This window comes from Ptiloglossa arizonensis, chromosome 5 (genome assembly GCF_051014685.1).
Source record: "Ptiloglossa arizonensis isolate GNS036 chromosome 5, iyPtiAriz1_principal, whole genome shotgun sequence".
In the NCBI taxonomy this organism is placed as follows: domain Eukaryota; kingdom Metazoa; phylum Arthropoda; class Insecta; order Hymenoptera; family Colletidae; genus Ptiloglossa; species Ptiloglossa arizonensis.
In genome coordinates this window covers 3,420,914-3,482,771 of record NC_135052.1, presented here as the reverse complement: position 1 = coordinate 3,482,771, position 61,858 = coordinate 3,420,914, and the positions used below count along the sequence as shown (strand labels likewise).

Below are 61,858 nucleotides of genomic sequence, written 5' to 3'. Positions count from 1 at the left end.
AAGATCGACAGAAGTCTGTGTGTTCTTTTTACCAAGACACTTTGGAAAGTACGTTACTTCGACGAATCGATATTTCTTCGCGAAAAGAAGCGTATACCTTCTCGAAATACCGGTAAACGAGTATTCGAAGTTTGGAAAAATGTTTGAGTAAAACATTCACGTAGAAATAACCTTTTCAACGTTCCAGAGTAGAAGTTCCCCTTAATCGTGGCGTCAATACTCTAGGTGTACGCGATACGAATTAACGACGTTCGTTAACTCCGAGTAGAGGTACGATGTCCGGTTAATGACGATCATTTAGCCGCGTCTCGGCCTCTTGCGCGCTTTTTACTTTTTTCGATTTACATATGTAATAAAGACGTCTAATATCGATAGTAATAACGATCGTTTTGTCGTTTTGCTGCATCGTGTATCTCGAAAACGAAAAGATTGGGAATTTTTATCGATAAACTCGTGATCAAGCGTTGTGCACTGTTCAATTTTACATCACGCGCGAGTTCCCGATACTCGATTGTTTTTTCTTTCGGATCGTTTACAAGTTCTCCGTTTCTTCGTCTCGTTTTAGTCGTTTTGACAAAACCTCGTTTATCTTCGGTTCGAGTACCGAACCGAGAACGTTTTCTACGATAATAAAATTCACAAACGGATCAATTTCTCGATAAATTATCACGTGACGTCAGAGTGGGGCGCGATACGCTTCGTTTCACCCCGTATTCCTTCCATCGAGTATCAGGTATTCGAGTACCGGGTTGTGCGAGAAATTTTGTCGTTTTTTCCATTGTAAAAAGAACACTACGACACTTCGACTTTCAACAACCGTAAATATACGAACCAGTCGATAGATCTACACGTAGCTTCGCACATGTTCATCGAACGGTAGTATCGTCTTTAGAAAAATACAACGACGAACCTAATAGCTCCGTTTCTTATCGAACGATGAAACTTATCGAGCAACTTATTACATTAAGTTGTTCGGAAAATCATTTCGTTTTTTTTATGGTGAAAATGAAACACGATTTTCTTAGAGCGTATGATTATTTTATTAAATTATATATTCTCCATTTTGGAAACCGAAGTGTCTTTTCTAACAACCCAATGTTTCGGTAGATTCCGAGGAACTTTGTTTCTTATCGAACGACAAAACTTATCGAGCAACCTATTGCTCGATGATAAACTTATCGAGCAACCTGTGTTCGGAAAGACACTTCGTTTTCCAAAATGGAGAATATATAATTTATTAAAATGTTTATACTCTCTAAAAACATCGAGTTTCATTTTCACAAGGAAAAAAACGAAATGACTTTCCGAACAACCCAATATTTCGATAGATTCCGAGGAACTTCGTTTCTTATCGAACGACAAAACTTATCGAGCAACCTGTGTTCGGAAAGACACTTCGTTTTCCAAAATGGAGAATATGTAATTTATTAAAATGTTTATACGCTCTAAAAACATCGAGTTTCATTTTCACTAGGAAAAAAACGAAATGACTTTCCGGACAACCCAATATTTCGGTAGATTCCGAGGAACGTGTCGTTTCTTATCGAAGGAAAAAACTTATCGAGCAACCTATTACATTTCGGTACATTCCGAGGAACGTATCGTTTCGAAGAGATACCGGTCCGACACAATTGATCCGAGTTAAAGCCAACCGGTTCGGTTTGGCGATAATGAGTCCATTTGCGAGACATCCCCGTGGCCGTATCACCCCCGTCGCGAAATAAACCGGGATCGTGGCGCATTGTAAGGAAAACGTGTTGGCACACCCTCCGTCGGATGCTGCCAGGCTGCTCGGTCGAAATATACGCCGTCTCTCCAGAGACGAGGGACATATTGTTTGGTTCAGTAATTCCTCGCGTTATTTCCCGTGTTTGCTTTTTATCATTGTAAACTGATATATTGTCCGGGGTAGCTCCCCCTCGGAGCTACGTCGGGCCCTGGAAAAGAGAACGGCGAAGGGAAGCGGACACGAGACAGTCGCTCGGTCACCAATGCACGGAGTTTAACTCTGCGAAGCGACGGAAACGAGATTACTCGCCAACGCCGCCCCCGTCCGACCGAGACGCAAATATACGTCGACGTGGACGAACGCAAACAATAAAAGTATACGGGCCACCGGACGAGAAATTGAAATTGATCGCGGCAAGAAGACTCGGACGCGGTTTAGAATCGTTTTCACAAAGGTACGGTTTCTTTCTTTTTTCTTTTATCTTTTTTTGTCCGAAGCGTTTCAACGGCCCGCCTTGATAAAAATAACGATAGTTCGAATTCGTCGTCGACGCGACGTATCTTGTTCGTTTCTATTCGTCGCGGTTCGTTCGCGTCACGCGTTTTTCGGTAGGTATTGGGCGGACCTAACCTAGACGCGATCATAGACGCGAGGAATCGTTTCCGCAAGCTCAATTCTCGCGGCAACGCGTACACGGGACGGTTCATCGGCGATTTGTTCGATTCTTGTCCAGGTTTCGTATTAAATGCGATATAAGAGCATTTCGATGAGAACGAACTCGCGAGGTGGTGTACGAATTGAAATTTTTCCTTTGTCGTTCGAGTGCTTGCGTACGACACTGCGTAGCGCGCGCTCGTCACATGACACGACACGTGTGCCGACGCCAAACTCGTCGCGAAGCAAACAACGAATTGAGCTTTATTTCCTCGCCACTTCAGATTCGGATGAAAGCCGACCCGTTATAAGATTCGTAAATAAACGCCCGCACCGCGTGATCCCTTCGAGAAGTTAATCCCGTTCCTAGTCCCGTTTAAAATAAAATACGCTCGAGTCTGGAGAGAAATCGTCAACGTTTAAAACCGAAGCTCGAACTACTTCCTTGCACGCCGTGTAAATGGGATACGTATCGTTTCGTCGAAATTAACGCGAACCGTCGGATCGGTTGGGTTCGTTTATCGACGGTCGTTTGTCAGATGGTTCTATCACCGATTGTTTCTTAATTATTTTTGCCTGGTTGTTGGCAAACGACGTTACTCGTCACTTCGTAGGTATCCTGTGTTCACGATCGAATACTTTTGTCGCAAATAAATTCACACAGGGTATCCGTACACCTACTCGTCGAGATCGAAGTTCAATAATATCGGTTCAGTTGCTTCTTTATTTTACACACTTGGACACTTTTTATTCCATTTATTTCATATTCGTAAACCTTGTAACTTTACGCTCGGACGGTAAACACGTTGATTAAAACTTCGCAAAAGTCTACTTCGCAACATCTCGCCAAGAGATGTACTTTTCGAGTAAAAGTAGAAATCTACCGGAGGAAACAATTATTATGACACGCGTCCGATCGTTACTCTTGCACGATTCTCCTCTAACGCTCGGGTAAACGCTTACGTAGTCTCGTAGAAGGCAATGTTCCCCGAAGAAAAGGTATCGGGGGTGTCTGTGAAACGTCATTTTTCGAGAGAACGATTTTCCTTTCGGTACTCGCGGTTCGTCGACGAACGATCGCGTCGACGAATCTCCTAGTGGGAATTACTTCGCGCGACATTTTATCGCATCGCGATGTTCGCTCGTAATCCTGGCTCCCGGTATGCAGAAGAAATAGAAAAAAAGAAAAAAGAAGTGAAAAAGAACGCGCTCGCGTTTCCCACCGCTACCCCTTCGCCCGGACGCGAGCTCCGTAATCCGTTAATCACGGTACACGCGGAAGAGGGTAGGAAACAGGCGCGTAATCTAAGAAAAGGCGTCGGAGCATTGGCGTCGGTGGAAAGTGGTTGTAAGTGAATGAAAGTGGATGCAAAGGTGGAGGTGTGGTTGCTACGAGGTCGTCTGCCTAGCAAAGCTGGCATGATGCGGCACGGAAGACAGAGGTTTGTCTGTCTTTATCAGCCGGCCAGGTAGACCCCTCGAAGCGAGCTACGCGTCTCTATCGCCACCCCTTGGGAAAACCCCGGAGGGTGACGGACGCCCCCGATTGGCGTGGCTCCCTCGAACCAGGGAGGAAATCCAGCGCCCCTATTGGCTCCTCGCGAATCCATACTCGGTATTCATTCGTTGCCTCATTCGTCGACCCCTCGATCCGTAGTCTCTCTCCTCTCTGTCTGGTTACTCTCCTAACCCCGGTGGTAGTCCGATGCAACCCACCCCACGCACGCCGCGGGAATCTTTTCAATGCACTTCACCGCCAGCTTTCACCTTTTGCCGGATATTTCTAAGCAAATATTTTTTTAATAAGCACGCGCGTACCGGCTATCGTCGTTAACGCGCGTCCCGGCGATACGTCGTTTCTCGGTTCAACGTTTCACCTTTTCTCAATTTTTTCGTCCATTCGGTTGTCACGGTATCCGGTACCGCGTATCGGTCGTGGATTGCGCGATCGGCTACGATGAAATTTGGAAAATTTCGAGGAGACGAGAATTCCGAGCGAGTCGCTACGAAGGATACACCCTCGATCCGATCGAATCGGAGCGCATTCGGTACGGATCGTTAACGTCGAGTACACTCGTCTCGGCGATAGTCGTGAAAAGAGTCCAGGGTGGCGAGAAGCTCGTGATCGCTTACCGGTCGAAGCTACGGCCGATGGAGGTGACGACGTCAGGGAAGAAGGGATCGATGAAAAGTGTCGAACAAGGAAGCTGGTCGTCGCTCGCCTGCACTTTTAACGTCCGCGCGCTCCGTGTCGCCTTCGTCCCGATGGAACGAGAGGAGAAAGAAAAAAAGTGAGTAAAAAAGGTGGCCGCGCGGAGGAAAGACGAGCTACGGAACGACAGAGGAACAGGGATGGAGCATTCCTTGGGGTGTTGCGGCCTACGATCGGGCAACGAGATGGGCGTGCTTTTAGGTTGCTCTTTGCTCCGCCCCTGGCACCGCCCCATTGGTGGTTGCTGCTACCTTCGACTAGTGACCTCCCTTCACCCTTCTGTCTGCAGCTGAAACCTTCGTCGGGTTTCGCCAGCAGCCACCGCACACACGTCAGCAGCGGCAAACGGCGCCTCCAACGGCCAACGGATCGTTCGCGATCTCTGTCGATCATCCGCCAAGGGATCAACGGGTGCGATACCGCGAGGGATCTTTTTGGGAGATATTTTCGGGTGATCGTGCGTCGAGTGATCGGCTATGACGTTACGCGGAACCTGGTGAGGAGTCCCGGCCGTTTATAAAAACGAGCGAACGTTTCACACGGAACGTTTCTCCTCCGTGTACGCCCGGACCAGTGTTGTTTCGCGAGGACACGGTTCGCAGGATGACGCGGTCCTATTGAGAAGAGACGAGTGATCGAGTTCGGGGGAAGAGTACTCGAGGACGATTCGATCCTCGAACGATTCGATCCGACCAAACGGTAATGATCCGATCTCTCTTGCGTCCGATCGCTACGAAACGACCGTCGGTTGTCACGGGACGTTAGAATGTCCGATAGGAGCCGATCCGAGGAAGGATCGCGAGCAGGTTGAACCACCATCGTCGGCGATACTATCGGTTCGTTGACGCGATGCGTCGAGCAGAGGAAGCGGATACGTCGATTTGTTGAAAGTTCGGTGACGAGTGTGATTCCCGGTGGCAATGGCGCACGGACGGAACTCGAAGCGGAAAGACTGATCGGTAGCTTTCGATGATGTCGACCGACGATTCGAGAGACTCTCGGGAACTGGATGCCGTGGTATCGAAGTCCGTCGCCTGTCGTCATGCGGATCGAAGGTTCCTCGTACTGGTGACCCCGACGCAACTCTCCCAGCAACGTCGCTATTGTCGTATGAACTGCAAGATCAAGCATCGTAACTAATGTCGCTACGAGAGATTTGAACTCTGTCGTTTCAACGTGAACACGGGGGTTGGTGATCAGTGTTCGGGATTAGTGGAGGGCTGGAACGTGTTCAGATCACGGGGCTGCTCGTCCGTGATCTCTGGAAGCAACGTTTACGACCCGTCTCGTAAGTACAATATTTTAGATCGTTTTTACGCTCGAATCGCGTTTCGATACCATATCGAGACAACGGAAGGGAATTTCATCGATCGCGTTCGGATGGAATGCACGAACCTGGGGACACGGTTTCGGTGGCCGGGGGAGGATTACCAGGCGAACGACTTCGCGTAATTAGCCAGATTTTACGAGCGAACGAAAACGGGATTCTACGCCCGCCGAGTAAATGGATTAAAACGCCCGTCGCGTTCGAATGCTCGCGCAAGCTCGCCCGACGCGAGTATCTCGCGCTTACAACGCTCTTTGAAAACAGCTCGCGTGAATTTCTGTAACTTGTTCTTCGGTCGGTTGCTTTTCAATTAGTTTACAATCTTGGTAATCGTCGAAGAACACCGCGAAATATTCGCGATGGTTTTTCCACTCGATCGGAGTCAAGACTGGTCTGTCAATCGAGAATCTTCGACTGTTCTCGCGAGAAACGAAAGAATTTTTCCACGAATTGAGTAAACTCGATCGAAACGCATCGATCGCGTCGCGTTTATCCTCCAGAGTACACAGTGAACTCGTCGCTCGATCGCAGTGCAAACTGTCGAAATTTTTTCGCAAATTTCGCCCATTGTTTTCGTAGATCGAAAGAAGGTACTGCAGAGTACCTAGAAATTTGCGTAATAGTTTTGGAAAGTATTCACGCACACGACACGAGACCATTGGAATCTTTACGCTCCTCTTTACGATCCAACGCAATAAACGAGTAATCTGGATTAATTGTACACGTCGCTTGGAATATACTGGGTGTTTTCAATACGAACGAACGAGCCGTTTAAATACGTTCGGTAAGTACGAGAGAGAAATGGGATTCGAAGTACTTTCTTGAAACGATAGGTACAATCACTGTACCGCAATACGCGAATAAGTCTTGTCTACTTTAATTTTATTTACGGTAACTGTGCTCGGTACTCGAGTTTCAAAATGTCGGCCGTTCTCGTCGATGGAAGATCGACGTCGTTGAAAAAATCGTGCACCACCTTCTTGCCTATGATTCTTCTAATCGAGAATCTTCGAAGCTACGTTCGCGTAGGATTTCTCTCGTGTTTTTTAATCGCGAAACACGGAACGTCGAGTTTCCGTCGTCGAGAGGAGGAATGCATCGAATTTCTCGTATCAGCGAATACGCGATAATCCGCGAGCGACGGCCTCTTTAAAACTCATTTGCATCGGTAATCTAAACACGTCAGTGGCTACCTAGGATATCGACGCTCGGTTCAAATTGGCCCTTATCATCGGTAATTTCACTTTCTCCGGGTCGTTCACTGCTTGGTTATTGTTCCTTGTTCGGTGATACAAGTAACTCGTCGATTGATCCGTGGCCGGTGATACTGTGCGAAAGATCGCGCGGAGTATACCGCTTCTCGATGCAAATGGGTTAATCGTAATACCAAATATTTATTCATTCGTTTCAGTTACGAGCGAGTTTAACTTTGTGGCGCAACGAAATCAATTTAGTAGAATTCACTAAGACGATAAATTACTATGTATCGCTACGATGAATAATAGCTTGCTCGATAAGTTTTATCGTTCGGTAAGAAACGTAGCTATCAGGTTGGTCGATTTATTTTTCTAAAGACGATACTACCGTTCGACGTACACGTGCAAAGTTTCGCGCAGATCCGTCGACTCGTTCGTATATTTACAGTTGTTCAAAGTTGAAGTGTCACGGTATTCTTTGTACAGTGGAAAAAACGACAAAACTTAGGGAACAATCTGGTATATTATAGTTCGATCCGTTAACTAGTCGCCAAACTCACCGGTCGAACCCGAGAAAAAGTCTCACCGACTAAAAATGAAGTAAAATATGAAATGAAATACACGAGATTCGAGCTTTCTAAATCGTGCAGTTTTTATGTATCGGTCGTTGGCTTCGGCTCTCCCCAGGAGAACAATCTTAAAAAGAGAAAGAAACAGGTTCGCGATAATATAATTCATTACGTTGTAAGGTAACCGTGTAACCATTGCTCGATAAATATAAACTTTACGACTGAGAAAGTTACCGACACAATCGTGCGGGAAAATAGAAAGGAACGAAATTTTTCTTTCATTTAATTAGAGATTCTAACCGCGTGAACCGTTCCAACGATTGACCCCGTGAATTAAAAGAACACTATATCGACCCTTTTCGAACGGAGGCGGGAATACAAGTTCAAAGTTCGTTTCGTGTTTGGTACACCCTTCGTGTACACTTTCAGCTTTCTCCGTTTCGCGTATTTTCCAAGAATAAATACTAGGTTGGGCAACGTTTCTGCAATAATCGCGAAGGTAACTTTACGCGTTCGTTTTGCAATTATAGAAAAATACAGTTTCACGTTTATTAGCAGTTCAATTAGCAATAGGTCGTTCAATTAGTTTTATCGAACGAGAAACAATCTATTACACCTATAATTGTGAAACTGTCCTTTTCTACAATTGTAAAACGAACGGGTGAAGTTATTGGGTTGTTCGGAAAGTCATTTCGATTCTTTTGGTGAAAATGAAACACGATTTTTTCAGAGCGTGTAAACATTTTATTAAATTATATATTCTTCATTTTGGAAAACGAAGTGTCTCCGAACAACCAAATCTTTCGGTAGATTCCGAGGAACGTGTCGTTTCTTATCGAACGACAAACTTATCAAAACAACCTATTATATTAGGTTGTTTGGAAGTCATTTTGTTTTTTTTGGTGAAAACGAAACACGATTTTTTCAGAGTGTATAAACATTTGATAAAATTATACATTCTCCGTGTTGGAAAACGAAATCACTTTTCGAACGACCCGAGTGAAGAAAAAATAGAATGACGAATGGTAAAATAAAATGACGATACTTTCGCGATTGCTGCGCAAACATCGAAGTTTCACGGGTGAGGTTGGGCCAAGTCGCGATGGGTTTCCCGTGTAAAACTTGAATCGTTGCACGGTCGCGAGTCGTCCCGATCGTTGAACGATCGCGACGGTTCGATCGATTCCCGGCAACGAACGCGGAAGTTCGGCGTAGATCAAAGACGTTCTCTTTACGAGGGTCGTCCTAGCTGTACCGCGCAACATGTATCGCCGGAGCGGCATATGCGTAAAAAGTTGAACGCGTTGTCTTTGTGCTCACAGACGTTCGCTGGTTCGTAACCCGGTCCGAAGAACGGACGTACAAGTGGCACTGGAAATTAGCGAACAATTAGCTCGCCCCGTTTATGTTTTATAAACACGGCTGCCTATCGACGGGCCATTATTTCGAAGCATTCGTGCAACGCGCCTATCAACGCTCTAGCTACTACCTACGGGCCACGGTGTACGCGAGCTACCTAAGTGGCTCCAGGTTCGAGTGTGTCCGAAGTATCCGGAGCAGTATTCGAGCGTGGTAGTGCTTAGGCTTTTCGAGTATCACGGGCACGAACGAGGAACACGTTGGAGGGGTCGTAGAAGGGGTCTTGTAGTGTTTCGTTGCGCTTAAAAGGAGGGGGTTTTACGGAGAGGGTTTCTCGCTGCAAGGCAGCTTTGGTGTTGCAGCCTCTTCAAACCTCGTGCAAACACTCGGGGACAGGGCGTTCGCCTGGTACGACGATTAATATCCCAATAAGGCCTCGTTCACAGGGCTCGCTAGACCGAGCTGCTTCGTTCTTTATTCATTGTATCGCAACTCCTCCCGCGGGATAAACTGCCCGATACCCAGGGTTCCGTCACTTTTATTTTCAGAAGCCAAGTTTCTTTACCCGCGGAAATTTTCCTACCTGAATTGCGGTTTCGTCGCGCGACGCGATTACCGATTCACGTGGCTCGATCGGCGTGGCGTTCACGCACGAAACGGAGCACCAGAGTTCCACCCAAACTTCAACATCATCGGTTCGTTCGATAAGAAACGGAGCTATCGGGTCGGTCGTTTTATTTTTCTAAAGACCATGCTACCGTTCGACGAACACGTGCAAAGTTTCGTGCAGATCCGTCGACTCGTTCGTATATTTATCATTGTTCAAAGTTGAAGCGTCGTGGTATTCTTATTACAGTCTGACTTGTTTCGAACTAATGTTTAAGATTACTCAATCATGAACTAACGGTACTCGTAAATCAATTTGCCCTTTCTCTATTCAAGATACGTATCTGATGCGAACAATAATACGTTCACCGTATCGAACAACCTAGTATATTATAGTTCGATCCGTTAACGAGTCACCAAACGCACTCGTTGAATCCGAGAAAAAGTCCAGGCACCGACCGAAAACGAAGTAAAATATGAAATAAAATACACGAGACGGGTATATACGGAGTTGGGTGAAAGTTTTACGTTATTGGGTTTGTGCATTTCTTTATGTTTATTTGAATACCCGTAACGAGTGCAAGGGAGGGTTTACGGTTGGTATTTCGTGGTTGGGATGGAAACATCCCAGGGGTCAAAATTGACCCGGAGCCTGTTGGGCGACCATGCGTCCAGGAAACTTCTTTTGCAATTTCGTTCGAGATTGTTCGTATCGGAGACTGAATTACGCGCTAGAAGAAATCTTCCAACTGTCTTCGCTGAACGATTAGAGGTCTATGGATTCGCGAGAGGAAACTTTTTAAAATTGATTACTTTCAACACTGGAACTACCAAATGAAACGAGCGTAGTGTTGCGATAGAGTTATTTCTCGATCGTAAGTTAGTAATAAATGAATAAGCGGTCAATTCCAGAGACTACTGTCATGAATGAATCTTTCGTGACCTTCCAACTCTCTTCGCTGAACGGTTAGAGGTCTATGGAATCGCGAGAGGAAACTTTTTAAAATTGATTACTTTTAACGCTAGAACCACCAAACGAAACGAGCAATAGAGTTGTCTCTCGATCGTAAGATAGTAATGGACGAATAAGCTGTCAATTCCAGAGATTATAATTTTTAATCACAGGAGACTACTGTCACGAAAGAATCTTTCGCTAATTTAACCCTAGAACTACCAAAGGTAAATTTGCCTCGTTTCGAACTTCTTTTTAAGATTACTCAATTATGAACGTTGTCTTTGCCTACAATATTCACGAACAGTTATCAAAATAGACAACCAACGGTACTCGTAAATCAATTTGCCCTTTCTTCATTCAAGATACGTATCCGATGCGAACAATAATACGTTCACCGTTCCAGTGTTGAACGTTCTAGTGTCGAAATATCGAGGATCGTTCGACTCGCGGTACGGGCCGTACCGAAGTCTCGTGTTGGACTCGATGTCACGAGGCACGGGGGGATTAATCGTTTCATTTTTTTTTTTTTATCGGTCGCTTCTGGTACGTTCGTGTCGATGCACGTTGATCGCTCGCGATCGATATCGTTCGCGAATTTCGTGGAAATCGTCGCGGTTCGAACGAGAGTGGGGAGCCACCACCGGGGCGCGTCAAATTTGTTGCCGATCGTTCGGAGCGCAGCTGATGAGCGAATTTTACAGCGGGCATGTATTAGCATACCTATCACGCGCGGTGCGTGTCATTTATTTGCCAAACGGTCGACGATGAAACGCGACTACTGGCCACGTGTATCCGCCGAACGCCGAGATATCGCTTTATTAGCACAGATCCCGCTGTGTGTGCGCTCGTCGCTTTTAAGTATCCCGAGCTAAACCATTCGGTTTTATCGACAGATAAACACCGGACAGCTTGAACCGAAAATAAAAAGATTTTTGTCACGACTCCTCGTCCGACGAGCGCCGTTAATTAACAAGCTATGAGAGATTAGCGAAAAGAGGAAGCCATTAGGGGTTTCACGGAGACGATAAACAATGAAATATCGCTGTTAAATCAACCCCGGGGATATCGCTTTCCTAATTGACAGCTTCGCAAACGTTTTTTACCCGATTTTTTGGGGAATGAAAACTCACCGGTCGAGAGGCTATCGTTTCGACGGTACGATGTTTTCCTTCTGTAAATATTTGAAATAAGACAGTCACGGGAACAAGTAAGGGTATGATCCACGAATCCGAGGGCAGCCATCGCGCGCGTTTTCCTCCTATATATTTCTCTGTTTTTTTTTTTCTTCTTTCCTTCCGTTTCATTTTCCCCTGGATGCCGGAGTCTCGGGCATTATTACGCTACTTGATTTCGCATCGTGCCAGCTGTCTCCGATTATTCGCCATAGAAATTTCGGGGGATCGGAGTTCAAAGGGGACCCCGCGGTCCTCCGCTAATATTTGAGGAGGCCCCCGTAGACTTGGGCCCTACCGGACGTTAAGCCGCGGGTTCTGTTGTGCTCTTCGAGGTTCTTTGCTTCCACTCTCGAGATTACAAATTTATCGAACGTCGTTACACGGTTGTGGGAGCGAGTCTTGCGTCGTGACATCCTCTCTGCGACACGATCCTTCGTTGCGCGTTGTTGTAAACTATACATCGTCGCGCAAGCGATCGACGAACTACGAGAACGATTACTTCGCGTCGTTAACGAGACTTTCAAGTGTACAACGTACCGATCGAGGTGTACGGTACGGTGAACAATGTATAACCTTGGTTCTTCGAAGTGGAAGCATTAGGAAATGAGATACCAGGAGCTGAAAACGACGAAGAAACGCACGCGGAAGAACAAAAAGCTGTATGCGCATACTCGATCGTTGAAAAGGGGAGAGATAAAAAGAAGAAGATTGCTACCATCGTTCGCATACGCGGAAAAGACTGCAACTGAAAAATAGGAAAGGGCCCGTGAAAATATATTTCGCGAGAAATTGTCCTTGAATTTTTCGTAGAGAAATAGAAGGACCCCGGGTATAAGCGAGATGCTTCATAGACGCTAAAAAGGTCTTGTTCAACGTCAAGATCAATCGCGTCGTATTATCTGATAATATTTTCAAATGCTGTCGCATTCGTTATTAATGTAAATAAATGATTATTACGGTTCGTGTGTTTCTTTTAAGCTTAAATGCGTTCGAACATTTTCGACTCGGTGTAATCGCCCGTCTTCTTCGGAAATATATGGTAACGCCTTTACGATAAAATATTATATCTTTCTTAATTGAGGAAGGTAGAAGGACGGTATATGACAAGTTAACGCGATAAACATCGCTTGCTTTTTACCGTTACTCGATGCTAAAAAATTAAGATTGCAAATCTAAGACGAAGCAATCTATGAAAGAAAATAGCCAAGGTATAAAACTTACTCCTTAGGCTGGAAGGATTCTAACCTCCTTTTTCTGTAATAAAATAATTTAGGTTATGGTATTAAATAGTCAGTGTATACGCGCGAAGAATGTTGAAATGTAAAAACAAGGTGAGAAAATATTTGTCTCGCAAACAGTGTACGATAACAGTGACCGTGTGTCGCTTCGCGATTCAAAGGAAAAACGCAAAATGGTGTCTCTTAGGGGAAAGTGAACTCAGCGCGAAATTTAAACGACGATCGCGCAAGATGGTACCGTTTTTCAAAGAGCATCCATTCTAGCGGTCTCTCGAAATTTATCCAACAACGCGAACCAACGTTGGATAATAATTGAAATCTTGTATTTTCTTATAGTTTCACCAACTGTAGTTATTGTCGACGCTTTGCTCGACATCGAAAAAAATTTGTTCCTCGCCGGTGAGGTCCGTTGCACCCCAAACAAAATGCCTTTCGTCGCTAGATCCCGCGAGACACGAGCAAAACAATGAAACTCGGGGGATATCACGCGAACCGGAAGAGCAAACCTAAGTATTCTAAGTATCCAAATGGGGGTTGACTCGTTCTCGAAGAGACTGCCGGCTGCTCGAATTTTTCAACGAATCGGCTCGACCCTTTCGTCGAAACTTTCCGCTCCTTGACACTTGCTTTCGTTCGAAGAATCATGGCGAAGCGCGATATCGCTTCCGACTGTTTAACGAATACCTTCCCGTCGCCGTTTCACGCGTTCTTTGCAACAAATAGTAACGAAACAAGTATAAAGTATCAGGTTGTTCGATAAGTTTTGTCGTTTCTTCCATTGCATTTTCCTTTTTCAAAATGGAGAATATATAATTTCTCATTTTATTTTACCATTCGTCGTCCTATTTATAGCAATTATTCATTTATTTTTTCTTCACTCGAGTTGTTCGGAAAGTGATTTCGTTTTCCAAAATGGAGAATATATAATTTAATCAAACGTTTGTACGCTCTAAAAAAGATCGTGTTTCATTTTCACCAAAAAAGAACGAAATGACTTTCCGAACAACTCAATGAAAAAATTCTACGACACTTCGACTTTGAACAACTTTAAATATGCGAACGAATCGACGGATCTACACGAAATTTCGTACATATTTGTGAAACGGTGGTACCATATTTAGAAAAATAAAACGACGAATCTAATAGCTCTATTTCTTATCGAACGACGAAACTTATCGAGCAACCTATTACACTTTCGAGGTCTCTTTTTTTCTTTGCACAATTCGTTTATTAAATTCATCGACTCCTAACGTTCGAATATCTTCGCGATCCCGTGATTAGAGTAAGTTTTCAAAGTATCGGTTGTAATTCTGAGCGTCGAAGTAGCTTCACCGACCGGTTTTTTCAATTATTTTCAACGACATAAAATGAAATCTATTTAAATATTTAGCACTACGGTGGAAGCCTTTGGACATAGAACAATAATTTTCTTTCGTGTAGCGAATGAAAGAGAACAGTGCGCCCTATATTGAAAGTGCTCTTTAATACTACTAATTAGGATTAAAGTAATACTAATAGTTTAATATAGTAAAACTACCAATAGATTTAGGTATATTAAGGTGTTCCTCGTACGTGTCTCAGGAAAATTAATAATTGTGGGAAAAGAGAAACATGAAATCAATTATATGTATAGAATAGAAATTGTTACGACGTTCTTAGAAAATATGCTATGAAATTTGTTGTAGGTAGAGTATGAAATTATTGAAATTGAAGACAGAAAACGCTCGGTGGATTTACTTTCAGTTATTTCAGAGACAAGCTGTTCACACTTAGAAAGGTTACAAGGAAGTGAGTTTTTACACACAAAAAACCTAACACGACTCATCGATCGTACAAGTATTGTCAAGAGACGCTAGAGGAAGCGATTACCACATTTTAACAGAATTTAAAGTAAATTTTATTGTAAAAGCAGTCATTTTGACTGGCTGGTACATCTAGTGTTAAACTCGATCGTGTATCTCGGAATTGACCTCGCGATATCTCAGGTATCAGCGAAATGATCGATTTAAAATTTCGCATCGATATAAAATCCACGTTACGTTCCTTACAGGATCAATTGATACATTGGTACCGTTAACGACGACACTCGTGTTTAAAAAATTCGTCCGTTTTCTATTTACGCAACGTTCGATCGAATACGATCGTTCGAAAAGACTCTGTAAAGTTTCCAAAAGTCTGTATTGGTGTTTTACGAGAAAAGAAAACTAAATTACGAGAATGAAAATCCGTTTAACCGTTGTCCCGATGTCCTCTCGGTCGGTAGGGTCCGAAGGTTTCGCGCGTCGCGGTACGTTCGCGTTACGGTCGGGGAGGTAATGCTCGCGGCAAGGCAGGAGCAGAAATTCTCGCTGGAATATTTTACGGATGCACGAAAGGTTCTCTCGTCGGTGGCGGTGCCGTTTTAAGCTGTCCGTGACTCGAAGACCACCCCTTCCGCCTGTTTTCCTACCACCGCTCCCCGTGGGCCCGTCTCGCGCCAAGGATCAGCGATAGTTAGCCAGATAGCACTCGCGGCGTTACAGCGCTCGCACCGTGGCGGGTGGATGTCGGTTACACCGGCTCACCCCTCTCTGTGTAGAGAGCGTGCGTGAACACGTACGACGTGTATCCGCCTTCCGAGTGGAAGTCTCGCGCGTACGAAAAGGCGCGAGCGAGTGTGCCGTGTTAGTCACTCCGTCTGTGGGCGTGCGCGAGCGCGCGTGCGCACGGGCATTTCGCCTGCGCAAAAGACGCGTACATTCGTACGAGACGTTATCTACCCTCTCGAGTCGTCGTCTCTGTGACCGTACGTGTGCCCGCGAAGTACGAGGATGGGGCTAAAGGTGGTTGGTATCTTGTTGGAGGGCGAGAAATACGAGCCGGCCACGAAGCTCTTCCAGCGGGTTGCGTGCACGATCGAGCTGGAAGACGGAAAGAGAGGGACGTCGTTCTCGGCGGGTGGGAGGGTGAAAGCGTAGCCGGGGGTTGCTCCGCCTGTTCGCACCCCCTTTTCGCTGTGCTCTTTAAAAAATTAGCTCCTCGATGCGAGACCCCGGCCGACACCGGCTCGCGGTTTTTATCTTGTCGCATGGCTTTCTTGTTGCTGCCCGCTGGCGTGACCGCGTTTTTCCACCGGTGATTTACGCGCGATGAAAGAGTCACGGAATTCTATAACCACGGAGAAATTAATCTTGTAATCTTGACTCTGGGACGCGGCCAATCGGAACGAACGCGTTAGCATTGGATTATTTATTAACGGGGCCTGCTACGGGGCCCGGACAGAACACTCCGACCCCTTCGAGATCGCTTACCTCGCTGCGTAACCGCATCGGCCACGAATCGTCGCTTTTCGGATCTCGTCGCGTATCTGGGCCCTTATTTATGCGCGAGGAACACCTCTCGTCGATTAAAATGTTTTTCTAGTTTTTTTGGAACTTTAATAACTTTCGCCAATCGCAGAAGCTGAACGAGGTGAGCGTTCGCGTTAACCAGTGTCCATGGTACTCCGAATTACTCTGTTGAGAGTAAAGTATTGGTATTTCTAGCGCTCTATTTCGGACAAGAGCGTATTCACGTATTAAAAACACTCCTTGTAGGTTAAGATGTTTTTCAATTTTTTTTTGTAACTTTAATAACTGTCTCGAATCGCAGAACGAGACAAGTTAGCAACGAGAAAATCGAGTCGCAGCCTGTTTTTAAAACTCGAACAGGGTTCCCGTCAACCGTAGTATCCCGAATTACTCCGTTAAGAGTAAAGTATTGGTGTTTCTAGTGCTCCATTTTGTATTGGAGGGACGATAATTCACGTAGATGAAGACAAGTTCTCTATTCGCGTATTAAAAACACTCATCGTAGGTTAAAATATTTCTCAATTTTTTTTTACAACTTTAATAACTTTCTCGAATCCCAGAAGCAGAACGAGACAAGGTACCAACGAGAAAATCGAGTAGCAGTCTGTTTTTAAAACTCGAACAGGGTTCGCGTCAATCACAGTGTCTCGAATTACTCTGTCGAGAGTAAAGTATCGATACTTCTAGCGCTCCATTTTGGATTGGAGGAACGACAATTCGGGTATTAAAAACACTCCTCGTAAGTTAAAATATTTCTCAATTTTTTTTCGTAACTTTAACAAGTGTCTCGAATCGCAGAACGAGACAAGTTAGCAACGAGAAAATCGAGTTTTTAAAACTCGAGTAGGGTTCGCGTTAACCATGGTGTCTCGAATTACTCTGTCGAGAGTAAAGTATCGATATTTCTGGCGCTCGATTTCAGAGCGTAGGGACGACAAAGGAATCGTCGAGGCGTTCAATCTGAATTTCATCGAATATGTAACGCGGTACCAAGAACGAGATTGCTCGACGATTTCTCGACAACCGAGCGATTCTCGTTTAATTCATACGCGTGTAAATACGTCAAAGAGAACGGACGAACGTACGCGATTGGCGTTACGAAACGGGCGAGCACCGTGGCGGCAATAAATCAAGATAAAGTTATGATAAACAAATTAGTCGGCGCTGCCGCCCCTCACCGGTGTTATTGTCTATCGTATATCTACCTACAAATTACCAGCCGTCCCGAACACCTCGGGGTAACTGCTACTCGCTAGTCTCGCTTGGCCCTGTGTTGGTCACACGTACGGGGGTTGAAGGAAATTCGAGGGGTAACTCGAAATTAATGCACCACTTCCTCTCGACGTAGCCTCGAATTGCAGCGTACCAACGTGCCTTTTATTTATTCGATCGGCCGAACTTACTGCCAGAGACTTCTTTACAACCGAACTTCTTTGACTTTCGACGCTTTAACGTTGAATCGCGTCGGTTCAACTCGATACACGTTCGTCGATCGTTGTTCGTTAAACGCTGCGCAGGAATTCGTATCGATTTCGTCGATCGATATCGTCGCGAACGCGATAATTTATTAAGTGTGTATTTTTTTCTTTCATTCGAGCGAACCTATCGGCGAAGAAACCGTGCATCTTTCACGTTTCCGCATCGATTTTCGAGTAATTCGTTCGCAAAGCAAATGTTCTGTTATTCGTTACTCGTAGGAAATTCGCCAACCGTCGCTCGAAAATTTCATTTGGATCTCATCGATCGATATCGCGTCGAAAAAATCCTTTCCGTGGAAATCACACCGATCGTCGAAATCGCGATTCTTCGATTCTTCGATCGGCGCGGTTCCTCCGCAATTTCGAGCGTTACGTTTCCATCCGGATGCGCTGAAAAATTCATCGCGACGGATTTAATCGTATTCCCCGCGAAAGGATCGCGATACGGTGGAGCGCGTTCGAAAAACGAGGATCGGGGATACGCATTCGTTTCGCATTGTTCGCTAATCTATGTAAAATTGATCGGTTACTCCGCGTCCGGCGGCGTCGAATTTCGATGAAAATTCGGCCGATTTTCACAAAATGCTCCGCAAACTGGCGAAAAGAATCGAGAGGTAAACAATTTTTCGGCTCCGCGAGTCAAGAAACAATACCAGGGATATTGTTATCTACGTACTCGTGTACGAGACGGGAAATCAAACGTGCAGAATTTTTACAATACGGAGGATACGATTGAATTTCGAGGAAATTGAAAAATTATCAACACCGTGACCTGGGAGATTCTATTGCTCGAAACGAGACGGAAGTAAAGAGCGATAAAATTCCATCGAAGATTTCGTTTCCCGGAAAAGTGCATCTAATCGATGACTGACGTTACGAATTCAACTACGGATGTTTAAAGTGCCCTTAACGTACCTTAAGAACACGTTAATAGGTGAGTATCGATTGTAAACAACGATGACGTATCACTGCAATGAAATTCATAACGCTAGTGATCGGTCAAATGTATCGGATTAATTTTCAATCGAATTCTATCAATTTCGTTGTTCCATATTCTCGTCTCATTTCGAGCCATAGCATCTCTATTCGATACTTGCTCCATTGAAATACGAATTTTATTTCACGCTGTGCACATCGATATCAACCGTATCGATATCGGTAAGAGAAACTTAAATTTACAAAAAAGGAAACATACCTACCGGAATTTTGGGGGAATTGCCAAATACGTATACATTAATAAATTCTATAGTAATACATAAATTCTATACAGTAATAAATTCTATCTGCGAATTCTCGCTCGAAAAATTCTCTCTGTGCAAAATATTGCAAACTTTTTCCAAATATACGAACAAACGGTTATGATAGTATCCCGTTGACGGTATCCTGTAGCTATCGATATCGGTAAAAGAAACTTAAATTTAAAAAAAAGGAAACATACCTACCGGAATTTTGGGGGAATTGCCAAATACGTATACATTAATAAATTCTATAGTAATACATAAATTCTACATAGTAATAAATTCTATCTGCGAATTCTCGTTCGAAAAATTCTCTCTTTGCAAAATATTGCAAACTTTTTCCAAATATACGAACGAACAGTTATGACAGTGTCCTGTTGACGGTATCCTGTAGCTATCGATATCGGTAAAAGAAACTTAAATTTAAAAAAAAAGGAAACATACCTACCGGAATTCTGAGGGAATTACCAAAGACGTATACATTAATAAATTCTATAGTAATACATAAATTCTATCTGCGAATTCTCGCTCGAAAAATTCTCTCTGTGCAAAATATTGCAAACTTGTTCCAAATATACGAACGAACGGTTATGACAGTGTCCCGTTGACGGTATCCTATAGCCATCGAGAGAATTTCGCGATTCGGTGGTCACATTCGTTCGAATATCGTTCTCGCTTCGCGAACGGTTGATCGCCGATGCGTGCTCCGGAGGACGTTTAATTGGCCGGAGATGCTTCGTGTCCGGCGCCATTACGGGTAGCGAACGTTCGTTCGTTCGCGAACGAAAGGTGCGACATATCCAGTCTTTTACACGAGATAAAGAGATATCGATTCGTACGTCCAGCGTTATCTTGTCCCGATGAAACGACGGTATTAGGTGCCAGCGCCACTCTGGAACTTTATTGTGAAAATATACGAGCGACGAGCAGGTGGTACGACGACGACGACGACGACGACGATGACGACGACAATGACGACGATGATCCACGTGTCGTTTACCTCGCTCCGTTCGTGAAACACGTTACAACGAGTCTCGTGTTACCGAGACTGTCTACGAAGCGATTCGCACGCGCGTCAGAAACGCAGCTCCGCTCCGGCGACGGCACGCGAGCCGACTCGTATCGAAAGGAAAGGAAAGGATTGTCTAAAAATGGGCACCGGTTATACCTAACTGCGCAATGTAGCTGGTGATTTCCATAAACGCGTTCCAGCGTGCAAAGAAACCGGGCCGCCGTTGCCGTGTCTAAATGTGCATCGAGCCTGTTTATCACGGTGTAAAGGCAAATTAACGACAAGTTCTTCTATTACGGTCCGTTGGCGAAAGTACCGGTACGAAAAAAAAACAAAAGAAAAGAAAAGAAAAGAAAAAGAAGAATTCCTCGAGGCCCGTTTAATTGAAGTGCAAACGAAGGTGCACTCCGACTGCAATTTGATGCGCGGACGGAAGAATTGCGAGCTTCCGTACGGAATAAATGCGAAGTAGCAGAGGAAGCACTTTTTATTCATTGTTCTCATTGTTGCGTAAAATTTAAGGTACAAGTAAAGAAGGCGTTCGAAGCGTACCGCAGAACGCGAGAACGCCAATCCGGGGGTTTTTATGGTGAAATAAGTTGTAAGGGTGTTGCGCGAGCGTATGCTAACGAATACGAGGAACATTCTTCTTCAAGGACTTTCTTAACGAATCGCGATACGAGAAAAACAAGCGGTCACGTTTCGTCTTAATTACAACTTGTACAGCGATAGAGAAAACCATCTGTGCAACCGTTTCGAGAAATAAATACGAGCAACGAGAGAAATACCCGCACCGAAACCCGTACCGCTTTCGTCGCGGTGAATTCGTGAAAAGAAATGAAAAGAAAGAGAAGTATTCTCGATCGTTTCGTTCGCGAAGATCGTCCAAGTGAGAAAGAGTCCTCGTCGTCTGGCGAACGAAAACCCGACGAAAGGTTCATCAACGGTTATTCAATTACGGAGGAAGCTCGAGGAATCGGGAAAGGTGTCCCAAGACGACACGAGAAACTAATAAATTCCCATTTATAGGTGTTAACGCGATGTTGGACGGAGGGCACCGGAGGAGTGTCCAGTCACGCTATGGAAATTATGACGTATTACACGATTGCCTTTTCAACGTCGCACGCGGCTTGCCCGTGCCGTGACTAATAAGCAGATGTAATGCAATTTAACACGCATCGTGTTAACGCTTGTTCGAGCTTCAACGCTCTTCGGGCAACGTCGTTCGGATATCCGTGCAATTTCCTTCGTTCTCGGAACGCGGATCGTTCCCGAAATCGCGGTGATCGCAGCTCGAAAGGTTTTTCAGCCCGGAACGGGTTCGAGGTCGCCCATCCGGACCGCCATTATCGCGAAGGACGCGGTTGCTAATTACTCGGCCTGTTCGGATTATCTCGATTACTTTAATTGACCGCAGCTTTTGAATGAACACGCACACCAGCGCACTTAGCGTCGTTCACGCGCTGCGCGTATGCAAAACCGGTGGAACGCTCGTGTCGCCAATTTGCTATTTTAATTTTTATGCGCGGCTCCATTAGCCGATGACCTCGTTCACGCGACGTATCTCGCATGCTCGGCCGATACCGGTGGATTAAAGTGGATCGCGAGCTCCCTATTTTCTTTCCAAGTTGCCGATCCTATCGTGAATTTCAGTCACCGGGGTTGATTTGTCGATCCGTGAATCGTTTTCGAGGGAACACGAACGAAATTGTTAATCCCCGAGCGTACTCGCTGCAGGAGCCCGCTCTACCAACTGCCGATTAATTCGTCTTTTTAATTACGATCGGAATTACACCCACCACTTTCCTCTTATCGTTGTCGTGTGTGTAGCGCGTTTCATTTTTCGAACCTAATTGAAAAATAGACAGTCTACGTGCATCGGGCAGCTACGTGTAATGCACTTCAACGAGGGGATCAACGAGACCCTCGCGCGATTATTTAATGCTTCGGTGAAAATGTTGCACGGTTTAAGGAGGCTTGTTTTACAACGGTTGTTACATTTCCTTCGACCCGTGTACCGAAAATATGCCAACGAAGCACTCGGTCAGGTGAAACGGTGCTGTTTCGGTGCGTAGCGACCAAACGAAAGGAAAAGCTGAGAATAGAAATCGAGAGTGTACCGTGGATAAGTGTGGCGAGGAAAAACGAGGAAGAAAGTACAAGGAATGAAAAATATTCTGTAAAGGGAGACACTCGAGGGGATAGCGAGAAGTTAATTCGAAAGGTAGGTCGGAAGAAAGAGCGATCGCGTGGACTTTGAATCCTGTTTGGTCGAATTACGATCAAAAGGGGACGACGATAGCGGTGGTGTTCGTTTTTAAAATGATCATTCTTTCGGTAAATTTCAATTAACCGTGCATTGCTCCTTTCGCGTGTCGAATTTTTCAAATTTTTCACATTTTTCACATTTTTCCCTTCGAACGGAATCGTGGCAAGATTATTTCACTCGAGCTCGCTCGAAATCGTGAATCGAAATCGAGAAACAACGCTCGTATTTTTCCACCTCGTCGATTGTTCCTCCAAGACGCACGATTCGCAGACATTCTTTTCGATTATTTGTAACTTTTCTATCGCGAGGTTGAACCAGTCCGAGCTCGATCGGAGTAGGAGAGTTAGAATGCAACAGAAGTTTACGGTCACCGGAAGTTCATGCTTATTCACTGAGCAACGAAAGGGCGACCGGGTATAATTTACGTATAAATTAAGCGGAATGAATCAACGGCAGACGATTAATCGCAATGGCTTGGCCCGTGATAATAACAATGCCCGGCTTGTTTACGAGCGGTAAACGAATATATTAGCTTTTTCATTATTCCGCCACGTGGACGCGTCCGTCTATGGTGGCAGCCTTTCGGACGCGATACCTGGCTTCTCCTGGCACAAACGATCGCCTTTTGTTTTTTCCTATTTCCTCCGTTCGACGTGTACAACCGCGACCCGTGGCAACAGCGAAACAGTCGACTCGCCACGGGCCGTTTCGTTTTATTTAACCCTTTTCGCTCGACGCTTCTTTGCCACCAAAAATCGACGCCTCGAGAAAACCCTTTGAATCGTAAAATTCATCTCGAACGGAACATTTCTCTATACCTCGCGTACGTACGTTTACACTCTACGAAAACGTAACATTTAAATTCCAAAACACGAACGGTTTCCCGGGTCGGAAATGGTACAGTGAATTAGGGTCACCTCTCGGAGTCCAAAGGATCGAAACGCAAACCATCGAAGAAGAAACGCGAAACAATTGGCGACGATTCGATCGTTGGTGGAAACAACGGGATTCTCACGGGTTGGTCGCGACCCGAGTCGTCCACGTAAGAAGGGTAAGAAAAAAAACCGGTGGTTGTGTAGAGGGTGGATAGTAGGAAGTAAACAGGCCGTGAAATTACCTTTTAAATATTAGATTATGATTAAATGTGTACCTACCTCGAAGGCACTAAATGTTCAGCGCCGCCCTTCCGCCCCCGTTGCCAGTTCATAAAGCTGACGATGGGGGTGGTTTATGGTGGATGAGACTCGAATCTCCCTCTCGAGGCTATATCGCGATATCAATCAGCTCTCGGCATCAGATAAGATTGGTTGCTCAGGAGCTGAGTGCTTTTCAAAACGCGGATGAGGTTTTTCGTATCCTCGTGGACCATCGCCGGGACGAGGATCGTTGTGTGCTTTGCGGTACGAAAAGACGGCTGATCGTTTTTTCGCGAAAGAATTTTCGCTGACAATTCGAACACCGGATGCGAACTGTCTCGATCGGTATCGAGCAATGTTCACAGTCGTCCGATCGACGTTCGCTCGAATTTTGCGAAACGTAGTAAAAAGGATCGGGGTGGAATCTCGCGGAGGATAGATCGATGTCGTTCGAAAGGTATCCGGAATGCAAAGTTTCGATTCGATTCATCGAGCACCGAGTCACGGTCGTGGTGCTCGGATGCGATAGAATTGAAATTAAAAGGAATCGCTCGAAGAACGGTACAAGGTGGTAGAAATTCTCATGGTCGTTTTAACGCGCATAATGCGCGAATAAGAAGTGAATTCCGTATGGTTGTTAATTGAACGCGTTTCTCGGTTTCCCTCGCGCGAAGGGGGTTTTGTAACACACTCGGAAACATTGTCCACGATCGACGAAATCGTGTTGCATCGAATAACATGCGCGAGCAGAATTTAAATACCAACCGAAACGTGTCACCCACTGGACGCTGTAATCGTCATCAGGTGCAAGATACCGCGACAATGTCGACTTTTTGTCCGTGGCTAATTGGTATCGTTAATTCTCCGAGGATCATAAACGTTCGCGGTACCACCTTTGGCAATAAATATCCGGCCCTCCCCCGTTAGAATTTAAAGGGCCCTTCACACGTGGACGGAGACCGGCCGTAAATGCGAGCACGATGGGCAGGTGTTTATATCCGGCCGGTGCTGCATGCGTGTGCATACATATGCATATATATGCATAAAAAGAACGATGCCCAGTGGGCATTCTACGCCCACGCTCGCGCTTGTCGAAAACTTTCCGTCGCCATAAGCATATGCATTGCTCACTTAGCAAGATTGATATAACCCGATATATATCTGCTGCACGGCGATAAACGCATACGATGGTGAACGGTACGGTTCTCTTCGCGCGGCTGTGTGCCCGGCCGTTCGTGGTTGCGTGTGGGTGAGCCCGTGTGCTCGAGCGTGCGTGTGCATCCGCAATTACGCGCAAGACGGAGTACGCGAAGGATAATTAATGCAAACGAGGCCGGCGGACCGAGCCAGGGAAATTTCGGTTCGACGAAGGTACCCGCTGCGAAGGTGAGAAGTGGAATGCTTGGAAAAAAAATATTTACGGGGCCGGGCACGGGCTCATAATGCTCGTCCAACGCGATAAGGGAATTATTCGTGGACAAGTTGCTACGGGCATGTAAGCAGACGATATCGATCTGCCGATGCCCGTAACAGAAAAATATCCTCCGTCGGTGCCCGTCGCGGCTAGCCTCGCCTCTCGTGATTCTCTATCTGGGAAACGAAGGGCGGCCTTTGCATCTGTTAAAACCTGCCCTCGTCCGGACCTTTGTTTCAACCTTTCTCGCTTTTTACCCCGGACGTTGCGTATACCTGTCCACCTTGTTCAAAATGCGGCCGAGATTTCGCGTAATTTAAGGCCCGGAAATATTTATCGTTACGAACGGTAACGGTGAAGCTAACCCAACCCTTGGAAAACGCCAAGGACTCGGTGTGTATTTCGTACATCTCTTGCCACGTGTAACGAGATTCGTAATCGGATTTAGACCGAAACGGTAACCCGGTAAATTCTTTCGAGTAACGGTTGTTTCTCGTTGTAATTGGACGTGTCCTCGTTGGAGAGGATTTTAAAAAAGGAGGTGTAAAGATACGTAGGAGGGTTTGAGAGAATCTTTAGAGAAAGACGATTCTACGTTCTCAACGATGACTAGGGTGTTTACACTTCGGGAGTGTATTTTATGTTAATTATTGCGTCGATAGTGAGATGTACACCGTGGTTCAAAATTCATGGTACGAAGGTCAGGGTTATTCTATGGCTAGAAATAAGACGAAAGTAAAGAACGATGAAATTGGACTCGTCCCGGTTGGAGAGGATTTTAGAAAAGGAGGTGTAAAGATACGTAGGAGGGTTTGAGAGAATCTTTAGAGAAAGACGATTCTACGTTCTCAACGATGACTAGGGTGTTTACACTTCGGGAGTGTATTTTATGTTAATTATTGCGTCGATAGTGAGATGTACACCGTGGTTCAAAATTCATGGTACGAAGGTCAGGGTTATTCTATGGCTAGAAATAAGACGAAAGTAAAGAACGATGAAATTGCATCGGAGGTTTTCCAGCAAATGCATTCGAAAATCGAGTACGCGTGTACTTGGTCGATGATTGGTGCTACAATTTTCGTTACAGACGGCTACCGTGATTGTTTTTCCGTAGGATACAATAACGAGCATTGTAAGTGATCGATACTTATCTATCGATGCGTTCGTGCCAGGATGAATGTCCATAGTGAAATCTGTAACACTAATAGGTTGTTTATTGTGGACGTACCTAGTACTGTTCAATAAGTTTTATCGAACGACAAAACTTATCGAACAGTACTAGGTACGTCCACAATAATATCCGTAACACTAATAGGTTGTTCGATAAGATTTGTCGTTCGATAATACTTATTGAACAGTACTAAGTATGTCCATAGCGAAATCCGTAACACTAATAGGTTGTTCGATAAGTTTTGTCGGTCCATAAACCTTAGTGAACAGTACTAGGTTCGTCCATAGTGAAATCCGTAACACTAATAGGTTGTTCGATAAGTTTTGTCATTCGATAAAACTTATTGAACAGTACTAGGTACGTCCACAATGATATCCGTAACACTAATCGGTTGTACTATGAAACTTATCGAACAGTACTAAGTATGTTCACAATGGAATCCGTAACACTAATAGGTTGTTCGATAAAACTTATCGAACAGTACTAAGTATGTCCATAGTGAAATTCGTAACACTAATAGGTTGTTCGATAAGTTTTGTCGTTCGATAAAATTTATCGAACAGTACTAGGTACTTATCGAACAACCTATTAGTGTTACGGATTTCACTATGGACGTTCATCCTCGCACGAACGAACAACTTACCGAACAACCTAGTAGTCATCGGTTAGGTGGATCAGCGAGTACGAGTTCATCGATAACCCAGAACGAAATGCCGATAGTTTCTTACAATACGCTAAATTAATGGTTACACGGTTGTAACGCAAAAGACCACTGCCGTGTCTCGATGAGAAACATAAATCACCGTTAACACGTCGGCTGTCACGTCGTGCATCTTACCTACGAGACTAATGTTTCGGTTAGTACGAGGTAATCGTTCGAGGCACGATACTAGAATACAAAAAACATTGCCCAGAAATCCAACGGGTGTTCGAAAGTACGGGCCGCGTAGAATTTCATTGGTTTTAAAAGCGTTGGTAAAAGACTCGTCTTATAGCTGATGTTACTTCGTCTCGGTGTTCACGAAATAGAAAATCGTTACGAATTTTCGACACAAATGAAGAGTGCGCGATAATTGCACGATTTATCGAGAAAAGTGCAACCAAGGAACCCAAACGCGCGAGGAACGAAGCGATCGTGTTCTCGGTCGCGCGACGATCGCGAAATTATTTTTCGATTCAAGGGGAAACGCGTCGAAGCGGTTTAACGAATTTTCTTCGACATTAGAGCAACGATTCGTAGCTTTCGACGGTGTCTCCTTGGTATTGGCCAACAAGTAGCTTTCGCTCGAATCCCCATGTCACCGTCCCGTTTAACGGCAACGAGAACTTCGAAGTCTCCGGGGAGAGTTTGCCGACTAAAACCAACCCCTGTCGACGATTTGAGGGGTTGCGCCACAATACAAGCAATAACACGTACCGCCTTCTACCCTCCTCCCCTTGGACCCCCCCGCCGGTCCCCCCGTTGCACGCACCCTCTCTTACCTTAATCGACGAAGGATGATTTGGTCTTAAATAAACTTCTCACCTCCATCGACGGCGACCGCATCCCCCTTCTTCGACCCTACGCCGTTTATCACATAAATTGTCGAGTGGTCACTTTGATTATGGGCTCACCTCCCTCGTATTTCTTTATTTGCTTCCTCTCTTTTCCACCCAGCCCGCCGTTCGCGAATTTTCAATCGAATTCGATTCCCAGGGAAAGGAGCATTTCGTTCTCCAAACACTCGTCTTATTACCGGCAGCTGACGTTACTTCGTCTCGGTGTTCTCGAAATACAAAATCGTTACGAATTTTCAAAAAAAAAACAAAGGGTGCGCGATCAGTGTACGATTTATCGAGAAATAACAACGATCGAGTTCGTTTCGCGTCCGGTGGTATAGTTTCGTTTTCAATTTTTCTATACTTTCAATAATCACTCCGATGACTTTTCACAGTCTCGGAGAATACTCGGTTCGAAGTCCTCTCGAGTACGTTTCTTCGAGCGATTTATAGATATCTATTGTTTCGCAAGAGATAGCGCTTCAATTTTACAACGCTCGGAGTACGTAACAATTCGAATCAACGTTTACATTTATACAGCTCGCTCGTAATTTGAAATTCTAGACAGTGTTCGATTCTTGTTTGATCAAATTTAAGAATTTTTTTAATTCGGTTTATCAGTTTATTGGTTTATTCACGGGTTGACGCTCTTTAGTAAATAATGTACGAAGAATATTTCAAATGTAGAGTGCAGATAGACAAAGATACGAGAAAAGAAGAGAGAGAGATAGGGATATATAAACATAGAACGGTCCATCGTTGATAGAAGAAAGAAGTTGGGTAGAATTATTTGTAAATTTGTAAATTTGTAGAGAAAGGTATTGACATTACATAGTAGCCGAGAGATACAAATACGTCTACAAAATCCTATCGTCGTTTGAATGTTAGAAGTGAGGAGAAGAAGTCTAACGATGCCGAAAATTCATTCACGTGAATAATTATATGGCTAATACAATTTTGTTGACCATGTACAGTACGATGTAATACCAACGTAAGTAAAGGACGATTTCGCACACTACGAAGGGACATATACGAGATTTTAAAGCGTGGAAGAATATGCGGACATTGAATTAAATTATTAAGAATTTTTCACCAATAATTAAGAGGATTAATTAAAATTAATGTTAATAATTGATTATTAAGAATTGAGAAGATTTCGTTAATAATTAAGAATGGCGAAGATTTCACTAAGAAATTCGCATATTGAACCAAATTATTCAGAATTTTTCGCCAATAATTAAGAAGATTAATTAAGATTAATGTTAATAATTGATTATTAAGAATTGAGAAGATTTCGTTAATAATTAAGAATGGCGAAGATTTCACTAAGAAATTCGCATATTGAACCAAATTATTAAGAATTTTTCGCCAATAATTAAGAAGATTAATTAAGATTAATGTTAATAATTGATTATTAAGAAATGAGAAGATTTCGTTAATAATTAAGAATGGCGAAGATTTCACTAAGAAATTCGCATATTGAACCAAATTATTAAGAATTTTTCGCCAATAATTAAGAAGATTAACTAAGATTAATGTTAATAATTGATAATTAAGATTAATTTTCGCTAATAATTAAGAATGGCGAAGATTTCGCGAAGAAGTTCGCAGCGAGGAAATCCTTGGAACGTTTTTCGAAAAAATAGCAGCGTCTGGAATTCCGGGATTAATTCACGGAAAACGAGGCAACCGAGTGGAATACCCTTGAAGGAATTAGAGCGATCTCGAATTCCGTGTGCACACCTTTGGGGCCAAGGAAGACCGGGGCCCAGTAGCGGACAAAAGATCGATCGAAAGACGAGCGTTGCGGTACGAGGCGAGACGGTATTATTCATCGTCGAGCGGAAACGCTTGGAAGGTAGACCGACATCCGGCCACGTGTCCCTCGACGGAGATGGACCAATGAGATTCGCGATACGGAGGAAAGAGACCAATCTCGTGGCTGATCGGGGCGAAGGTCCAGGCGAAGCGTCGGCACGCGCCGGGACCACCGAATTATTCAAATGGAATTCACGAAACGAGCCAGCTGCTTCGAGGGCTGGATCAAAATTGGGGGAGTGGGACGTACGGGACGCATGAACGACACTTTTTGTGTCGTATGGCTGTGTTCATTTGATTCCCTTCCGCTGTTGCTCGCTCTATTATGGGGCGCGGATTTCTGGCCAGGCGGGAGTCAAACCATTTACCCTTTCGCTGGTAGATTGTTTTATGGGAAAATTAATCGCGGCGGTGGGCAATCGCGATACGAATTTAACGGTAATTTCGATGTAAAATTTCACTCGATCAAACGGACAAAACGTTTCCCGCGTACCGCGATGTACGGGGCATCGAAGATTCGCAAACGCGATACGAGGTGATTATCGGTTGAAATTGAAGAGCAACGATTTGGTATCAAGACCGGTTTGTTCCTCCAAGGAGGAGAAAGAACGAATTGGGAAACGTATCGAGACCGATATCGAGGTGCATCTATCGAGAAAGATTCGATGATACATCGGTTGGAAATTTTCGGTCGAATTTCAATAAAGCGAAGAAATCGTCTCGCGTGGATGACAACGATCGTAGAATCGGGATCGACTCGAGTCACGTGGAACGTCGTTGTCTTAAAGTTCCGGGGAAAGATTGCTTTTCAAGCTCGCAGTCACGCATGGAAAGCGTTTTTCATTTCGGTCGGTGAAACGAGTTCTCCTAAACCCCCGGCCCCCGTTTTATCCCCCAACCGAGAGCCGAAGAAAAGCCAAGGATCGTTTCGCGAGTAAATATAACGGACCGTTCGACGCTGTGTGTCTTTTCCAATTTTTCTGAGTAAACCCATTTCCGCAGGGGTTTCTCCGTGCTTCCTTCTTGGTTCCTATTTGAACGAGTCCGAAGGAGAGACCCGTCGCCGAGAGTAATGGGGGCAGAAAGCGAATTGCGACATTTAATGCGTAATATCCTATATAATCTTGTATGAAAAGCCTCGCGCAATGGTTCACGGTAGAATAAAGACGGGATGGGGACAGACGTAGACAGAGAAAGAGAGAGAGAGAGTGGTTTCTCGAGGGTGGCCAAGAGACGGTTAAAGGCATTGAGCCGTCCAAGCCACTCGCGAGAATTCTGAGCTCTCTGCTTCTACGTCCGCCGGTAGAAACCCCCGTGGGTTGGGGGTGGCAGATGGCAGCCATCGGACCAGTTCCTTCCAACACTTTAACCCGTCAAAATCGGTAGACATTTAACCCTCGAAGGGTGAATACGTAGGATCGACGACGATCACGCCAGAGTGACTTCCAAGTATTTCGTTATCGGGACGATCGTTGGCATTTCTTTGGAATTGTTACGCGCGATAGACGTGAAATATGGTAACCTCCAGTCGTGTCCGGTGTTGCGTCATTGGAAGGATTTTTTTACAAAAATCGGCTACGGAAACGATCGACGTAATAACGTATAAAGTATTTAGTAAGTAAAGTTAATAGTAATAAGTACTATGTTTGGTATACTAGGATACGTTTCTTTAACGCTCTTGTTAAGCACATTGGAAGAAAGTGTGTCCTCGATACCGCGGTAGCAAGGATTCTAACACGGTGATTTCCAAGTTATTCGATAACGAATCTTCGAGTGCATCTATCGGTGTTCCATCTCGGGCATTAGAGTTACGAAGTACCGTGTTTGGTATACTAGGATACGTTTCTTTAACGTTCTTGTTACGCACATTGGAAGAAAGTGTGTCCTCGATACCGCGGTAGCAACGATTCTAACACGGTGATTTCCAAGTTACTCGATAACGAGAGTACCTTCGAGTGTATCTATCGGTGTTCTATCTCGGGCATTGAATATTCGAACGTTCGAACGCGAGGCAACCTTTCAATAACGTTGCACAGGATCGAGGGAACTCTCGCTTCGAGACGATGGAAGTCGATTCATAATTTTCCGTTCGAAAAGGGTCGAAGAGAATCGGGGGACGAGTGATTGAGACGCGCCGTAAGACAGGTTGAATCGAAGCTACTCCAATCTCGGAAGGTCTCAGTAATCGATTCGAGTAGCGAGGAAGTGCGGTTTCGAGGGACCACCGAATGGCGGTTCGCTCGGCGTAGGAGTGTGTTGTTGGCGGATTTGACGTGCTTATCAATGGATCACAAATGTAATAGGCTGCACGCACCCCAAATCGAGCACATAACTGATATCTGATAAGGAACCAATAGCCGTGACGGGATTTGCGTGTGACTATTCATGCCTGGAACTCCTCCCACCGAGGCGTTCGTGCCGTAGGAAATCTATTTCTCGATTTCGAGAAACACGTCACGGGTCGGTGAAATCCCGAACGTGGAACAATGTCGGGAAACGCGAGAAATGTAGCACCGCGATCGAATTTATTCCACTCGTTTCGTTCCCGTAGGACGGTCCTCGGAACGCCAAGTACGATTTAGGACACGGACTGGGAACCCCTTACAGGCTACCAGCTGCGGTCTTTCGCGTATTTATCGTCAACGGATACCGAACTCGATTTTCGTGTCACGATACACGTAACGTTTTTTTATCGTTTCTTCGCGAGAGCGACAACGATACACGTTCGTGTGCCGCGCTATCAATTTCACGATGAGGGACCACCGTTAGACTTGTCGAAAAAATAAAAGGTCACCGAACACGAACATCGCGGTTGAACACAACCATCGAAGTGTAACATTTTCTCGGTTACGTTATTCTTAAGGTACGATCCTGGCAGAAACTCGGTTAAACGGTTCGCAAAAGGCGACGTGCGTCAAAGTGTTATTTGCCATTTTCAGGAACAACGCAGTGAGCAAAGCTTCACCAGCCATTTTCACGGATAACGTACCGGCACGCATGCGCGAACCTTGTACACTGTTTTTCTTTTTATCGCTTGCGATGTTCACGCAAAGTTTCCACCGAGTGTTTGCTTTTACACTCGTCGCGTTATCCGGCTACCCGATGTTTAGGCACAATGGACACGTGTCATTAAGATCGTTGAATAAGTTCGATAAATCGTGACTTTCTAGTGAACAAAAATTGCTATACTTCGGTTCGGGACAAAAGGCGGTAAAATCGTTTTTTCTTCGAAACGTCGCGTATCATGGAAACTTAATACGAGAGAAAATAATATTCACTGCATTACCGATATTCTGTGCATTATGGAATAGAATATTGTCAGATTGCTTGAAATTTCTATTTTCAACATTTCCGCGTCTAGTTACAGATAAGAATATTCCCAAATTTTATTGGGACTTTATCTATTAGTTTTTACATTACTCTCGTAATTAACTAAGAATTATTTCATTATTCAAGAATAATTACCACCATTTATTCCTTTTCGAACCCAACGTAACATTTTCTACATCCGGTGGGTCGTTTCCAAGGGTCAGATCCACATTTGTGGCCCCTTATAATAAGACTAGGGTCTTTTATTATTACAGGGTTAGCAATTATAATTTCAATTTTTAAACAACGATCGGAATTACTCTTATCCAATTTATTTCGTTCACCGAGAGAAATGGCGCGATATCGATACGCGCCAATATCATGGTGGTTTGCGAGAGGGTGGATAATAATGAATCACGTTGATAAGTAAGATGTAAAATATAATTCGTGGACAGAAAATTTATCGAACGACAAAACTTATCGAACAATCTATTAGGTTGTTCGGAAAGTCATTTCATTTTGGTTTGGTGAAAATGAAACACGATTTTTTTAGAGTGTACAAACATTTTATTAAATTATATATTCTCCATTTTGGAAAACGAAATGACTTTCCGAACAACCTAATATTATATGCTCTCTCTCTTAACGCTCTATAGCAAGTGACGCTACACATATTTCTCTCACTCCGAGTCTCTTCATCCGTATACAAAACACCTAGACCATACCATGCTACACTATCATAACATAAACTTAATGCTAAAGTCGCTCGTACAATGATTCCATACATACTCACCGCTCTCACCCTTCCATACAAACATTGTTTACTTTTACATCCAAATATATCACGTTCTACCCTAACACAATAGTCTACTTCTCTCACGCACGTTTGTACTGCGGACACTCTATCCTCACTTTATAATACATATATACTCTCTTTCTTAATGCTAAAGTTTTTCATACAATAATTCCAAACATACCACCAAAGTTGCTCATACACTAATTCCATACATACCACTCTCGTCCTTCCACACAAACATTCTTCACTTTTACATCCAAATATATCACGTTCTACCCTAACACAATAGTCTACTTCTCTCACACACGTTTGTACTGCCCACAATCTCTCTTCATTTTATAATACATATATACTCTCTTTCTTAACGCTAAAGTTTCTCATACAATAATTCCATACATACCACTCTCGTTATTCCATACAAACATTATTCACTTTTACATCTAAATATATTACGTTCTACCCTAGCACAATAGTCTGCTTCTTCAACGCACGTTTATACTGCGGACAATCTCTCCCCACTCTATAATACATATATACTCTCTTTCTTAACACTAAAGTTGCTCATACAATAATTCCACACATACCACCAAAGTTGTTCATACACTAATTCCATACATACCACTCTCGTCCTTCCACACAAACATTCTTCACTTTTACATCCAAATATATCACGTTCTACCCTAACACAATAGTCTACTTCTCTCACACACGTTTGTACTGCCCACAATCTCTCTTCATTTTATAATACATATATACTCTCTTTCTTAACGCTAAAGTTTCTCATACAATAATTCCATACATACCACTCTCGTTATTCCATACAAACATTCTTCACTTTTACATCCAAATATATCACGTTCTACCCTAACACAATAATCTACTTCTCTCACACACGTTTGTACTGCCCACAATCTCTCTTCATTTTATAATACATATATGTTCTCTTTCTTAACGCTAAAGTTTTTCATACAATAATTCCACACATACCACCAAAGTTACTCATACATTAATTCCATCATACCGCTCTCGTCCTTCCATACGAACATTCCTCACATTTACATCCAAATATATCGCGTTCTACGCCAACCAGTATCACAGTTCGGTCTCGAGATTTGACACGGGCCGGGGTCTCCAAAGGGGGCAATCTTGGTCGTTCGGCGTTTCTTTCACCTCCCCCTCCCCAAAGAAAACACGATCCTCCGAGGCTGATCATTTTAAAGGTAGACTCGCCGTTCGGAGGCGGCCGGGCACGCGCCGCTCGAGATCCCTCATTCATCGTCCGATGATTCTTCAAGACGTGGATAAGTATGTCGTACGAGGCAAATGGCACGCAAGACTTCCGGTGCCACCCCTATACATCCCCCGTTGGTGTCGAGTTTGGTCCATTCTTCCGTCGAGAATCGAGATCGCGATTGAATAGCGCGAGCGGAAGCGGCGGAAGGGCGCTCGCAGACGTACACCGACGTTTGCTGCGCCCAGTGTGTCTCGCTGAGAAACCTCTTTTGTAATGTCCATTGTTTATAACCGGTGGGAGGAGACGGCCGGTAAGAACAAACGGGCGCTGAACTCTCCAATGCGCGCAAAACGCGTGCGCGAGAAATCGAAATCGTTGCGGTTCGTTGTTTTAAAAATTGCAAAATCGACCTTGGGGCTTCGTGAACACGATCGGTTAGTTTTGTTCAGTTTGTACGATGGTTTTCCATCGACGAGAATAAAGACTCATCGGAGTCTTCGCGATTGCGAACGTGTGCTTTTGGACAAGTAACGGTTTGTTTAACGGAGAAACTCGCGAAAGTGTGTTTTTTTTCTTTACTTTTTCGTGTTTCTTTTCTTCGTTAGGTCCAATTTTAGTCACAACGTGTTACGTACACCGGATCATTGTTGACATCGTAGATGTAAATTAATGTTTGTATGATACACAAGAGTTAGCAAGGAAAACAACTTCTTTCTCTACCTTTTCATCCGGATTTAATTTGATCGTAGAGAACCACGAAAGATGGTTGGAACGCAATAAACGTTCAAAGAAGCAACATTCGGTTAAACGAGCCGCTGGTTAGTCCGAGCAATTATTAGCTTACTTTGTTGCAATTATTATGATAACTTGGGGATACTGGCGCGTATGTGTACGCTTCGTCTCTAAGTTATTTTAAGTATCGTTGCACGGAATAATTGCTACCACTGCGAGTGAATATTCAAAATTAAGTTTCCCCGTTATGCAACACGGTAACGTCGTCTCACGGTTCGTAGATGTCGAGGGTCGATATTCTTGGAATTTTTTTTTTTTTATTTCAAAGAGAGTAATTTTTCCCCGAAGAGATTAACACGATCTCATCGGATCATCTTCGCACACGATCCTCTCAGAATGCGTTCACACGTGCACCGTACGCACGCGTATCAACGCGTTGTTGTACACACAATGATACACACTCGCGTAAATCTGTCGGTGATTAAGAAAGTAGTGACCTATTTATACGAACACGTGTAAAACATACGCGAAATGTGTGTTACAACACGATAATATTAATACATTATTTTACATAATTGCATATCATCCGCATACGTTTAGCACGTGCTTTTCGCATCAGTAAACGCCGCAAATTTATACAATCCGTGGTCCAAATTAATCACCGGCGCAACTATCAACCGCGACATTATTCATCGAAATTATTTTCCATTTATCGCCATTATTTCGAAATTCTTTCCTGGCTCCACGACGTGTGAATCGTGTGGAAAAATATCGTTCGAGTCGTTAGTCAGGTTACTAGTGTCCTCGATAAAAGTTTCGTAAAAAAGGCGAGGCGGTCACGGTGTAGTTTCGAAATAAATATTTTCGATTCAGCCGGCAGGGGCGAAGAACCCCGTAGCTCTTGGTAGAGTCCTCAAGACGCGCAGAATCTGGATAGCTGGAAAATTGTGTAAATTCTGAATCGTGTGGAAAGATTCGGTATCCTCCGAGTGGTTCGTCGGGTTACTCGTGTCCTCGATAAAAGTTTCGTAGAAAAGGCGAGGCGGTCACGGTGTAGTTTCGAAATAAATATTTTCGATTCACCCGGCAGGGGCGAAGAACCCCGTAGCTCTTGGTAGAGTCCTCAAGACGCGCGTTCGCGATCACGAGCACGCCGGACGATTATTACCTCAATCGAGCCGATAATAATTCGATTTCGGGCATTGTGACTCGCGAACGATTCCCATCGTGTTCGTGGAGTTTCTCGACAAAACGAACGCTACGCAAACAGGCCTGTGGGGCGGCTGAATGGGCCGCGAAGTGACAATGGGCGGCCCAATTGTTTTCCTGACTTTTATCCCACTTATTATTTCGCGAGACTATTATGATCGTCGTTGGCGATCGTCATTATGTTTGACGAAGGCCGGTGATCTCGAGTTACGCGGCCATTGTCAACGGGGGGGCAGCAACGACGCCGAAAATGCGAAATGAACGCGCACAGACGGTGAATCGAGGCGCCCGCTGCGGTGATCGTGGACTCACGTCGGCAACGGGCACGTGTGCACTTTTACGTTTAATTTACCACTCGGTTTGCGCTGGTTTCTTTCTCTCGTTGAACCGTAACCTCGAGAACCCTGGAAGCTGACTCGTGGAAGATCGATCTTCGCTATCGGTCTCTGTTTTTACGAAGAATCCACGAATCAACGCGTCGAAAAGTCGTTGAATAATCGGTGATTTTCTTCGGTGCGCGAACACGAATTATTGAAATTGGAGACGGAGAACACTCGGTGGATTTACTTTCAGTTATTTCAAACACAAGCTGTTTACACTTAGAAAGGTCACAAGGAAGAACATTATCGGAAATCAATATTTCGTTAACCATTGGAGGGTGGCTTCCGGAGTATTTACAGAAGGAATGATATATAGTTTACGATAAGAGTGTAAAAAGTATTGAAAATCCGCGAACGATCGTACGATAAAAGCAATCGACCGTTTCATCCAATCGGTGCTATGTAAAAAGAATGGGGAGTTCTTTCGAAAGATGCGTTGAGAACGATAAAATTCCTTTGAAATTCCTGTAATATTTTTACGTCGCGTTATTTCGAAAGAATTCACAATAGTCGGTTAGTGTTCTTCTGTTTCTAATTTTTAACTCGACGCAATTACAATTTATACAATTATAGAAATCGTGTCGACAGTGGGACCGATGCGACACTAGCGGTTCGTGTATTGAAAACTATGATTATTCTACGAAAAAATTCATCGTCGCTCGACAAGATACGATCTGTGGATTAATATCGAAAGCGTCGAGTCGATATCTTAAGTAATTTCTGTTTTACAAAATACCAAAGATGTCTTTCTTTTCCCGTATTTTTTTTTACACGTGTACCCGGTTAAAGGCAGACACGAAAAGGACGAATCGGTGATAACGAGGTGTTCCAACGGAGGTCGAAACGCCACAGGGTGAGGGGTGAAACCCCCCGTAGACTGCGCAGCTGTGAACCCCCCGCCAATTCCGCTCGACTCGACGATAAGTCGTGGTACGTGAATTCGAGATGCATCGAGCCCAGCGGGACTCGTTGCCATTTTGGAAAGCCGCCCGTATTCACATGGCCACGCACGTGGGCACCGATTTTATTTTTTTTCTTCTTTTTCTTTTTTTTTCCTTTCGACCCTTGCACGTTTGCTCATACGCAGGGCTCGTTAAACTCGAGTCGTTTGCGTTTTAAACAATGCACCTCTCGTCGAGGACTCCGCTCCTTCGATCGAACTTCGTAACTTTATTTCTCGAGTGTGTGTTGACAATCGTCGATTTTTACGATTCTTTGTACGAAGTAGTTCTTTCGAAAACATTCCGCGGGCTCATTTTTTTTTTTCATCGACTAGCCACGTTACGAAGAAGTACAAGTGTGCACATTGTTCGTGAAATTCGGAACAAATGTTATAACCGAGATGGTTCAAACAAGCACTGTTCATTTTAAACGAACTTTTCGATTTTTAATTCGAGTCCTCCTAGATGTAAACACTTGTGATCGATTTAGGATACATTTTCAGTCGAGTATCTCATAGTTTTATTCGTCGTTAAATAAACATTTGTAATGATATTAAAGTCGATCAATAATTAGGTTTTCCTGGAGTACGAAAAACCTAATATTCTGGCTACGAAAGATATAAAATATAAATATGCAAAAATAACAGTACATAATACACATGGAGTGAAATTTAAAAAAAGAAAGTAAAAGACATTAGTTTCAAGCATGTTTATCAACTTTGTGGCAAATAAATGCTCGAACCACAAAGAATATATTCTATTTAAAGAATTCTTTTAAACTTTGTATTTAAGCGTTATCATTTATATTCAGAAATATATAATAGGTTACAGAGTCAGTCATTGTCAGTTTGTATTAGCCTTTGTTACATTGGTCGCGTTTGTCAGATGTACAATATTTTTTTCAAACATTCTCATTGACGTTACATAGGAATGTAGGTTTAGATCGTTCGTTTTACAATGTGGCCAATTCGCACCGATATTTGGTTTACCTTTTCGGAAAATACTCTACTGTATGGAGTATATTGCACTCCATATTTCGGATACAAATTAAATTGGCATTTTTATTTTCGTTATTTTCGAAATCCAACGGTATCGAATCCTTGAAACGAAACAATGGAAAATAATACATCGTTTCGAAAAATTGCGACACATACGACGGTATTTTCTTTTTTACATTATTCGATAATATTTGACGTAATTGTATAAATTTTTCGATCAAACATTTTTCAAAAACAATAACGGAGTGAAAATAATACAACATCCATCGTTCTTAAAATTCGTCCATAAAGTATCGATGTATTTTCTTTTAGTGGTTGACAATGTGGTAGGTAAGGTGTGGAATTATTGAAATTGGAAATAGAAAATCGGTGGATTTACTTTCATTTACTTCAAATACAAGCTGTTTATACTTAGAAAGGTTACAAGGAAGTGAATTTTTACACAGAAAAAAACTAACACGGCTTATCGATCGTACAAGTATCGTTAAGATGCGATTACCACACTTTAACAGAATTTAAAGTAAATTTCTTTGTAAAAGCAGTTGAAACCAGTCATTTTGACTGGTTGGTACATCTAGTGTTAAACGCGTCTTTCTCGCGATCGATTTAAAATTTCGCGTCGATATAAAATCCAGGTTACGTCCCTTACCGGATCAATCGATACATTGGTACAGTTAACGACGATACTCGTGCTTGAAAAATTCGTCCGTTTTCTATTCACGCAACGTTCGATCAAATATGATCGTTCGAAAAGATGTGTAAAGTTTCCAAAAGTCTATATTGGTGTTTTACGAGAAAAAAAAACTAAATTACGAGAATGAAAAAATCCGTTTAACCGTTATCCCGATGTTCTCTCGTTCGCTAGGTTAGAACGTACACGAAAAAAAACTAACACGACTCATCGATCGTACAAGTATCGTCGAGAGACGACAGAGGACGCGATTAGCATACTTTAACGGATAATAGAAAACTTTTGCGCGTTACTGTATATTAACGCGCGAGTTTTCGATGTCTATGATCGCTGGTTAAGTCAATGGGAAGATTAAGGGACTCGACACGAGCTTCCTTCGGGGATTAGCGAATCTCCGAATGATTCAATTAATTTCCACGTTTGCATTAACCGAGCTCAACTAGCCAGGAGCGTAGCCGATGTAAAACAATCCGATGGGCGTAACGCACGAAGAGTGGCGTTCAAAGTCGGCGCGCCGGGACATGTCGTTGAACACACAGTATAACATTGTTCGAGGGATGAAATTAAACTTCGCGTACCGACCGGAAAGTTCCTTAAAATTAAGTCGTTCCCCCGAACGATTCGGGAGCAGCCGAGGAGCAAAGTAAACGGCACACAACTGAGCGACTTAATTCAGAATACACCAGCGAAATATACCGACTCTCTCGGTTCGCTCCCACCACCGTCCCGTGATTCGTGCGAGGCGACTCGCAATTTATTCCTATTCGCCTCTGCCACCACCACTCTCCAATTAACTTTAAATCACCCTCTCCGCGAGTCCTCCTTATAACGCGAAACTTCGAAATCGAGTCATGGGGCGCGTTTAAACTCTCGGGGAAAAAATACGCGGCGATATCGTTTTCACTCCGGCGCTGTTCCGCCGGTATTAAATATTAAATTTCAACGTCTACGCGTTGCAAGTTTTCCTCAACGTTTTAAAACGGAAACGAATCATCGCTCGAAGAATTGCACACGTCTTTTTTTTCCCGCGATATTGAATCTGTCGCGATACAATTCGAAAATAAATCGTCCCGCTGGAATTAAATATTAATTTTCAATGTTTTCGAGTTGCAAGTTTTCTCGAACGTTTTAAAACGGAAACGAATCATCGCTCGAAGAATTGCACACGTCTTTTTTTTCCCGCGATATTGAATCTGTCGCGATACAATTTGAAAATAAATCGTCCCGCTGGAATTAAATATTAATTTTCAGTGTTTACGAGTTGCAAGTTTTCCCGAACGTTTTAAAACGGAAACGAATCATCGCTCGAAGAATTGCAGACGTCTTTTTTTTCCCGCGATACTGAATTCGTCACAATATTTTCAATCTCTGGATCTAAACCATTTCTCGTGAAGAAACTACGTACAATTTGAAAATAAATCGTTCCGCTGGAATTAAATATTAAATTTCAACGTCTACGCGTTGCAAGTTTTCCCGAACGTTTTAAAACGGAAACGAATCATCGCTCGAAGGATTGCACACTTTTTTTTCGCGACACTGAATTTGTCACAATATTTTCGATCTACGGATCGAAACCATCTCTGGTAAAGAAACTACGTATAATTTGAAAATTAGATTTCAACGTTTACGCGTTGCAAGTTCTCTCGAACGTTTTCAAACGGAAACGAATCTTCGTGGAACGTGCTCGAAGAATTGCACACGTTTTTCTTTTCCGCGATACTGAATTCGTCACAATATTTTCGATCTCCGGATCGAAACCATCCCTGGTAAAGGAACTACGTATAATTCGCAAACAAAAACAATTGAAAATCGTACAATCGAAAGAACTGTTCCAGTGACGAAACGAAACGGTTCGAAAAGAAGAAATAGTCCGTGAATCGACAACCGTTGTCGAAGAATCAAACGCAGCGATGTTTCAAGCGGGGTGAAACGATATTTCGTGCTCGCCATCTTAATACTATTTTTTCTCTCTTCGAATTACGCGCCTTCCGGTTGAGATTTTTAAAACGGAGGGGGAGAAAGTTAAAATCCTTAAAATTCGCCGAGGAAGCTGGCGAAACCCCTTGGACGATTAAGCCGGCTAATTTCGAATCGGCTTACGACGACGTACACTCGTCGCAGGAAACGGGGGCAGGGAGGGCGGGTTTGTGGCCGAGTTATGGGACACAGGACAAACGAGGGGGTGTGCATTGTGCCTGCTGTCATCCTCAGTCGAGCTTTCGTTGCCCCAAATGCTAATTATATGTCAACCGTTCACGCGCCATATCACGGAAGGCTGGGCGTCAGGGATGGAACAATGAGGGAGGCTCGTCTAATGGGCCTCTTCCTCGCCAAAGACGTCGGCCAGACCTTGAGACCCGTCCTAATAAAAATTACAGAATGTCTGGCAGCTCTCGCGTCGGGGCTGCGAAGCGTCGCTTGACTCGCTTCGTCGGGGAAACAGCTTTTAATTCGCGCGTAAATGAACTCGTTTGAGTTTTTCCTGAAACGTCTTTTCGTTCGATGTCCATGCGCGCGCGTGTGTTTTTCTTTTTTTTTTTTAGGGGAAGAAACAGCGAGTTACATCGTTTCGACGATATCAAGGCGGTCAGGGTGCGATCGTAATAAAGTTAAGCAATAGAATTCGTTCGGACCAGCTTATTTTCTTATCGCCACTTAAAGGCAAAGAGCGATAGGCGTCTGACCTCATGAGCAGGTATATTCGTAGAAGGAGTAGGTGATCGATGCGCTCTGTACACGCAAAACCCCTATCCGCCCACTTCTACCCTCTTGATCCGGAATGTTCATATTGGGGAGTCACTGATTCGAATCATCGTTGCTTACCGTTTCGGGGTTAACCGTCTTATCTTGATGAGCGTGTCAACCTGTACCCTACAACGTTGCAACGCGCGCCATTGACCTCCCCTCCGGTTAATCGAGAAAACAACCGACACCCTGATTACTGGAAGCACGGAGAATCGACCGAGACGTAATTTAAATTCGGCGATTCCTCTTGTCGCGAAGACAATGAAAAAGTAACTAGAGCAAGGAAACGAAAGGCTGATCGGCCCGGGTTAGGGGAGGAGATAATTAATGGCTCGACAACGAGGCGGGTAAATTTGCAAAGCCATTTCAAGTTCCTTCGAGCTCCTTCAACTTTCTTTGGCTTCCAACCATCCGTTCGTCGTCGCTAATAGTTTACTGGAGGTGATTGGATTCTTCGGACCATTTGTAACCGCATCGGTAAACTTTGCACATTTAACGCCAGCCTCACCTGCGCTAGTTCGCGATGGGGGTACTGTTCATCGAGTGGGTCACGAAACCCGGGTCTCGTTTCGCCGTTTGTATCGACCGCGCGAGAAACCTTCCTCGCGCGTTTCAAAATTCATCGTATTTGCCTCCGAATGCAGCCCTGGAACAAAAATTCTCGAAACTTTCGACGTTCCCGCGACAAGAACGAAACGACGTTCGTTCGAACGATTCCTACTTCGAGTAGAGAGAAACCGAACGAGAAGGTGACGAAGTTCACTGTGGTAGATTCGAACAGTCCCAAGAAAACAAAATGGTCCTGGAGTGAGCGTCGGCCATACTTCAGCCGAGATTGAAGCAAATTGGCGGAATTGTCGGCTGCGGCAAGGAGCGATACTGATTACCTCGGCCGCTCGTTAAGTACTGTAACAATACCGACCCCCACCACGTCCCAGCCGGCAGTCCCCCTACCGCGTCGCTTTTCCGAGGGTGATAAAACCGGCGGCCAATCGGGCCGCGGGCGTCCCCACCACTCGTCGGCCGCGTTTCGCGTCTCGCTCGGTCTCGTTCGAGCGCGACGGCTCGCGAAACTCGTAGCGACGATCAAGCGAACTGGAGGGAGACCTCTGACGAGTGCGAGGGACAACGCGAGGCTAGGCGAGGCGCGAGGGAGTACGACACCGTAGAGAGGGCAAACGAGACCGGTCCCGAGGAACGAACGGAGACGGCACCAAAGAGACGTTTCAATCGTAAAAGAGAGGAGAGAACACGGAACAAGGAGAAGGCCGGGAAAGCGATGCAAAGGGCGAGAAGGGAGCGAAAAAGACAAGCAGAGCTCGGTTCGTTGTAGCGGGGAAATATAAAGTGCGAGTGGGAAAAGTGCAAACGCGAGACAGGAGGAGACCTGTCCATTAAGGAGGAGATCGTTGAAAGGGACCGGGGTTTGAGAAAAAGATACACGCCGTTCCGGGCTGAGATCGAGACGAACGGTGGAAGGGTGGGGGGAGGTGGCGGCAAAGTCGAACTCTTACGTTTTTTGGGTACACTCGAAGGCGCATAATCGTCGCGTCCTTTGTCGTTCGCATCGACGACAGTTGCGCTCCGTTCCATGGCGATGAAACCCCGACGTCTACGCGGACGGTTTTCTATAGGTCATAGGGGCGTTTCGGGGGTGCGCGAGGAGATCGTTTCCCTTCTCGAGTCTCGCTTCTCACACCGGGGTTGCTTTTCCGCTCCTTGTTCCCTGGTTATTAGGGCTGCCTTTGGCCACGGGACAATCGAAAGGTACCGGGTAATGGGCGGGGCTTTAGGCAGGACCGCTGCAGTCATAATTCCACCCTGCGCCGAGGGGTTTGGTATTTCCATCGTTTCGGGAAGCGTACGTTTTTCGTTCGCCTCGAACCCCGATTCCGTTCGAAGGTGAGACAATTTCCTCGTTTCGAAGTTTCCCTTAGCGTATCGGCGCCGATCTGCTCGCTGGTACGGGAGGGGTCGAGAGGGCCGGGGCTTGGAAAAATGAAAATTCGATTCTCGGTTCGCGTCCGGTGAACCCGTGGACTTCGTGTAACCAGAAACCAGAGTATTTCAGCCGGCTACCAGCAACGTCCTATCCAATTCCAACCGTCATTCCAAGTCTAAACATAACGCCATTCCACGGAGCAAACATTTCTACTTTTCGACGTGCAAACCTTCTGTGATACCTCGGGGAAGCTTGCTCTTCAACTGTGCTGACCATTTCGCGTCTCATTCAGCCCTACCATTCATCCCCCTTTTCCATGTTGCACATGCTTAATGGCTACCTGTATATTCATGCCGTTTTGCGCACGGATCAACATTCAAATTGCGCGCGCATACGTGATTAGATTAACGTGGCGCCCGCGGTACACCGTACTCGAAACCGATTCCTCGATAATTGTAACGTTTTATCGTCGACGTTGACGACGTTTCGGCGCGTTTAACTCCGAGACGAAGTGCGAAACAGAGCGCGGGTTACCCTCGTCGAGGTTCGACGTTTGCCAGCCCCCATCGTTCGATGCGGAGCGCGCTCGTTTTTTATGTCAACACGAGGGCCAATTGAGCGGATATAATAGCCGGTACCACACGTTTCGCTCGGATTCGCCGACATGTGGGTTCCGTTCGAGTCACCGTGTACGTGCACTAAAACGTTAACGGAGTTCCACGAAGGGAGGATCGCGCGAGCACTAACGACGGTCCTCGAAGTCATCAAATTGATCGCCATGATTTGGGTACTCCCCCATTATTCGACCGCTATAGCCTCGCGTGCACTGCGCGTCGTGTCAGGAATTACGCGGGTCGATCCAATTACGCTCGTAAAACTGATTTTTCCCAAGCGCGAGTCGATCGTCTAACCCCTTACGTAAGTAACGCGGGCTGGTCGATTTTTACGTTTAATTAGCTCTTGCTTTCTACGCGCGTGTGTCTCGTTTTCGTGTACTCGCGGTGGTATTTTTTCTCCAATTGAAATGAAACGGGGAAAAATGATGTTTCGTAACCCGCGAAACACCGTCTTTGCGTTCGATGTGCGCGGAGAGCTCGATTTTTGAACATCCAAGCTCGTGGACGTCGTTTGGAGTTGGAAACGACTCCGATTAGCTTCGCACGATCGTGAACGGTCGGTGTTGACCCCTTGCCGTACCATTTAACTCGGGAGAATCCGAGCCCAAGCTCGAACGGTCGGGAAAGGAACTCGAAACGTAAATAAATAAACGTAACTTGCGTCTCGTGCAATGGAACGACAAGAACCGAAGAACGACTTCTGGTCGTCGAATGCCCACGTTTGTTTAACTCTTGCTCGTTATCTGTACCGTGAAAGTGTCTCCTAGAGAAGACTCAATTCGAGACATTCGTTCGCGATATTAATATTTGTTTCGACGCGTCGATCGCGAGTCGAACTGGCTTCACGCTTGACGCGAAATTAACCCTTTGGACTCGAGAGGAGATTCTCGGTCGCCATATGATTCAGTGTACTATTTTCGATCCGGGAAAACGTTCGTGGTTCGGAGTTCAAATTGGAATTGAAATATCACGTTCTCGTAGATTGTGAACGCATGTACGCAAAGTGTACAAAAATGTTCCATTCCGGATTAATTTCACGACGTAAAGAATTTTCTCGAGGTTTCCGGTAACAAAGAAGCCTCGAGTGCGAAGGGTCGAACCGCTGAGCCTGACCCGCGATATTCAGGTCCGGTCCGAAATTCTCGTCGCGAGTCAGATTCGTCGAAGTACGTTGCAAAGGGTTGAACGCAAGGGGGTCGAGGTTCGTCTGGTCCACGGTCGCGTAACGTGTCATCGATCTTGAAACCGAACCGAAGCCGTCCAGGGTTCGATAAACTGATCCAAGGCGTTCCCGTTTCAGGTCTACCATGCAACCGTTCTCGACCGGCAGCACAATGGCGACCGAGACACCGACCAGCCTCCCACCGGAGAGGGTTACCTCGCCGACGCCGTGCAGAAATTTGACCTTCTCCATCGCGAAGATCATGGAGCCGGATAAACGGCTGACCGATCAGAGCAATCAACAAACGACATCGCCGCAAACCCAGCCACCGACCACCACGACCACGAGCATCCTTCAACAGCCGCCGAGTATCCCGTCGTTGACGTATTCCGCGCACCTGGACTCGGCGTTCAAGAAGTACGTGCCAACGTTGAGGCATCAGAATCTCTTGCAACACTATCCACTCCTCTACTATCACCCGAATCCGTTGCTGAGAGCGTTCCCGGCGCCGCCGCCCGCGACGCCCGCGACGCCCGCGGTGCCGCAGAGTTCACCGCCGCCCACCGCAATCCAGGCAGCATCCGGGGTGAGGGTGAGCCTGACCGCGATCTTGCCCGAGAGCCAACGCGGCAAGAAGAGTCCCGGTCCGCGGGCCAACGAGCTCGCAACCACGAACAAACAAAAGACCTTCACCTGCTCGGAATGCGGCAAGGTGTTCAACGCCCACTACAACCTGACCAGACACATGCCCGTGCACACCGGCGCACGTCCGTTCGTCTGCAAAATCTGCGGCAAGGGATTCCGTCAAGCCAGCACCCTCTGCAGGCACAAGATCATACACACGGAGGACAAACCGCACAAATGTTCGACATGCGGGAAAGCGTTCAACAGAAGCTCCACCCTGAACACCCATCGGCGTATACACGCCAACTTCAAGCCGTTCGTCTGCGAGTTCTGCGGGAAAGGTTTCCACCAGAAGGGGAACTACAAGAATCACAAGCTGACGCACAGCGGCGAGAAACCGTACAAGTGCAGCATATGCAACAAGGCGTTCCATCAGGTCTACAATCTTACGTTTCACATGTACACGCACAACGACAAGAAACCGTTCTCCTGCAAGATATGCGGGAAAGGGTTCTGCAGGAACTTCGATCTGAAGAAACACATGAGGAAGTTGCACGACACCGGTTCACCGGTGTTGGGCGGTCTGACCGCGTCCGCGCAGAGTCACAACCAACAATCCGGTTACGCGTCCGTTCATCACGGGCCGGGTGGTCACTCGTTCGTCGCCCCGTTCCTGCTCCCGCCCCCTGGGTCCACCAGTTACCTCAGCAAGATGTTGTGACAGGGCGAGAACCTTCATTTCCCGAGGAAGACTCAGTGTCCACTTATCCTCGGACAGCCTTGTTACACAGGGGACATCGGTCAGCTGACGCAACCCTCGAAATGAAGGGACACGGACGAACCCCGAGGACCCCACGGTGAACGTTCGCCGTGGTCCGCGATAGAGAATCTGTGCAAACGGGGCTCGTTTCGATCCACACGGAGGCTCGGCAATGGAACGCTTCGAAATTTGGGGATCGTCGAGTTTCTTCGATGAAACGAACACGAACGAGGACGATCGAGAACACGCGGTGTCCGAGTCCTAGCGACGGTTATTGCTTCGGTTTCGAGAGAAGAGATACCAAAGACTCCGTGACCGAACGGAGATCAAGAGAGAACGCGTCGCGTAACGCGCAAACTGCACGGTTTCGAGACAACCAACTACCTCATCTACAGCAACCAAACGACGGGAGTAACGATCGATTCCTGTTTTATCTTAAGATTAGTCTCAGGTTTTCAGTCGCGCCTTCGCGATAGACGTTGTTCCCACCTACCCCTCGATTCACCGAGCTCGATCGACGTCGCGCGTTTTTTCGACGATCGAAGAGAAACGCCGCGATACCGTGTCGATATTCTCGTCGTCGCGGTGGCTTTTCTTCGTCGAGCTGTACAAAGCGAGTTTACGCCGTGTTTCGGATACCGTGTCTCGTTTCGAGCCCGTTCGAGCGCGCGCGAGTTCGGTGAGAATAGGTGCACCTGTATCGAAGCTTCGTCGTTCTTCGGCCCGGAATCGCGGAGATTTTTCAACGCTCTTGATTACGAACGCGTAGAATACTCGGGAAACTCGTACACGAAACTCGTCGACGAGATCGTTCGACGAGTTTCGCGCACGACGAGAATCGTGAACGAGGGTGCGCGACGCGTTCGAAATTTCCCGCGCGATCTCGATACAGGTGCGCTCGTTTCGGAGACGGGTTATTCTTAATTTCGTAACCGACCGTGCAGCAGAGAAAAACAAACGACGAACAAACGTACGATCGAATTAGACGACGCAAACGCGTCGCGGACAATCCCGTGTTAACAATGATATTTCAACCGAGCCGAGCAGTTGCGAGGCGCAAAACACCGAGCGAGCGGTGCATATCCGAGAACGCAAATAATCGGTCGTAGTATCAGCGAAATAAACCGCGCTGGGAGTTAAATCAACAGGGAGCACGGTAGCGTGTATTGGTTCGTTCGTTATTGGAAACCGGGTCCCCATGATATCGGTTTAATCGTCGCATGAAAGCTCAATCGATGGTGTCCTGCGAGACGATTACTTATTTGTGTAAATACTTGTAAATATTTGTACCTGCCGCAGAGACGCGTTGCGCGCGCGTAACGAATAATCATCGACGGAAACAAGTGAAACGGAAATTCGAGGATGCGATCGGTGTAATATTTAACCGAGAGAGAAAGAGAGAGAGAGAGAGAGTAGTGTGCAAGAGAGCCCAACGAGACGAAAAGACTGGCAAGAATTTCGTCCGAATCCGCGCGAACGTCGACCGCATATCTATCTATTCTTTAGGCGAAATGTATAAATCGGTGTGATAGTAGCTTTAAGTGACGCGTAGATAGCGAACGAAATGTTGGTCATTATTATTACCATTGTAATTATTCTAGTTACACAGCGCGATCGATCGTGGCCGTCGCGATTCCGCGATCGTCCGAGAGCTTTGCAATAGAAGACGTTTTATCGCTGTACTTCGTTTTCGCGTGTACCTGTTTCATTTGCGCGTTTCCGGTCTCGCGTCCCGTTCCACGTCGATGAATGGAAACGAGAGAAAGAAATTTTCAACGCGTACCGTTTTCTACGTCACCGGGCTGTCCAGTTGTCTCTGATTCGCGGTTCCGTTACTTCGTATCGGCGAGGACGAGAGAATTCTCGCGGAATACACCGACGTATACGTCCCTCGCGTTTCTACCGTACGAATTAGGGGTAAGGCCGCAGGTAACGACGGTGAATTAAGTAAGCATGATTAAACGGCGAAAGTAAAGAAAACAAATTATATATGTAGATAATCGGTAGAGTAGAACGAAAATGCATATGTATGTGTCCCCTGAATGTAAATATGAGTCGATCCAATGCAATAAAATCATCGATACCAATGATTCGGCTGTCGTTCCGTTCGTGAACCTTGTTCCTGAGCCACCGAAGTCGTTCGCGTCGAAGAAGTAGGTCGCTATTTACAAGCGGACCTGACACAGCCTGACGCGAATCGCTCCTACGGTCGCTCCTACCTAACCGAGACCTCAACTTGGGCTTAACCCAGATACCACTTGTTTAGCACTTAACCGAACGTTCCGATTCGCGACGTAGCGATCCGAGCCGCGTTCCTTCGAATCTGTTCGACGCTGAAAGGGAAACCTACTCGAACGATCGAAATCGTTCCAACGAATCCCAAATCGCTATAAAAACGATCCCACTTTCTGGTAAATGTTCGTATATCGTTTTCGCGGTTTCGATCCCGGAAGTAACGTTACGGAAAATCGCCGGGGCGACCGTTTCCAACGTTAGCCTCGTCGATCGCTCCGAGTTGAAAAAAGAGACTCGAGCATCGGTGTAACGTACGTAACGAGGGTAGGAGCGTACTAATCTCTCAGCCGTATCGTCGCTTCGATCCCTAATCTCGTAGGTATCGACGAAAGAACCGACCCTTAAGCACATCGCCCGCTACTCGATTCGATCTCTCGGCAAACGAGAGTAGAGCATTATCGGAGCGTGAGCAAAGCGCCGGGATCGAGACAACGGTGGCGCATCGGCCTGCCATTAGACGCGATTCGATCTCTCTCCGGTGTTGAAAAGAGAGCCAGCCGAGTCCTCGCGGAGAGAGGATCCAAGTGTCGATGCACGCGAGGCGAGCGAGAGGGGCCAAAAGTTAGTCAAAGGTGGAAAAAGAGACGGATCGATACCGAGTGGGTGGTTTCGAGCATCGAGGGCTCCGGGATACCTATCGGAGGGATAAAGAGAGAGAGTACGACGTGCTTCTGTCCTGATTTGCGCGGGAGATACCGCGCCGGCCTTCCGATGTATCTGCAGAATCTGTCCTCTATCCATTAAATCGGGACTCATCCGACCGCCATCGCACTCGGAGTCCCTTATCAAATGCTGGTCGTTACGTTGCAGCTTCTATGGTAACTACCTCGCTCGATGTACGTGTCAGCAAGGAATTTCGTGTTTCCGGGGCTGTTCGTTGCTGAAAATTGTATCCGTAAATTGGTACGCGCGAATTCTCACCAACGACGCGAGCGCGTCTGTATCAGTTCTCTGAATCGGTGGAGAGGAACCTCGAAAGGAACGAGTAAAATGGAATTTTATTTTTATTATTTCGTTCTTTGCCCGCTCATGCGCGAAGAAAGATATACGTTGAATAGAAGCGCGTTGTTTTTAACGTAAGGGCGAACGGTCAATGTTTCGTTCGAAATTATGTTTCGATCGTTGGTTTCTGGTACTCTTTCGACGTTAATGGAAACATTACTGTGTTCGTAGAATCAAAAATGGAAAGATATTACTCGAAAATGGAACGATATCACGAAAGAGTTGCTCAAAGACGAGATAATCAATTTAGAGAATACGAGAGTTGTAAATCGTGAGATAGTAATGGGAATGTAATCGTTACGCATACGTAATCTTTGCAACTGGTATTGTTGCAAGAACTGCAGCTAATGGATTCAATTCAGAGACAAAAGTAACTGATGGAATAGAGAGAATGATGAAAATTATGGTACGTGGATATACGATAAATGGGAAAGAGGTTGTTGTCGCGGCTGGTGGGAATGAATTCGACGCAATGACAATTACGGTTTGTATGAAGAAATGGCAGGTTGAGAGGCAATCTGTGTTTAAAATTGCCAGATTTACGGATAAGAAGGAAGTTATATGGCCGTTGTAAGCTCGAATCGATAAACGACGCGTTAAAAGCAGATTCTTTTGGGGTGATCGAAGTACGATTAACGCGTCGGAGTCAACAGCGTTCTTAATTACTTTTTATCTTCTCGTTAAGTAATAGCAGCGTGTATCGGTCCGTTATTAAAAATAAATTAATACAGTGTACGATACGTCTAATACGTACTAGAATGTCTCGTTTATAGGTAAAAGACGGGTATTTTTAATTAAACGTATGCACCGTAAACGTATTTTGCAGCGGTATTTCTTGTGTCGCGAAGAAGAAAAGTCACATGTACCTACGTATACAATTGCTTAAAAAATAACAAATTCGTGTAATTGTTATTACATTGTTCGATTCTTACAAATTTTAGCGGGGAAGTACCGTGTAACGTCCGAAACGACGTTGAACGAAATCTTTCAAAGTCTTTCAAAGGAAAATAAAAATGATTATAAAAAAAGATATTCGTCGGAACGTAACACGAACGAACGTCTACGTGTCTACGTACGCGTTCTATATATTCGATCCACGAAAACAGAATACAATCGTCAGGTGGTAGAAGAAACATTGTTAAAATATTCATGAAATTCTTCCCGAAGATTCCTTTGAAGCAGAGATTTACGAAACATACTCGAATAACTCACGCACCGGAGAGTATTAAGCTCGAGCGGTCGATCTTACTTTAATTACGAAAAGGGTTTAATTAAAACGATTTGAACAGATTAATAAATTCAAGATACAACCGGTGGCTTTGTTACAACGTAGAGGTGTAATATTTGAAATATTTAACGTTTATCTTTGCACCTCGTTATCTTTTGAGAATTTGTACCCTCTTTCGCTGTCGGTCGTCGTTTCGCATCGGTAACCGTGTACGCGATTCTCCGTGGAATTAACGTGCTTCTCGAAAAGCGGCAGGAAGTTCTTCGTTACTTTTCAAGAAAGGTGTAAACGAGTCTCTCCGATCAGCGGGGGTTGTATACAAACAAGTATTTAGCGACGTTTAATAGGAATTATCCAGACCGTGGTGGGACAATTAGGGGAGGATTATTAACACCTGGAGTCGGCATCACGCTGTTTCTTGAGTCGTTGCTACCTCGAGAGTCGCTCGGAAATTTTCTCCTCGTCGATCGGGATACCGCAAAGTAACCGTGGTGCACCCTACACTTAGGACTGATTCGTTCTAGCGCGATTCCGGTTTTCTGAATTCGGCCCTTCGGGAGAAAGAAAACCGCCGCGCCAAATCCGTGGAACCGTGAAATCGTTTGAAAAACGTTGCCCTCGGTACCTGAGCTCTTCACAGCAACGTGCTCGCCAACTCGAAGTTAATCGTTGTTTACGGGAAAGTTTCGATTTCCGTTACATCGAAACAGTGCACCGAAAACGATTCTCCCGAGGAATGTTACCGTATTTGGAAATTTCCATTCGTTCGACGTTTAAACGAGCAACGATCTCCGATGTCGCATTATCCGTACTGAACAACGAATCGTCGGATCGATTCGAGTTTCGGTATATTACAATATTTTGAATTTCGTTGGATTCGAGTTTCGGTATGTGATACTATTTAGAATTTTGTTGGATCGATTCGAGTTTTGGTATATTGCAATATTTTGAATTTCATCGAATTTGAGTTTCGGTATATTACAATATTTTGAATTTCGTCGAATTCGAGTTTCGGTATGTTACAGTGTTTTGAATTTCGTTGCATTCGAGTTTCGGTATGTGACACTATTTTGAATTTTGTTGGATCGATTCGAGTTTTGGTATATTACAATATTTTCAATTTCGTTGGATTCGAGTTTCGGTATGTTACATTATTTTGAATTTTGTTCGATTGATTCGAGTTTTAGTATATTACAATATTTTGAATTTCATCGAATTTGAGTTTCGGTATATTACAATATTTTGAATTTCGTCGAATTCGAGTTTCGGTATGTTACAGTGTTTTGAATTTCGTTGCATTCGAGTTTCGGTATGTGACACTATTTTGAATTTTGTTGGATCGATTCGAGTTTTGGTATATTACAATATTTTCAATTTCGTTGGATTCGAGTTTCGGTATGTTACATTATTTTGAATTTTGTTCGATTGATTCGAGTTTTAGTATATTACAATATTTTGAATTTCATCGAATTTGAGTTTCGGTATATTACAATATTTTGAATTTCGTCGAATTTGAGTTTCGGTATATTACAGTGTTTTCAATTTCGTTGCATTCGAGTTTTGGTATATTACAGTATTTTAATTTTCATTGAATCGATTCGAGTTTTGGTATATTACAATATTTTGAATTTCTTGGGATTCGAATTTCGGTACATTACAATATTTTGAATTTCATCGAATTCGAGTTTCGGTATGTTACAATATTTTGAATTTCATCGAATTGGAGTTTCGGTATATTAAAATATTTTGAATTTCATCGGATCGATTCGAGTTTCATTATATCACAGTATTTTGTATTTCGTCGGATTCGAGTTTCGGTACATTATTTTGAATTTCATCGGCTCGATTCGAGTTTCGCTACGATATTTTACATTATTTCCCCGACGATTCGGGGGATACGCGGATACGTTGTAAAAAGTTTATTCGCGGAAAAGCTTCCAGGGAATTAACGAGCGGTCGAAACAAAGTACCGTCGGGTTCGGTGGAAACGAACAAACATTTGCAACGTTAGGGGACGCGGGAAAACGCGTCGCAACGGGACGCACGATATCCACCCGGAACGATATCGCGTACCATAAACGAACGCGACACGTTCCCCGCGTGGCCCGTGTTTTGGGACAGACGATCGTGCACCATGTGTAGCTACCCCCGCAACGAATCTCCCCATTAATATCCTCGTAATTGGTTAAAACCCGTAACTGATGAGCGAACTGTAAGTTATTATGCAAAGAGACCCTCGGTTCTCGCGACGATAGGGGTTTATGGGATACGGTTCAACACCTCTTCATTACCCTCTTCATCCCTCGGCGGATCGTCGTGTATCGGTGTGCACAACGGCATTACACCGTCCCAGGCATTGTCATTGCGCCGCGGATCGCCCCGTGCACGCCTCGCTCGTTACGGGATTCATGAAAGAATTCACTCGACTGAATTTACACGCCTCGAAATACCCAGCTCGAGCACCAGAAATTCCCGTTCGACGCGGAAAGAAGAAGCGTAACCGCTCGTGGGAATCGGGCGGATTTTTTTAAGCGACGTTTCGACGATAAATCCGAGGAGAACGCGGCGATATCGACGATTCGAGATAAACTCCGACCGTATAGAAAAACGAGGTTCGCGAAGCGCTCGAACAACGATACACTCGTTCTATCCGATCCACGAGTTACATTTTCATCCGTTGAACCTTCGAACCCCGTGAAAGCGTCGCGGCGCCCCGTCTAATTAAGCGGTATCAGGTGTCACCGGTGTAGAATCGAACCTTCTCCCTTCTCTGGATCATTGTGCTCCGTTCGATCGTTATACACGGTTCGACGCCTACGTAAAACGCGAGGGGACCGTAGCAGCTAGTCGGTGTCGTCGATTCATACCGAATCGTTCGACTCACAGCCGAGTCGGTCGACTAAACGGAATACTTAGCGATCTTCGGATGGCCGGGGGGTCGAAGAAACGAGGAAAAAGAGAGCGGCGGACCGTTCAACGCGTATCTATTTTACGGGGCGACACCGTTTCCTTTTGTTATCACGTGACGGCCTCGATCCCCTTTCTCGCGATAACAAAAACGCTCCCTGTCGCGTGTCCGTTCCACCGATACGCGAAACGGGACGCGGCCGTATTAACGGTGAATTCTTAATTAAACAGTACGCTCTGGAGCGTTCGATCAATTTACCCGTACCGTTCGCGATACCGGGATCGAAGAGACGGTGGCAAAGAGGCTACGGAGAAAAGAAAAAAAGGAAAACGATACTCGGATATAACTTTCGGTCGGTGTTTCTGTTTCCGTTGGCCGACGTCGCGAACCCGCGCCGTGTTCGAGCTAATGGAAAAATTCCGTCCGGAGTAATCGTGGTAGATCGTCGAGCAAAAAGCTCGTCTGTCGAGCTAACGAGGAACCGAGCACATTATAATGACGTGCTCCTGCCGCCCGGAGCCAGAAACGCGCTGGATATCATGATAATCAAAGTTTATTGTGTCACAACGGAGCGGGGAGCAAATTGGATTGCAAGCTGCACAGGTAGAGAAGTGTCGGCGTCGCCGGCGAGGAAGCTCGAAGATGTAGAGGAAATAGCGAAGAAAGTGGTCGAGTGCGAATTCTTGCGTGCGCACCGGCTAACGAGCGGTGAACCGGAGAGGAGAGGAGAGGAGAGGAACGCGACGTTCGGTATTATAATGACGGCCCTCTTCGAGCAACGGCAGCAAATGTGAAGGGCTCCATTTCTCACTCCTACGATACCTCCATTCTCGATTCTTACTCGCGGAGTGCCATCGATTCGTCCGACCTACCTCCTACTTCTGCCATCGTTCTCCTCCTCCTCATCCTCCTCCTCATCCTCATCCTCATCCTCCTCCTCCTCCTCCTCCTCTGTGTTGTCGTGGTTCACCTCCTCGACCAGCTATCATCCTCATTACGCGTCTACCTTCGGTGCACCCCGACGTAAAATCAAAGAGGGACACGACGGAGATCGTGGTAACGCGGTGTTCGAGCGCGGAGTTACCGACTTTGAGACGAGTTTGCGTCGCGACGTATTCATCCGCGTCCCTTTCGTGGATCAAATCGAGCCTCTAAAGAACGCAGCTTACGGTTACGCGCGATACCAGACCAGTGGTCTTATAGAGTTCGCGGGACACGTCGGAATCTAGAGCGAATAGTGTTCCGCGTAAGCGGACTTGTTTTGGATCTTGAAGTAATGGAGATCCAACGGAAGCATTGATAGAACTTGGACGCGAGAGAAAGTATTCGGTAATCTTTCTTCTCACAGAAAATACTAAAGGTATTGTCCAAGTGAGCGTACACGAGAAAAATCATTCACTATCTTTTCTCAAGGGAAGTATTAAAGGTACTGTCCAAGTAAGCGAGACAAATCGTTCAGTACTCTTTCTTACAGAAAATATTAAAGGTATTGTCCAAGTGAGCGAGACAAATCGTTCAGTACTCTTTCTTATAGAAAGTATTAAAGGTATTGTCCAAGTGAGCGTACGTGAGAAAAATAATTTAGTACTCTTTCTTACAGAAAATACTAAAGGTATTGTCCAAGTGAGCGAGACAAATCATTCAGTACTCTTTCTTATAGAAAGTATTAAAGGTATTGTCCAAGTGTGCGTAAGCGAGAAAAATCATTCACTATCTTTTCTCAAGGGAAGTATTAAAGGTACTGTCCAAGTGAGCGAGACAAATCGTTCAGTACTCTTTCTTACAGAAAATACTAAAGGTATTGTCCAAGTGAGCGTAAGCGAGAAAAGTAATTCAGTAGTCTTTTTCACGGAAAATATTAAAGGTATTGTCCAAGTGAGATCGTGATGTCATAGGTTGCTCGATAAGTTTCGTCGTTCGATAAGAAATGGAGCCATTAGGTTCGTCGTTCTATTTTTCTAAAGATGGTACTACCGTTCGATGAACATGTGTGTATCTCGTTCGTATATTTGCAGTTGTTCAAAGTCGAAGTGTCGTAGTATTTTTTTACAATGGAAAGAATGACGAAACTTATCGAACGACCCAGTGTAGTATATCGAAATCTAAATTGGTATTATTATTTATATAGATGGATATATCGTGAGAGCCAAACTGGTTTAGATTTAACCGGTATACAGCTTGGATACACAAATGGAGTCCATAAATATTTGATCACCTTCTCTGCGCTAGAAATATACAAAACATAGTTGAAGTCAGATTTTCCAATGTAGTTTTTGTTGCTACTTTTTGTCTCACATGCTCGTGTACGGTAAATAACGAGATGGATATTTTATACGTTAAAAAGAGTCGTTGCTGGAATATCTCGAATCGTTAACGCCATTATTGCGAAGCGTGACGAATATATAGATAAATGAAGTATTTAACGATTTTTATCTATCGATTGCAAAAACTTTTACCAACGAGCCTTCCGCTTGGAAATATTTACATTATAGCAACGATATAGACTTGCGAAGGGCAGTGTAAATGTTAAACTTAAATCGAATCTACGCAATATTGCACGTATGTATCTACACGAGAGTGAATCGTGTTTAATCCAAATTTCAGAAGTTATACGGTTACAGAAGGTTAAAAATAATCGATCGTTTGAATAAATGTTTTCCCTCGAATAGAAGTTTTCAAGAATGCTTTCCATTCGATCTCACGCGGCAGCTTGAAAAATAACGGAAGTACGAATTTTTTCGAGATGTTCGACCGTGGAGCATGTCAATCCCTTTCCACGAATCACATCACCGTAAAAATCGTTGAAATGGTTGCAGATATTGCCGTGATTTTACATTCGGTACATATTACGACGCGAGAACCAAGATGGCCACCGTGTAAACCGAAGAAGAGAGAATGCTTCGCGCGCATGGGACATACAGAATCAACAGACAAAATTCATAGAATACACACATTTTGTTGCAACTCTGTGGACCGGTCTATGTACCGTGCACGAATATTCGAGTAATTACGGGTATTTTCAGAAATACCTAAAGTCGAAACTTTTTTTACTCGAAATTCAATTTCCGCTCGATCGAGTAAAATTATACCGGTGACGGTACATCGAGTCATTTTTCTTTTGCGTTAAATCGAGAATTTTCAGCGCCAAAAACGCCGTTGGTCTACAATTTCCCTGGTAAAAATTCGATATTTTCTCTTTGTGCTCGCGTGAAAAAACGAAAACGGAAGTTTCCAACGATTCGTCCCGTTGCGAGCGTAGCGACAAGTCAATAGTTTCGGAATGTGATCGATTTTTCGTTCGAAACGTACCATTACGAAAGCACGCTACTAATCGGCCTAACTGGATCGTCGGAGAGGTCAATGTTTACGTCGAGATAAGATTTTGCATCGTTTCTTCCCGCCACGTGATCTCGAAAATCGATACGGTGATACGTTAAATAAATTTGATAAAACGTCGATCGATAATTTAATCACGACGGACGAAAGTTACGAAGTGTATACCTACTCGCTCGGCAAAGAAAGTTCACAAACTCGTGTCCAGCTTCTCGATCCCCCGTAATGTAATTTCTTAAACTTCGGCTCTTCGAGCGAAGAAACTCGTAGCTACTCGTAGCTGGCGATAAAAATGAAATTACATTACCAACGGAGTACAAGTTCCCCGTGGTCTCCGCAAGGAGAAGAGTTTATTTTACGCTCCCGCAGGTACAATCGTCGCGGTATCGGGTTACGATCAGCCACGGTTTAATTAAACAGAGCCAAGATGTGGGTCAAGTTTGAGCGACCGGGTGGAGAAAAATTGTATACGGAGCCGACGATGCACGCAACGAGTCGCGTATGCACTCCGAAAGGGTTGGAAGCCGCGTCGACAGGAGGGTTGCGTCGGCAGGAGGTCGCCGAGGGTGCCGGAGACATTTTCGAATCTGTTTAATCTTGGTCCGCGGTGCGTAAGTGAAAGCTATCTTCGTGAATGCAAAATCAAACAAAGCGACAAACAATCTGCGCGTCCTTGTCGGTGGTAACCGGTTAGGTCTATCCGTCTCGTTCTCGCCCGTGGTCTAGCATCGAGAGCAGCCAAAGTCGCTACGAGCTGGCGTGAGATTGCGCCCCTTGCACCGGCGCTTTGATGTGTGCACTCGACACCACCGTGTCACACTCCAAGTGTTTATGAGGCGAATCTTTCTCTCTTTTCTCACTTTCGACTCCCACCCCCCATCCCCACCCCCAGTCATCCCGTCCGCGTCCCCCTCTGTCCCTTTTCCTCTCCATTTTTCCCTGCTCTCGCTTTCGCTGCGCTCTTCTGATCGCCGGTTGAATGCGACCCGCGTCGTCCCTGTCTCTCTCTCTTTCGTCCACTTTCGTTGGATAATTAACCAGCTACCCCTTTGCGAGCCGAGCCGTGGCCCAACCGCCGACGACGCGGTAAGGTCATCGAACCGGAAATAGCCTAGCGCACCGACATCGGATGGAGAAGAGAACGCAGCACCGTCGAGGCGAGAGGATGGAGTACCGACCCTGTAATTAATCGCCCTCGTGTACAATGAGACGCGATCGCGCAATAATTTTTTACCTTTCGTCTCGTTGTTCGCGGATCTACAGCCGGATCGGTATTCCGTGGAACGTATCGGATACTAAACGCGCGACCATTTTGAATTTCAACAGGGAGATTTCGCCTTTGATCTCTTCGGGGATATTGAGTATACGCGAGCACGATTAGACGTTGATTTACCTTAGATATCGTAGCAACGGTGTAGCAGGACTCGGTTTGCGAATATGAATCAACGTAATTTAGATAGTCGATAATGGAACGCGGCATCATCGTCGATCAATCGATAGGTGCGACGAGTTCACACTTTCTTTCGTCTAGAATAGATAGTGGACTGTAAGAAACATGGACGATACGTGTCCGAATATCATACGTTCGAAGATACTTTTTTGAAAATATTGGAAAGAAAACTTTATGGAATATCGCGGAGAAGAAAATTTAACGTTCGCGAGGACAGCGAGACTTGTTATCTTCGTGTCGATTATAATACGCGTTATCGAAACGTAAATCGTAGGGGGGTTTGAACTTTTATTCGTAATCGAAGAGGAAAAATGGCACCAAAAGTACGTATTGAAGGTGTTAGCCTCGAATACGTGGAAATCTTCAAAAGGATTTCGTAAAGTTTTCGTAAATTATTCGTATACAATTTAGAAAATATAATATCTATGGGAAACGCATCGAGAATGTCTCGCGATAAAACCGAGAAAAAATAACCGTTGGAATAATTATTTTTCGCCGGGTGTTTCGTTTTTATGAAAATTGATTTTGCGTTCATTTGGAGCAGGCGCGCGCGTTTAACTAACATAACTAGCTACAGATGTTCATCGCGTTTCTATGGAACGTGTAGCGGTAAGTAACATTTTCAAAACTGGAATAATACGACTAAACGCTACTGACGTACTTTCAAAATTCCTTGAAGTCGCGTAGACAAAATTTGATTGTAGATTTTTTTATTTATTTTCGTTAACAGGAGCACCTCCACTGCGATCGTACCGACATTTTCCGAAATTTGATTTTTTCATTTATTTTTATTAACAGAAGCTTAACCTCCACTTCGATCGTACCGATATCTTTCGAAGAAATACGCGGCGGTATATTATTAAGGCTTACTGGAGCGGCGTATTTTAAAAATTCGTTGAAGTCGCGTAGACAAAATTTGATTGTAGATTTTTCTATTTATTTTCGTTAACAGAAGCACCTCCACTTCGATCGTGCCGACATTTTCCGAAGAAACACGTGGCGGTACATTATCGAGGCTTACCGAAGAGCCGTATTTTCAAAATTCGTTGAAGCCGCGTAGACAAAATTTGATTGTAGATTTTTCTATTTATTTTCGTTAACAGAAGCACCTCCACTTCGATCGTGCCGACATTTTCCGAAGAAACACGGGACGGTACGTTATCGAAGTACAATCGGTCGTTCGCGATAACGAATTATAATAATCGTGATTATTCGTTGTACAGAACGAAGAGCGCTCTGAATACAGATTTTCGGTGGCTCGAAAATTGGCACCGTGGCGTACCGTCCCATTATCGCGTTATTTCACGTTTTTTCTCTCGTGCACGTCCAGCCTCCGCCACTGCACGATTCAATTATTGCGCCGACATGGAAATTACGTATTTACGAGCCACACGGTCGTTTCATCCTTTCATCTTCTTTTTTCCTTTGCCGACGGAGGCGGCGCGTTCGAGCCGGCGAATGAATGACGAACGAATGTGTTTCTGAAACTTGTTTCGACAGTGGCGATAATAAGGGCCCATTGAGATGTTACGAGAGCAGGGCAACAGTCGCCATTGTGTCTGGCCGGCTTCGTACCTGCCTCCAGCTCGAACGAACATCCTGAAAATCTTCAATGGACCGGACACGGCGGGCGATTCAGGAAGCGGAACTCCGAAGCTACAGCCGAGCGAACACGTTCTATTTGACTCTTCTATATTCCTCTAGTATTTTTTCCTTCTGTTTTCCATTTTATTTATCTCGTTTCTTCTTTTCAATTCGTCGCGTTTATCTTTTCGCAATTACTACCAGACACGTTACCGCTCCTGCAGTCGAACTGAACAGTGGAAACTTTGAAACAAAGGACTGCGTCGGATACCTTGGTCTGCACACGATAAAAGATAAAAGGATAAAAGGGTAAAAGACTCGCATGAAAAGACCACGTGTAGAAGAAAAGAAAGACAAACGAACCAAAAATTGAAAACTGTGTATTGGATCTTGGGACGGAAATCAAAACTTGCACTGTACAATAAATTACTTTTGCATAAGGTCGACGTTGTTCCAATTTGAACGTATGGGATACAATTCTGGGGATGTGCCAA

The 61,858-nt window shown here is 44.9% G+C and overlaps 1 protein-coding gene across 1 annotated transcript; it reads left to right on the top strand.

Moving 5' to 3' along the window:
* The first annotated feature begins 5,759 nt into the window (after positions 1 to 5,759).
* LOC143146838 (uncharacterized) lies at positions 5,760 to 47,633 on the top strand. Its single transcript, XM_076311525.1, has 2 exons — positions 5,760 to 5,883; positions 46,319 to 47,633. The coding sequence occupies exon 2, from the start codon at positions 46,326 to 46,328 to the stop codon at positions 47,523 to 47,525; it is 1,200 nt and encodes a 399-aa protein (XP_076167640.1). The 5' UTR covers positions 5,760 to 5,883; positions 46,319 to 46,325; the 3' UTR covers positions 47,526 to 47,633.
* Positions 47,634 to 61,858: the final 14,225 nt, after the last annotated feature.

Coding starts and splice junctions, on each gene's coding strand:
- LOC143146838 (XM_076311525.1), top strand. CDS start 46,326: ATGCAACCGTTCTCGACCGGCAGCACAATGGCGACCGAGACACCGACC.